Genomic DNA, 72,089 nt, shown 5'->3' with positions numbered 1-72,089 from the left:
CGCTCCTCGGAGGCCACAGTCTCTGGCCTCACATCGGCCTGCTGGGGCTTACCGTGCCCAGCCTGGTTCTACTGACTCAGCTCAACCTGCTGCAGCCAATTCATCCCAGCCAGCTCCTGCCTCTTTGCCAGGCCCCGCCAAACCAGCTCAGCCAACTGTGACCAACCCAACCCAACCGGCTTGGCCCAACCATACCCAGCCTCGTGTCCCTCAGTCTGCTGCTCCTAGGCCTGCACCCTCCAAAACTTCATCTGGCGCTCCTCTCCAGCGGGAGCCTGTTCCCCCTGCTGTGAATAAGCGCCAGTCCCCACCCAAGCTCCAAACCCACTTTCTACTCCAAGACTTCAGCAAGCAACGAGTTCCATGGAGGGAACCCAACGTGCCTGAGCCAGTCATGTCAAAGCCCATCGAACAAGAGCAGAGGCCAGAGCGAGAGGCCATGAAGAGGCGGGCTCAACAACAACGGGAGAATGCTGCCAGATACACCTCTTCGGGCAAGCTGCAATTTTTCACCGAGAGGGAAAACGAAATGGAAATTGCCGACTACTACGGATACGTCAAGTGAGAGCTGCTAGGATTCTTGGTGCCACCTTGGCTACCAGCTGTTCTTCCATACACAGGTAAGACAGGTATAGAACTGAATAAGTAAATGGAATACAATTAATAGACGAGTAACAAACCTTTCGAATTTTCAGATGCTGCTAACTGGGGCGTGAGAAAGGAAGGACTGAAAGTTGGATGGGAGAATGAAGGAAAGGGGTAAAAACTGAGCAAAGAGGAAGGAACTTGGCCCAGGGCTAGGAAGGCCAAAAGAGACGTATGGATTTAGGAAAGGAAGCAGGAGCGAGGATGAAATGGCAGAAGTAAAAAGCAGGGTCAGAGGTCTGGGTTGAAAGAACACAATTGGAGTAGAGTTGAAGGTGACAGAAGATGAGTCTAGGTTTACTAGGAGAAATAGAAAAAGTCTCTCGGGGACGCTGGCCTTAAGTCTCACAACCACCAGATAGGTATTTCAGAAAACAAGAGGTTCAGGACACATCTCTGAAAGGTCTGAGTTGCCTTATTCAGGTGTGACTGTAGTGGGGGAATAGGGAAATCTACCAGAGAAGTGGCTAGGGCTCAGAGTTATCCTAGGGGCAGCTGACGACAGGGGCAGAGCCAAGGGAACTGCTGGATCAGGAGGCCCACGAACAAAGCAGGGGCATAGCCGCCTGTCACTTCCCTGCCAGGAAGGAAGCCAGGTATATTACTGTAACCAAGGCACACTGGGGTCTTTACTGTATGGAGAACTTGGCTCCTGCCCGCAATCCTACGGCTCGGCGTCACACACAGGAAGTAGGGCCTCTGGGCAACCAGAAATGGGAATGGGACTGAAGGAGATTCAGCCCACAAATATCCGACCACCAGCTTCCACCTCTGCAGTCTGCCACCCTGTGTCTGCTCAACGCATCACAGAAACAAGTTTTCAAGGTGAGTATACAGACGGCAGAGAAAAGTTGAACAATGAGGTCAGCATTCAAAAATGGGGTCAAATCGACAGCTGGGAAGGGGTGTAGAGACAGGTAGAATTTAGATCCTGAGCCTTTAATAACCACTACCTTCTCTCAGTGCTCTCTGTTTTTAGACTCTATATGAGAACACCTAGGGCTTCCCTGGTGGCGCCTGCCAATGCAGGGGACACGGGTTCGAGCCCTGGTCTGCGAAGATCCCACATGCCGTGCAGCAACTAAGCGCATGTGCCACGACGACGGAGCCTGCATTCTAGAGCCCGTGAGCCTCAACTACCGAAGCCCACGTGCCTACAGCCCATGCTCCGCAACAAGAGAAGCCACCGCGATGAGATGCCCGCACACCGCAACCGAGAGTAGCCCCCGCTAGCCGCCAACTAGAGAAAGCCCGTGCACAGCAATGAGAGACCCAGTGCAGCCAAAAACATAAATACGTAGAATAAATAAGTTCAAACAGTAAATAAATACATAAACATAAATTACAAAAAAAAAGAACACCTAATGCAGGTGGGAAGGTGGGAGGGCCACCGTAGAGGTCATCTATGCTACATGTACAAGAACCCCGAGAGCACACCAATCGGTACCACACTTTTCACTGCTGTAGCCGATCGTTCCCCCTGTACTGCCACACTGTAGCACTCCCTTCCCTCATCTACTGCTATAGTCTCTTCGGAAGGTGTTTCAGAACTCTTGTTATGAGAGTGCCAGTTGAACTGTCCTCACTTCCTTCATTTATACCAGGATTGAAGACCTTGTGGTCCGAGATCCTGTCCAGAGAGCAAGCAGGCTAAGGCTCTGTCTTTGTTGATGTATTTCATCAGAAAGGGCTCTACCCCCTCTCCTAGTTCATGGTGTGAAGTGTTCTTGGCCTCTCGGGAAAGTGGGGAGAATGGAAAGGACCCTATATGAGAATGCTAGGCTCTGTAAAACATTTCAGGTTTTTAAAAATAAGACTCATTTTGTATTGGACTGACAACAGTCCTATGAAATACAAAGAAAGCCGAGAATCAGTGACAGGAAAGGATCACCAGTAAGAACTACAACAGTCACCGCTTACCTCGTAGCATAGGGCACTGTCCGTGATCCTTAAGAAGAGTTAGTAGAAATGCCTTGCCCATCTTGCCCCTGAACCCCTTGAAAGGTACACGACTGCTGTGTTGGTGTTTAGGGGGAGCATCTCACTTACCAGGGACTGACTTCTCCCTTGATTCCTCTGTAGTGATGGAGACTTCCCCGCTGATGAAAAATTCCCTGGGATTGCAACCTCCAAGCCAGACAGCTTTCCTATGGAATGACAGAGAACTTGTCAAGGTGAAACACCAGTCTGCGGGAGAAAGGGAGGAAGAGAATGATGGAAATCGTTTCTGGGAAACTATTCTTACATTATGTGTTGTTTGTTCCCGGTAAATAAACTGAAATCTTCTTAACAGTACAACAAAATCTAAACCACTAAAGCCAACAATACAGGAGTATAACGTTCGAAAAAAATTTCTTTGGCTGCGCAGCATGTGGGATCTTAGCTCCCCAACCAGGGATTGAACCCACGCCTGCTGCATTGGAAGCGCAGAGTCTTCACCACGGGACCACCGGGGAAGTCCCAGGACTATCACTTTTAAAGGAGAAGGTACAAACCCCTCGGTTCTATGAACTGGAGATTTTTAGTAAGAAGTCAATATATTTGTTGTTAGGCACATTTTATGTTAGGCTGTCTCCCTGCACAGGATGCAGGCGCCTTGAGAATGGAAGTCATATCCCTCTATAGTACGTCCCTCTTCTTTCTGCTTTGCAGTTTGCTGCTCCACTTGTTCAACCCCACCTAGTAATAACCTATACTTCCCTCGTTCCTGTTTTCCCATCTGGAAAACAGACAAAAGGCAACCAAACAACGCAAGGTCTCAACAAATAAGGGATATCCAAAACCAGAGATGGCCAGAACTTCTGTATCCCTTCATGAAACCTAGCCCGGTGTTCAATACTTAGGTATCACTAATACATGCGTGTTGACTGAAACAGTTGAAACTCAATTCTTCCACTTCCCAGTTTAGTTTTAGTCCTCATACAAAACCTGATAATCAACTTGCTTAATGCCAGGGATCACAGTGAAAAATAATATCTGAACTGACTTCTGTCAGATGAGTGAGAACTAAGGTTAATTCAGTGTATCTGAAGCATAGAAAGTGAGGGCAAAAGTGGCATAAGATGGGGCTAGAGAAGCAGAGAGGATTCTAGACCACGCAGAGTCTTAAAGGCCAACACTGTGTTTTCTATTCTCAAAACAATGCTTGTGAGCGATGTTTATGAGCAATGTTCCAACTTGCTTTGAAGGTTTTTTGTGTGAAGAATGGATTGGAAGGAAACAAGATATATGGACACTAGTTAGGACCTAATCACAACACACAGGCAAGTTCAGTATTAAGGTGTTGAGGGAGAGCTGACAGATTCCAAAGAAATTCAGGAGATGAACTGAAGCGGGCTTAATGGGGTATGAGATGGAGGAAAGGAAGGTCTTAGGGAATTAAAGGGTTTACTGCACACATGAGCAAAGTCTCAAAATTAATCATTTGAACGTACAGAGGTAGATCTCTCAAATGACTCCGGTTAGGAAGCAACGGTACGCCCTTTAGAATTCCTACAGACAACACAAATCAACTGTTTCGATGGAAAATTCGGCGGGACCGGTGCGTTTTTTCACTCCAACTTAGCTCCAGTTCCTATTACTCACATCTTCTGTGCCAAAACAACACACCTGGAGGAACTGAAGGGGATTCCGTTTTGGTAATTAAGGAGTGTCCCCAACACTGACAGTCCCATCTTAAAAAGCACTCCCTCTGCATTTTACCCGAGGAGCAATGGCCAGAGCCTCCCTTTGAAAACGATGGGCAGAAATGAGAACATCACACACTGTCCCTTTCAGCTACTGTGAACTGAGCCGCGAGACGACCAATACCCCCTGGCACAGCGCGGACGGGCCAGCGCGCGGGGGCAACAGGGACAGGAGACAGCACAAGAGACGAAGCCCAGGCCCAGGGGCCAAGGCCTATTACCTTTCCGGCATGTGCAAAACATAAAACAGAAGCAATATTGTAACAAATTCATTAAAGACTTAAGAAAAAAACAAAAATCAGATGCTAAAGTGCCTACTCTAACCACTATACTATATTGCTTCTATAAAACAAGCACTAAACCTCAGATACAGAAAAAAACCCTTTTCGTGTCCTCACACCTAGGTCAAAATTACAAAGCGTTAATTCAGGAGACAGAAAGGGAAGGAATAAATCTGAATGAATCTGAGTCAGAACACAGTGCTATAACCTTAGGCAAATTCCACAATACCCATGCCTCAACATGGCAAATTCCACAATACCCATGCCTCAACCTCCCTATCTATAAAGGAGTTAACCACACCAGCGCTAACCATTACTTGCCTCCTGGTAGCTTGTGAGTGTTAATTAATATTTGTAATAAATACACAGATCATCAGTTGAAAGAAACAAGGAAAACTACAGCGTTATTATTATTGCCTTGTTGCTAGAGCTAAACACCACAAATCAACATAAATAACTTATGTACACCAAGAATGTAGGGTTTGAATATGTACTTTGAAAGGCAATCATATAATTAGTTGTTTCACCTCTAATTGCTTTTCCTTTTTTTTTTTTTTTAATTTAAAAAAGCAATACAGGGACTTCCCTGGTGGTTCAGTGGTAAAGAATCCGTCCTGCAATGCAGGGGACGCGGGTTCGATTCCCGGTCGGGGAACTAAGATCCCACATGCCGCGGGGCAACTAAGCCCTCGCACCAAACTACTGAGCTCGCACACCTCAATGAGGTAGCCCACGTGCAGCAAACTACAGAGCCCACGCGCTCTGGAGCCTGCACGCCACAACTACAGAGCCCACGTGCCACAACTAGAGAGAGAAAACCCGCACGCCACAACTAGAGAGAAGCTCTCATGCTGCAACGAAGAGCCCGTGCGCCGCAACGACAATAAAGATCCCACATGCCTTAACGAAGGTCCCGCGTGCCGCAACTAAGACCCAATACAGCCAATCAACCAATCAATCAATCAAGTGGGGCGGGGGGAGCAATACAGGAATTTCCCTGGCAGTCCAGTGGTTAAGACTCCAAGCTCCCAATGCAGGGGGCACGGGCTCGATCCCTGATTGGGGAACCAAGATCCCACATGTGGCACAGCGTAGCCGAAAAAAAAACAAAAAAAGCAACACATACCCTACGGCATTTATCCCAGAGAACGCATGTTCGCACAAAAAAAGGTACACAAATGTCCACAGCATCTCTATCAGTAACAGTCAGGAAATGGGAAAAAAAACTCAGATGTTCTTCAATGGGCAAGTGATTAAACAAACTGAAGTACAGCCAAACCATGGAATACTACTCAGCAATTAAAAAGAAAGCGGCACTGGGACCTCTCTGGTGTTCCAGCGGTTAAGACTCTGCACTCTCAATGCAGGGGGCCCAGGTTCCATCCCTGGTCAGGGAACTAGATCCCGCATGCTGCAACTAAAGACCCGCACAGCCAAATAAATAAATAAATATTTTTTTTAAAAAAGAGGAGCACTGTTGATTCATGCAATTTGGATGACTCTCCAGGGAATTACACTGATTGAAAAAGGCCAATCCAAAAGGTTGCATACTGGGAATTCCCTGGCGGTCCAGTGTTTAGCACTCAGCACTTTCACTACCTGGGCTGGGTTCAATCCTTGGTCGGGGAACTAAGATCGCACAACCGGCAGCGCAGCCAAAAAAAAATTTTTTTTACTTAAAAAAAAAAAAAGGTTACACACTATATGATTTTATTCACATAACATTCTTTTTTTTTAATTAATTAGTTAATTTGTTTTATTTTTGGCTGCGTTGGGTCTTCGTTGCTGCGTGTGGGCTTTCTCTAGTTGCGGCGAGCGGGGGCTACTCTTTGTTGCAGTGTGCGGGCTTCTCGCTGCGGTGGCTTCTCTTGTTGCAGAGCACGGGCTCTAGGCACGCGGGCTTCAGTAGTTGTGGCACGTGGGCTCAGTAGTTGTGGCTCCCGGGCTCTAAAGCGCAGGCTCAGTCGTTGTGGCGCATGGGCTTAGTTGCTCCGCGGCATGTGGGATCTTCCCGGACAAGGGATCAAACCCATGTCCCCTGCAATGGCAGGCAGATTCTTAACCGCTGCGCCACCAGGGAAGTCCCACATAACATTCTTGAAATGACAGGTTGCCAGGGACAGATAGGGCCGGGGGAGTGGGAGACGGGCCATCTTCCCCAGGGGGTATTTTCCCTTGATCATCTGCACAAAAACTTTATTGCAACTTTATCCACTGCACTATCAGATCATTATGATTTGGTGGGGAGTGGGGGAGCAGCAGTGGCTATAAAATGGCATCAGGAGAGATCCTGTGGGATGGAAATGTTCTCTATCTTGACTGTGTCAATGGCAATACCCAGGTTGTGACAGTATACTATGATTCTGTAAGATGTTACCATTGGGGAAAACTGGGTAAAGGACACGCAGGAGCTATCGCACTATTATTTCTTACAACTGCATGTAAACCTACAATAATCTGTACACAAAAAGTTTAATCAGAAATGAAGGCAACACATGCCTCTTGTAACAAGTAAAACAATAGTCTGTGGTCAGTCTCTTTCTCTACCCGTCCCATTCCCTCCCTCTTGAGATAACCATGCAAACTCACTGCTCATACAAACAGGCATGCATTTAATACTTTCTGTTTACTGTATCAAAATGGGATCATACATACTACATATTACCCTGCAGCCTACCTTCTTCACCCATCATCCCTATATCATAGAGAGCTTAAAAAAAAAAAATTTTTTTTTAAGTGCCAAGCAGGATGGCAGGTATAGAAAATTTTCTGACTAGGGCAAATCTGACAAATGTTTACCGTGCTAATGTGCCATAGCTCAGCCAGGTGCATTCAGTGAGAGCACAATATGCAAGTAGCATTCTAAAGAGATCTGCAAAAAATGCAAGGTCTTCAGCAGCTCTTCGAGGATCCCATCCCCCTCTCTGCCTCCTCCATGGAACCATCCCATGGAGGTTGAACAGTTTAACTCCATTTGCCCCTCCTGCTGTTTGTGCTTTCGTTGTATACTTCTGTTCTACATCTCCACAAGACATTATTACTGTCACTTATTTACAAAATAACATATAAATATAAAGGTGTATGTACCTGGGTATATGTACATGTATATATTAGACACACACACACTTTAAGTGCTCTTTGTTCTTTCCTGCAGTTGTGTTCTTTTTTTTGGGGGGGGGGGGCAAGTTTTTATATTGGTAAAGTTCTGTACTACTAGAAATATAAGATTTGAAAAGAAAAGTGAGACTTGAGGATCATCTGTGGAGCTTATCCTCATTCTCCTGCTGACGCATTATGTGTTTATAATTTGAGAACTGCAGATAAATACAAACTGGTCTTCTCCATACTTGCTCACTAAGGAATTCCTCATTTCTAGGAAACGTCTATTTCAAGGAAAGGAAACAAACAAAAACACCTAGTGCACTAGATGATTAAAAGGTACACATTTTATAGCCTGAGTTCGAGAAAAAAATTACCCAAGAAACGGCCTTTTTCCCTAGGAGCCAGCTTCTACTAGGGGAGTCTAGGGTTCTCTAGGCAAAGAAAAAAAACTTGCCAGTTTAAACAGAATAACAGAAACGTTCAGCCAATCAAATATACAGAACTCATCACTTGCAGTGAGGAATGAAAGGCCTGTATCAACAGAAAAAATAAATGGCACCGGCAACGTCTGCAACAGAAAACAAACAGGAAATCCTTTAAAAAGCCAAAATTGCAAAGACAGACGAACAGGGTATGAAATTACACGCCGGGCAATGCACCTGTTAAAGGAAAAGAGGCGCACACCAAGTCTGAAGTCTTAAGAATTCGGTGTTTAACACTACTTCTGCATGCTGCCCAGCAGAAAACTCGGGTCCTGGCTTAATCCACAACGCACACTTCATTTAAGGAGGTGAACTGCTTGGTCTGACTCAGTTTCTTATTCTGTAAAATGAATGCAACACAGCTGTCGTGAGTCCCCAAAGAATTCTGCACAAACGCTTTGTAACTCCAAAGTGCTGTGCAAATCAGAGCAGCCCTTCTCTCCTTCACATTCGTTGGACTTAGAATTTCAGAAGTTTAGCTGAAAATATAGACGACTCGGAAGCAAGGGACTGAGAGTGGCCCACACAGGTGGAAAGAAATGCAGAAACTGGAGCACCTCATACAAACCGCAAGAGACCACGTTCACGTGCACACGTTATCAGTAACAGAAAACGCCACCGGTAGCAACTGTAAACCACTGAGAGGACCAGCAACGACATGTGTCCAAATCCAGCCGGCAGCACAGCCTCGTCGGCGGCAATGCCTTAAACACAGCTCCCCGCACTCCGCGGCCTAACAAGATCCACTTTTTCCAAAAAGTTTAGCAACTTGCCAAGTACACTGGCGTAGTTCACCTTTTTTAATTGCTAAGCAAACATGCAGGGGAGTTGAGACAATCAAGGGAATGTTCAGCCTTCCTCAAAAATAAGATCCAGGAAATTCACGTTTTGCTTGAACAGTTTCATGTCTAAAACTGATCACAAACCTCTGTTTGATGTTGTTTTCTCGCTGCTGGCCAATGAGCCCGGGAAAGAGAACCAATTCTTTCAAACAGGGAGGGCTCTCTGCACTCTTCAGCTAAACCAGCGAGGCTTTACCACCGTCACGTTTAAAATAATGAGGAGGATGCCTCCATAGAGTTTACCGGGCTGCGCTAATCACGAGGGGCCTCGGGCGCCCAGGGCGGATCCCAGCGCCGGTGGCCGCGGGACCGGACGCCCTCCCCGGGACCCCCCCAGGACCCCCTCCCCGGGACGCGGCCGCGGGACAGGACGCCCCCCAGAACCCCTGCCCGGGACGCAGCTGCGGGACAGGACGCCCCCCAGACCCCTGCCCGGGACGCAGCTGCGGGACAGGACGCCCCCCAGAACCCCTGCCCGGGACGCGGCCGCGGGACACGAAGCTCCCCCCTCCCCAGGAACCCCTCCCCAGAGCGCGGGCCTCGCCGCCGTCTCGCAGCACCCGCCGCGCTCACCGCGGGCCGGGAGCCCCCTCAGGCCGACTGGCCCCCGCCCGCCGCCCGGCCTCCCTCCGGCCCGCGCCGCCCGCCGCGCTCACCGCGTTTTTCTTCTGCACCATCTTGTCCATCTTCTTGGCAATGCGGACCACCTCGTCCTCCATGGCCCTGGCAGGCCTGCCCCGCGCCGGGCCGCGGGGGACGGGAAACGAGCGGAGCTGGCCGGGCGGCAGGTAAGCCCAGGCGTCGGCGAGGGCCCTCACCAGGCGTCACCGAGGCGCTTCTTCACTCACGACGACTGCGACGGCGGGGGCGGCGGCGGCGGCGGCGCTCCTCCCACGCAGGCAGCGCCAATCGAGCTCCCAGCTCGCGGCGGCGACGGCGGCGGCGCTCCTCCCACGCAGGCAGCGCCAATCGAGCTCCCAGCTCGCGGCGGCGACGGCGGCGGCGCTCCTCCCACGCAGGCAGCGCCAATCGAGCTCCCAGCTCGCGGCCGCGGCGGCGCTCCTCCCCCGCAGGCAGCGCCAATCGAGCTCCCAGCTCGCGGCGGCGACGGCGGCGGCGCTCCTCCCACGCAGGCAGCGCCAATCGAGCTCCCAGCTCGCGGCGGCGGCGGCGGCGGCGGCGGCGCTCCTCCCCCGCAAGCAGCGCCAATCCAGCTCGCGGCGGCGGCGGCGGCGGCGGCGGCGCTCCTCCCCCGCAGGCAGCGACAATCGAGCTCCTGGCTCGCGGCGGCGACGGCGGCGCTCCTCCCCCGCAGGGAGCGCCAGTCGAGCTCCCAGCTCGCGGCGGCGGCGGCGGCGCTCCTCCCCCGCAGGCAGCGCCAACCGAGCTCCCAGCTCGCGGCGGCGACGGCGGCGGCGCTCCTCCCACGCAGGCAGCGCCAATCGAGCTCCCAGCTCGCGGCGGCGGCGCTCCTCCCCCGCAGGCAGCGCCAATCGAGCTCCCAGCTCGTGGCGGCGGCGGCGGCGGCGGCGGCGGCGGCGGCGGCGGCGCTCCTCCCCCGCAGGGCAGCGCCAATCGAGCTCCCAGTTCGCGGCGGCGGCGGCGGCGGCGCTCCTCCCCCGCAGGCAGTGCCAAGCGAGCTCCCAGCTCGCGGCGGCGGCGCTCCTCCCCCGCAGGCAGCGACAATCGAGCTCCCGGCTCGCGGCGGCGACGGCGGCGCTCCTCCCCCGCAGGCAGCGCCAATCGAGCTCCCAGCTCGCGGCGGCGACGGCGGCGGCGCTCCTCCCCCGCAGGCAGCGCCAATCGAGCTCCCAGCTCGCGGCGGCGACGGCGGCGGCGCTCCTCCCCCGCAGGGAGCGCCAGTCGAGCTCCCAGCTCGCGGCGGCGGCGCTCCTCCCCCGCAGGCAGCGCCAATGGAGCTCCCAGCTCGCGGCGGCGGCGGCGGCGGCGCTCCTCCCCCGCAGGCAGCGCCAAACGAGCTCCCAGCTCGCGGCGGCGGCCGCGGCGGCGCTCCTCCCCCGCAGGCAGCGCCAATCCAGCTCGCGGCGGCGGCGGCGGCGGCGGCGCTCCTCCCCCGCAGGCAGTGCCAAGCGAGCTCCCAGCTCGCGGCGGCGGCGCTCCTCCCCCGCAGGCAGCGACAATCGAGCTCCCGGCTCGCGGCGGCGACGGCGGCGCTCCTCCCCCGCAGGGAGCGCCAGTCGAGCTCCCAGCTCGCGGCGGCGGCGGCGGCGGCGCTCCTCCCCCGCAGGGAGCGCCAATCGAGCTCCCAGCTCGCGGCGGCGGCGGCGCTCCTCCCCCGCAGGCAGCGCCAATCGCGCTCCCAGCTCTGTTCTTTTGTTTTTTTTTTTTTGAATTCTGAGATTTTTCATTTGAAGTAAATCTTAAAGCTATTAAATTCACAAATATGCTAATTTAAATACCCAATTCTATTATCTAAAACACACATTGCAAACATACAAATATCTATTCTCTCCACATGTCAGAGCCCATTCATTTCATGGTTTGGAAATGGGGAGAATAGATCCCCTTAAACTGCAAGTCAGCAGGTGTTTCTTTACAGTTAACTTTAGCAAAATTCATACAAAATATTAATGAACAATGATCTTCTTTACTTGTTAACTCACAAGGAAACACCTTCAAAACTGCATTTTGTTAAAGTTTCTGTACTAAAATGTAGAAAAACTGAACTACACAAATATTGAAAAGTTTAAAATTCCTTAATTTTTTATTCCTGGTACCACTACCACAATTTACAGGGCAATATACCTGATGTAATGAAAAGAAAAAGACAAAGCTACAACAGATAAAAGACCTCAGGAATGTACATCTAATTGACCCTCCGTTGCATGAATCAATAGCTGCACTTTTTGCAAACTGTGGCTAGGACAGTCCTGAACAAGAAGGGTTTCCTGTTTAAGCTGCAGTAACTTTTCTGACTATGGATCATCGTTCCTTCTGCGGCAGGTTTTTACAGTTCCTCTAATGCATTTGGGACGACTGTCTCAAAGTAACCTGCAGCTTTCCTGACAACTCCTCGCTCTCTCTCCTGCTAAGAACTGTAGCCCTTTTCTTCTGAGTTTTGAGAACCTTCTGCTACCATATCCACCACTTCCACCACCAGATCCATAACCACCACCATAGGGACTTCCCGAGCTTCTTCCACCAAAACTGCCCCCCTTCATGGGTCCATAATTTGATTGCTGTTGTCCACTATAATTTCCAAAATCATTATAGCTCCCACCACCACCACCATAGTTACCTCCAAAATTTCCTCCTTCATTGTAAGCATCATATCCTCCACCACCGCCACCATATCCACCATCTTGGTTTCCATATCCTGGTCCACCACCACCATAGCCTCCTCTACTACTGTAACCAGGACCACCACCATCGTTACCACCGTCGCCTCCAAATCCGTTTTATCCACCATCACCTCCTCCATAACTACCTCTGCTGCCACCACCTCCACCACCATAGCCTCCTCTTCCACCAAAGTTTCCACCACGGCCAAAGTTACCTCCACCACCTCCAAAGTTTCCTCCACGACCCATAAAGTTGCCAGATCCACCTCCACGACCTCTCTGTGATCCAGCAGATTGCATTTCTTGTTTAGAAAGGGCCTTTTTCACTTACAATTATGCCCATTAATAGTGTGGTATTTCTGAACAACAATTTTATCAACTGTATCATGATCATCAAAAGTTACAAAAGCAAATCCTCTCTTTTTTCCACTCTGCCTGTCTTCCATAACTCCTATGGTTTCAATCTTGCCATACTTTTCAAAGTAGTCTCTCGAATTACATTCTTCTGTATCTTCTTTAATACCACCAACAAAAATTTTCTTCACTGTTAGACGGGCACCAGGCTTTACAGAATCCTCTCTAGAAACAGCTCTCTTTGGTTCCACTACACGCCCATCAACCTTGTGTGGTCGAGCACACATTGCTGCATCCACCTCTTCAACCCAAGAGTAAGTCACAAAACCAAAGCCCCTGGAACGGTTTGTCTGGGGGTCTCTCATCACCACACAATCTGTAAGTGTGCCCCATTTCTCAAAATGTTCTCTTAAGCTATCGTCTGTAGTTTCAAAGCTCAGACCACCAATAAACAGTTTTCTCAACTGTTCTGGTTCCTTTGGATCATGGCCCTCCTCCCCCCGGCGGCGGCGGCGGCCGGAGTCGGGCTGGGGGCGACCGGGCGGCGGTTTTACCTCCGTTTTGAGACCGGACTCGCCTCTTCCAACTCGAGTTCAATATGGGACCGAGAGCCCAGCTCTGTTCTATGTTGGGCCATTTTACTTCAGCCCAAAAAAATTTCTTCTAGTATTCCCTAAGGTCTGCTGGGGATCAGTTTTCTTATTTTTCATTTATCTGTATTTGATTTTTTAAAATTGATTCCAATTTTCTGTTGAGATTCTCCATATTTTAATCTATTAATCCCCATCTTTTACTCTCAATATAGTCATTTTAAAGTTCTGTGCTAACTCCAGAATCTGAATTCCCTCTAAATCAATTTTTCTTGGTTTTTTTTTTTTTTTTTTTTTTTTGTCTTAAGTTTTAGTCACTTTTTCCTGCTTCAGGAATTTCATAATTTTTGATTGTGTGCTGGACGTGGTGAATAAAAAATTCATAGAGACTGAAGATGCTATTACTTTGCACCAGAGAAGATTTACCCTTTTCTCTGTTAATCAGAGTGGCTGATCATTTCAGTCATTTCAGGAATTTTACTAGGTCAGAACTGGGTTGGAGCTTTAGTTGTCTCATCCTACCTATGATTTTTCCTAATTTGTGGCCTCCCTGGATTTTTGCTGTGAGCCTGACAGGTCTTTGATTCTTCAATAAATACAGTCAGTTATTGACTTCAGTCTTTCAGATGTTTGAATTCAGCTCTTTAGGCTCTCAGTTCTCACAGCTTCAGAGTATGGCAAATGTAAGGAGAGACCAGCTATGTATTTGTTGCCGTTACACTTTCTCAGTGAAAATTTGTCTCATAAACACTGAAACATTGCAGATGACTTCACTTTTTCTGACTCAGCCCCCTTCTTGGGGATGGCACTTCTGGGTTTTTACTGTGAGTCTGGTAGGTCTCTAATTCCTCACTTTGGAAAGTTCTCTCCCTCAGGCATTAGGTATTTAGCTTCCTGCTTTATATAGGTTCAAAAACTGGCAAATGTCTTGAAGAGGAGACCTAATGATTGTCACAGGCCCCTTTATCTAGCGGGATTTGGTTTGTTAGTGCCATGACTGTGCAGGAAATTTCACTCTGCTTTCTTGGCTCAGTCCCCCATCATCCTATACCACCCTGACACTAAGGAAATGTCCTGTGGGGGAAATCGGCTTGACATTCTGCTAGATTTCACTCCATCATGCCAGCAAATGAGTTCATCAAAAGATATGGTGATTTCTCTTTTCCAGTGGAGTATGTCTCCCTACACCAAACCCCTGCTCCAAATCTCTAAATGTCCCTCTCTAGCATATTAGTTGATATTGTTTCTTGATTGCTTCCTTAGCTCGATGATCTTTTATTCAAGTTTGTTTGCTCGTTGCAGCAGGAGTGATGGCCTGTGCCTACCTAGTGCAGGCATATTATTATGGAGATATGGCTTTGGTCCCAGACACCACAATAAGGAGAATATCATAAGAAAGCAAGTCACACGAGTTGTTTGGTTTCCCAGTGCATGTAAAAGTTATGTTTATGCTATACTGTAGTCTATTAAGTGTGCAATAGCATTATGTCTAAAAAAAGTACATATCTTAATTTGAAAGTAGACTTTAAGAATGCTACCCATCATCTGAGCCTTCAGCAAGCTGTAATCTTTTTGCAATAGTAACATCAAAGATCACTGATCACAGATCATGTAACAAGTATAATAGTGAAAAAGTTTGAAATATTGTGAGACTTACCAAAACATGACATAGAGACACGAAGTGAGCAAATGCTGTTGGAAAAATGGCACCACCAGTAGAGCTGCTTGACACAGGGTTGCCACAAACCTTCAATTTGTAAAAAAAAAAAAAAAAGCATTATCTGCAAGGTACAATAAAGTGAAGTGCAATAAAGTGAGGTATGCCTATACATCCTGCCTCAAAGCAGAAATCCTATTTAGATCACCTTTAATTTCTCTCTATGATATATCAATAGTTTTCTATTCTAATAGGGTTCTTACATTTTTTATTACACTTATTATTAGGTATATGATGTTTTGATGATAATGTAGATGGCATATTTTTTAGTTTTTAATTTTATAACTTTTCAGACACAGAAAAATGTTAGTGGAATTTTTTAATGTTTGGTCTCTTATCTGGCAACTCTTCTAAAAACTAACTGATATTCTAATAAGTTATCTGTAGATGGTTTTGGATTTTCTGTATCCTTAATTATATCAACTATGGAAAGTGACAGTATGATTTCTTCCTTTCTTAGCCTTATATTTCTGATTTCTTTTTCCTGCCTTACTGCTAATGCCATTTAATACTTTTACTAATAGGTTGAATAGAAAAGGTAAGAGTTGGCATTCTTATTTTGTTCCTAATCTTACAGTGGACGTTCTCCACATTTCACTATAAATAGGATGGTGGCTCTAAAGTTTTTTGTAGTTTCCCTTTGCTATGAGTTTTTAATCATACATAATTATTGAATTTTATCAAATGCTTTATCTGACTATACTGATATGATCATATACATTTTCTCCTTTATTTTATGGATGTGGTGCATGACATTTATTGATATTTGAATGTTAACTCACCTTGCATTTCTGGAGTAAAACAACTTGGTAGGAATTCACACACACACACACACACACACACACACACACACACACACATTCACTCACTCACACACTCTACATTTGATTGTCTAACATTTTGTGTATGATTTTTGCTTCTGTATACATAAGGGAGATGGGCCTATTTTCTTTTCTCATAATTGTCCTTTTAATTAGTGAATAGTATATAGAGGGTAGAGATTTAAAAGACCTTTTAAAAGGTCTTCTTCTTCTGTGATATAATACAATACAGTATTACTCCATTTTTTAAAAATGACCTTTTTCATTTTCAAATAATTTCAAATCTGCAGAAAAGATACAAACAGAGTTCCCTTTACCTCTCTCCCAGTTTTTCCTATTGCTAACATCTTATACTACCATAGTATATTTTTCAAAATTAAAAAGCCAACATTTATACATTACTATTAACTAAACTTAAGACTTTTTTTGGATTTCACCAGTTTTCCTGTTAATGACCTTTTTCTGTTCTAGGACCCAATCCAGTATATCACATTCCACTTAGTTAGTTGTCATGTCTCCTTAGTCTTCTCTGGTCTATGACAGTTCCTCATTCCTTCCTTGTTTTTCATGATTTTGACAGTCTTGAGGAATATTTGTCTGATATTTTGTAGAATTGTTCTCAGTCTGGGTTTGGCTGATGTTTTTCTCATGATTCGACTGGAGTTATAGGTTTTGACAAAGAATACCGCAGAAGCGAAGTAACCGTCTCATCACATCATAACAGAGAGTATGTAGTGTCTCCGTGACATCACTGGTGATGTGAAACATCATCACTTGCATAACATGGTGTTTGCTTGGTTTCTCCACTGTAAAGTTACTTTTTCTCCCATTTTATACTGTCTCTGGAATTCAATCATTAAGGCCAGCCCAGGACTGGACTTAAGGGGAAGATTAAGCTTCACCTCCACCTCCTTGGGGAGGAGATGGATGCCGGGGGGGGGCGGGGGGGAGGTTACCTACATATGGAATTCTTCTGTTGGCAAGATTTGTCTTCTCCCTCCCTCCTATTATTTATTTATTTATACACTCATTTATTTACTCCATTATGTTTTAATATGGATTCTTTATAATCTATATACATAATTACAACCTTAAAAACCTCTGGTTCCCCCACTGACATATAAACTTTTTGAGGAAAGGCTCTGTTTCTTTTTTATTTTTGTACACTCTATGCGTTTAGCATAGTCCCCTAATTTATAGTGGACTTCCAGTAATTATTTTTTAATGGATATCTTTCCACTTCAACTGAAAAGTACCCTTTCCTTATATAATAGCATTCTAAATCCAAAATAAAAGTAGATTTTAAAATAAGTAAAAGTAAACTCATGCATGATCACCCTGTAATAAGTATGTAAAAAAGCACAGGGTACTGCAGAAATAACTTAACCATTTGAGTTGGATGTGTCTCCAAAAAATATTGAAGCCACATTTGGAAAGAAATTACAGTATTTGATAAGCCAAGGATATGACCTGCTGTGTGCTTTCTCTTTTTTGTTCAGATCACCAAAGGAGATTAAGACCCCGTTTTCTCCCTTCTCTGGAAAATTATCATCTGATGCAGTCACTCAGATAACAACAGAGAGTCCAGGAAAAACCATGTTTTCATCTGAGATTTTTGTTAATGCTGAAGATCGTGGACATGATATTCCAGACCTCAGTACACAGAAGTTGGGCAAAGTTCCTGTCAAGTTTGCTTCATCATCTTCAGTCCAACAGATTACTGTTCTTCATGGCACAGATGGTAAGAGAATTTTAGGTCACATTACCAACTTTTGTGTGTCATTAACTAAGAAATTTCTTGATTGGGTCTTTCTAGTTAGAAAACCTAATTTTAATTTTAAGCATTAGGTTGTACATGATTAAAACATCTTTTATTTACATAGCTATGAAGAGAATATAATTTATTATGTTTTTACTTCAATTTCTAGTGAAGTTAACAACCTATGTGAAACTCATGCTACTTGTGGCTGACGTATTTTCAACTCATAATACTTGTCATAAGAATGCAAGTAGTTCATGAAAACATAAAAACTATAGAGGTTCAATTTTAGGGAGGTAGATAACTATTTGGCATTGTTTCTTTTACTATTGTTTTGCATGATACAGTGAACAGATAGCAAACACAATACCAGTCTATTTCTTGCTCAAGAAACGTTGAGCAGGGACCCAGGTTGACTGTGACTCTGCTTTCTTTAAAACATGGAACCTTGGATTCATCATCATAGTCAACTGGAAGGGACGAAAAGCATGGAGGAGCACATGTTGGGAGGCTTTTATGGGCTAGGCCTAGGTGTGGCCCACATCACTTTCCACTGACTAGGAATAGTTTAGCTGTGCTTTCCAGGATGAAGAAGAAATGAGTTTTGGTGAACAGCTAGCAATTTCTACCATAAGGTCTACATTTAGAGTGTTCCTATGCTATCATGACAGTGATATTTTTATAGTGCTTATACTATATAACATTCAAAATTATAGCAAGTTATTTTCTTTTTCAGACCAGTAACTGGAAAGTTAAGTTCCCATTCTACCTCCAAATGAGGGTGGGAACTTTCAATTACTAATTTTAAAGTATTCAACAGTTTGTACAAATCTATTCAAAATATATTTTAAGTTTTCCTACTTGTGCAAAAAGTTTACCTGTCTGTAGGTATAAATGGAATATGCCTAAATGTATAAAGAAAATTGCTTAGTTCCACATGTAAATTGCACTGAATTTAATTTGAATAAATACATTTATATGTTGAAATGGTTATATTTCTTTTCTTTTTTTTTTTTTTACTTTTATTTATTTTATTTTTGGCTGTGTTGGGTCTTCATCGCTGCGTGCAGCCTTTCTCTAGTTGCGGCGAGCGGGGGCTACTCTTCGTTGCGGTGCACGGGCTTCTCATTGCGGTGGCTTCTCTTGTGGTGGAGCACGGGCTCTAGGCGCGTGGGCTTCGGTGCATGGGCTCAGTAGTTGTGGCTCGCGGGCTCTAGAGCGCAGGCTCAGTAGTTGTGGCACATGGGCTTAGTTGCTCCGCGGCATGGGGGATCTTCCCGGACCAGGGCTGGCACCCGTGTCCCCTGCATTGGCAGGCGGATTCTTAACCACTGCGCTATCAGGGAAACCCGAGATGGTTATATATCTTATACATTTTTATTGTGATATAAAATTATGCCCCCCAAATGTATAGTCTAATCAATATCACACAGAACACCTTTAATGTGTCAGTTACCTATTGCCACCGTGATACTGTATAAGAACCTCGAAAATCTCAGTGCTTCGTAACAACAGACATTTGCTTTCCTCACTCATGGGCTTATGAGTCAGTTGGAGTTTGGCATCAGGATGCAAAAACGGTTTGGGTCTGTTCCACATGCCTTGTACTGAAACCCAGGCTACTCTGGGTATGCTGTTTTCATGTTGGTGGCAGAGCACAGGAGAGGAAATCCAACTGTGAAAGTGTATTTTATACCTCTTCTGACATCAAATGGATCGGTCTACATAGAGCCCACAGTTCACGGTCTTACCTTTACATACAGGTACTTGGTAGAAAGGACTCCTTTAAAAGAGAAATATTATTTGGTTTAATAATAAAAGATTTTTAACTCTGTGGATTCAGAAGTAAAATTTTAAAAAATATTTTAAAAGTATACAGAATAGGGCTTCCCTGGTGGCGCAGTGGTTAAGAATCCACCTGCCAATGCAATGCGGGGGACACGGGTTCGAGCCCTGGTCTGCGAAGATCCCACATGCCGTGGAGCAACTAAGCCCATGTGCCACAACTACTGAGCCTGCATTCTAGAGCCCGTGAGCCGCAACTACCGAAGCCCACGCGCCTAGAGCGCATGCTCCGCAACAATAGACGCCACCGCGATGAGACGCCCGCACACCGCAACCAAGAGTAGCCCCCGCTAGCCGCCAACTAGAGAAAGCCCGTGCACAGCAATGAAGACCCAGTGCAGCCAAAAAAATAAACACATAGAATAAATAAGTTCAAACAATAAATAAATAAATAAACATAAATTTAAAAAAAAAAGAACACCTAATGCAGGTGGGAAGGTGAGAGGGCCACTGTAAAGGTCATCTATGCTACATGTACAAGAACCCCGAGAGCACACCAATAGGTACCACATTTTTCACTGCTGTAGCCGATCATTCCCCCTGTACTACCACACTGTAGCACTCCCTTCCCTCATCTACTGCTATAGTCTCTTTGGAAGGTGTTTCACAACTCTTGTTATGAGAGTGCCAGTTGAACTGTCCTCACTTCCTTCATTTATACCAGGATTGAAGACCTTGTAGTCCGAGATCCTGTCCAGAGAGCAAGCAGGCTAAGACTCTGTCTTTGTTGATGTATTTCATCAGAAAGGGCTCTACCCCCTCTCCTAGTTCATGGTGTGAAGCGTTCATAGCCTCTTGGGAAAGTGGGGAGAATGGAAAGGACTCTATATGAGAATGCTAGGCTTTGTAAAACATTTCAGTTTTTTAAAAATAAGACTCATTTTCTATTGGACTGACAACAGTCCTATGAAATACAAAGAAAGCCGAGAATCAGTGACAGGAAATGATCACCAGTAAGAATTACAACAGTCACCGCTTACCTCGTAGCTTACGGCACTGTCCATGGTCCTTAAGAAGAGTTAGTAGAAATGCCTAGCCCATCTTGCCCTTGAACCCCTTAAAAGGTACACGACTGCTGTGTTGGTGTTTAGGGGGAGCATCTCACTTACCAGGGACTGACTTCTCCCTTGATCCCTCTGTAGTGATGGAGACTTCCCCGCTGATGAAAAATTCCCTGGGATTGCAACCTCCAAGCCAGACAGCTTTCCTATGGAAAGACAGAGAGCTTGTAAAGATGAAACACCAGTCTGCGGGAGAAAGGGAAGAAGAGAATGATGGAAATCGTTTCTGGGAAACTATTTTTACATTATGTTTTGTTTGTTCCTGGTAAATAAACTGAAATCTTCTTAACATTAAAACAAAATCTAAACCACTAAATTCAATAATACAGGAGTATAACTTTTGAAAAAAATTTCTTTGGCTGCGCAGCATGTGGGATCTTAGCTCCCCAACCAGGAATTGAACCCACGCCTGCTGCATTGGAAGCGCAGAGTCTTCACCACTGGACCACCAGGGAAGTCCCAGGAATATCACTTTTAAAGGAGAAGTTATAAACCCCTTGGTTATATGAACTGCAGATTTTTAGTAAGAAGTCAATATATTTTTTGTTAGGCACATTTTATGTTAGGCTGTCTCCCTGCACAGGATGCAGGCGCCTTGAGAATGGAAATCATATCCCTCTATAGTACGTCCCTCTTCTTTCTGCCTTGCAGTTTGCTGCTCCACTTGTTCAACCCCACCTAGTAATAACCTATACTTCCCTCGTTCCTGTTTTCCCATCTTGAAAACAGACAAAAGGCAACCAAACAACGCAAAGGTCTCAACAAATAAGGGATATCCAAAACCAGAGATGGCCAGAACTTCTGTATCCCTCATGAAACCTAGCCCGGTGTTCAATATGTAGGTATCATTAATACATGCGTGTTGACTGAAACAGTTTAAACTCAATTCTTCCACTTCCCAGTTTAGTTTTAGTCCTCATACAAAACGTGATAATCAACTTGCTTAATGCTAGGGATCACAGTGAAAAATAATATCTGAACTGACTTCTGTCAGATGAGTGAGAACTAAGGTTAATTCAGTGTATCTGAAGCATAGAAAGTGAGGGCACAAGTGGCACAAGATGGGGCTAGAGAAGCAGAGAGGATTCTAGACCACGCAGAGTCTTAAAGGCCAACAAACACTGTGTTTTCTATTCTCAAAACAATGTTTGTGAGCGATGTTTATGAGCAATGTTCCAACTTGCCTTGAAGGTTTTTTGTGTGAAGAATGGATTGGAAGGAAACAAGATATATGGACACTAGTTAGGACCTAATCGCAACACACAGGCAAGTTCAGTATTAGGGTGTTGAGGGAGAGCTGACAGATTCCAAAGAAATTCAGGAGATGAACTGAAGCGGGCTTAATGGGGTAGGAGATGGAGGAAAGGAAGGTCTTAGGGAATTAAAGGGTTTACTGCACACATGAGCAAAGTCTCAAAATTAATCATTTGAACGTACAGAGGTAGATCTCTCAAATGACTCCGGTTAGGAAGCAACGGTACGCCCTTTAGAATTCCTACAGACAACACAAATCAACTGTTTCGATGGAAAATTCGGCGGGACCGGTGCGTTTTTTCACTCCAACTTAGCTCCAGTTCCTATTACTCACATCTTCTGTGCCAAAACAACACAGCTGGAGGAACTGAAGGGGATTCCGTTTTGGTAATTAAGGAGTGTCCCCAACACTGACAGTCCCATCTTAAAAAGCACTCCCTCTGCATTTTACCCGAGGAGCAATGGCCAGAGCCTCCCTTTGAAAACGATGGGCAGAAATGAGACCATCACACACTGTCCCTTTCAGCTACTGTGAACTGAGCCGCGAGACGACCAATACCCCCTGGCACAGCGCGGACGGGCCAGCGCGCGGGGGCAACAGGGACAGGAGACAGCACAAGAGACGAAGCCCAGGCCCAGGGGCCAAGGCCTATTACCTTTCCGGCATGTGCAAAACATAAAACAGAAGCAATATTGTAACAAATTCATTAAAGACTTAAGAAAAAAACAAAAATCAGATGCTAAAGTGCCTACTCTAACCACTATACTATATTGCTTCTATAAAACAAGCACTAAACCTCAGATACAGAAAAAAACCCTTTTCGTGTCCTCACACCTAGGTCAAAATTACAAAGCGTTAATTCAGGAGACAGAAAGGGAAGGAATAAATCTGAATGAATCTGAGTCAGAACACAGTGCTATATAACCTTAGGCAAATTCCACAATACCCATGCCTCAACATGGCAAATTCCACAATACCCATGCCTCAACCTCCCTATCTATAAAGGAGTTAACCACACCAGCGCTAACCATTACTTGCCTCCTGGTAGCTTGTGAGTGTTAATTAATATTTGTAATAAATACACAGATCATCAGTTGAAAGAAACAAGGAAAACTACAGCGTTATTATTATTGCCTTGTTGCTAGAGCTAAACACCACAAATCAACATAAATAACTTATGTACACCAAGAATGTAGGGTTTGAATATGTACTTTGAAAGGCCATCATATAATTAGTTGTTTCACCTCTAATTGCTTTTCCTTTTTTTTTTTTTTTAATTTAAAAAAGCAATACAGGGACTTCCCTGGTGGTTCAGTGGTAAAGAATCCGTCCTGCAATGCAGGGGACGCGGGTTCGATTCCCGGTCGGGGAACTAAGATCCCACATGCCGCGGGGCAACTAAGCCCTCGCACCAAACTACTGAGCTCGCACACCTCAATGAGGTAGCCCACGTGCAGCAAACTACAGAGCCCACGCGCTCTGGAGCCTGCACGCCACAACTACAGAGCCCACGTGCCACAACTAGAGAGAGAAAACCCGCACGCCACAACTAGAGAGAAGCTCTCATGCTGCAACGAAGAGCCCGTGCGCCGCAACGACAATAAAGATCCCACATGCCTTAACGAAGGTCCCGCGTGCCGCAACTAAGACCCAATACAGCCAATCAACCAATCAATCAATCAAGTGGGGCGGGGGGAGCAATACAGGAATTTCCCTGGCAGTCCAGTGGTTAAGACTCCAAGCTCCCAATGCAGGGGGCACGGGCTCGATCCCTGATTGGGGAACCAAGATCCCACATGTGGCACAGCGTAGCCGGAAAAAAAACAAAAAAAGCAACACATACCCTACGGCATTTATCCCAGAGAACGCATGTTCGCACAAAAAAAGGTACACAAATGTCCACAGCATCTCTATCAGTAATAGTCAGGAAATGGGAAAAAAACTCAGATGTTCTTCAATGGGCAAGTGATTAAACAAACTGAAGTACAGCCAAACCATGGAATACTACTCAGCAATTAAAAAGAAAGCGGCACTGGGACCTCTCTGGTGTTCCAGCGGTTAAGACTCTGCACTCTCAATGCAGGGGGCCCAGGTTCCATCCCTGGTCAGGGAACTAGATCCCGCATGCTGCAACTAAAGACCCGCACAGCCAAATAAATAAATAAATAAATTTTTTTTTAAAAAAGAGGAGCACTGTTGATTCATGCAATTTGGATGACTCTCCAGGGAATTACACTGATTGAAAAAGGCCAATCCAAAAGGTTGCATACTGGGAATTCCCTGGCGGTCCAGTGTTTAGCACTCAGCACTTTCACTACCTGGGCTGGGTTCAATCCTTGGTCGGGGAACTAAGATCGCACAACCGGCAGCGCAGCCAAAAAAAAATTTTTTTTACTTAAAAAAAAAAAAAGGTTACACACTATATGATTTTATTCACATAACATTCTTTTTTTTTAATTAATTAGTTAATTTATTTTATTTTTGGCTGCGTTGGGTCTTCGTTGCTGCGTGTGGGCTTTCTCTAGTTGCGGCGAGCGGGGGCTACTCTTTGTTGCAGTGTGCGGGCTTCTCGCTGCGGTGGCTTCTCTTGTTGCAGAGCACGGGCTCTAGGCACGCGGGCTTCAGTAGTTGTGGCACGTGGGCTCAGTAGTTGTGGCTCCCGGGCTCTAAAGCGCAGGCTCAGTCGTTGTGGCGCATGGGCTTAGCTGCTCCGCGGCATGTGGGATCTTCCCGGACAAGGGATCAAACCCATGTCCCCTGCAATGGCAGGCAGATTCTTAACCGCTGCGCCACCAGGGAAGTCCCACATAACATTCTTGAAATGACAGGTTGCCAGGGACAGATAGGGCCGGGGGAGTGGGAGATGGGCCATCTTCCCCAGGGGGTATTTTCCCTTGATCATCTGCACAAAAACTTTATTGCAACTTTATCCACTGCACTATCAGATCACTATGATTTGGTGGGGAGTGGGGGAGCAGCAGTGGCTATAAAATGGCATCAGGAGAGATCCTGTGGGATGGAAATGTTCTCTATCTTGACTGTGTCAATGGCAATACCCAGGTTGTGACAGTATACTATGATTCTGTAAGATGTTACCATTGGGGAAAACTGGGTAAAGGACACACAGGAGCTATCGCACTATTATTTCTTACAACTGCATGTAAACCTACAATAATCTGGACACAAAAAGTTTAATCAGAAATGAAGGCAACACATGCCTCTTGTAACAAGTAAAACAATAGTCTGTGGTCAGTCTCTTTCTCTACCCGTCCCATTCCCTCCCTCTTGAGATAACCATGCAAACTCACTGCTCATACAAACAGGCATGCATTTAATACTTTCTGTTTACTGTATCAAAATGGGATCATACATACTACATATTACCCTGCAGCCTACCTTCTTCACCCATCATCCCTATATCATAGAGAGCTTAAAAAAAGAAAATTTTTTTTTAAGTGCCAAGCAGGATGGCAGGTATAGAAAATTTTCTGACTAGGGCAAATCTGACAAATGTTTACCGTGCTAATGTGCCATAGCTCAGCCAGGTGCATTCAGTGAGAGCACAATATGCAAGTAGCATTCTAAAGAGATCTGCAAAAAATGCAAGGTCTTCAGCAGCTCTTCGAGGATCCCATCCCCCTCTCTGCCTCCTCCATGGAACCATCCCATGGAGGTTGAACAGTTTAACTCCATTTGCCCCTCCTGCTGTTTGTGCTTTCGTTGTATACTTCTGTTCTACATCTCCACAAGACATTATTATTGTCACTTATTTACAAAATAACATATAAATATAAAGGTGTATGTACCTGGGTATATGTACATGTATATATTAGACACACACACACTTTAAGTGCTCTTTGTTCTTTCCTGCAGTTGTGTTCTTTTTTTTGGGGGGGGGGGGGCAAGTTTTTATATTGGTAAAGTTCTGTACTACTAGAAATATAAGATTTGAAAAGAAAAGTGAGACTTGAGGATCATCTGTGGAGCTTATCCTCATTCTCCTGCTGACGCATTATATGTTTATAATTTGAGAACTGCAGATAAATACAAACTGGTCTTCTCCATACTTGCTCACTAAGGAATTCCTCATTTCTAGGAAACGTCTATTTCAAGGAAAGGAAACAAACAAAAACACCTAGTGCACTAGATGATTAAAAGGTACACATTTTATAGCCTGAGTTCGAGAAAAAAATTACCCAAGAAACGGCCTTTTTCCCTAGGAGCCAGCTTCTACTAGGGGAGTCTAGGGTTCTCTAGGCAAAGAAAAAAAACTTGCCAGTTTAAACAGAATAACAGAAACGTTCAGCCAATCAAATATACAGAACTCATCACTTGCAGTGAGGAATGAAAGGCCTGTATCAACAGAAAAAATAAATGGCACCGGCAACGTCTGCAACAGAAAACAAACAGGAAATCCTTTAAAAAGCCAAAATTGCAAAGACAGATGAACAGGGTATGAAATTACACGCCGGGCAATGCACCTGTTAAAGGAAAAGAGGCGCACACCAAGTCTGAAGTCTTAAGAATTCGGTGTTTAACACTACTTCTGCATGCTGCCCAGCAGAAAACTCGGGTCCTGGCTTAATCCACAACGCACACTTCATTTAAGGAGGTGAACTGCTTGGTCTGACTCAGTTTCTTATTCTGTAAAATGAATGCAACACAGCTGTCGTGAGTCCCCAAAGAATTCTGCACAAACGCTTTGTAACTCCAAAGTGCTGTGCAAATCAGAGCAGCCCTTCTCTCCTTCACATTCGTTGGACTTAGAATTTCAGAAGTTTAGCTGAAAATACAGACGACTCGGAAGCAAGGGACTGAGAGTGGCCCACACAGGTGGAAAGAAATGCAGAAACTGGAGCACCTCATACAAACCGCAAGAGACCACGTTCACGTGCACACGTTATCAGTGACAGAAAACGCCACCGGTAGCAACTGTAAACCACTGAGAGGACCAGCAACGACATGTGTCCAAATCCAGCCGGCAGCACAGCCTCGTCGGCGGCAATGCCTTAAACACAGCTCCCCGCACTCCGCGGCCTAACAAGATCCACTTTTTCCAAAAAGTTTAGCAACTTGCCAAGTACACTGGCGTAGTTCACCTTTTTTAATTGCTAAGCAAACATGCAGGGGAGTTGAGACAATCAAGGGAATGTTCAGCCTTCCTCAAAAATAAGATCCAGGAAATTCACGTTTTGCTTGAACAGTTTCATGTCTAAAACTGATCACAAACCTCTGTTTGATGTTGTTTTCTCGCTGCTGGCCAATGAGCCCGGGAAAGAGAACCAATTCTTTCAAACAGGGAGGGCTCTCTGCACTCTTCAGCTAAACCAGCGAGGCTTTACCACCGTCACGTTTAAAATAATGAGGAGGATGCCTCCATAGAGTTTACCGGGCTGCGCTAATCACGAGGGGCCTCGGGCGCCCAGGGCGGATCCCAGCGCCGGTGGCCGCGGGACCGGACCCCCTCCCCGGGACGCGGCCGCGGGACAGGACGCCCCCCAGAACCCCTGCCCGGGACGCAGCTGCGGGACAGGACGCCCCCCAGACCCCTGCCCGGGACGCAGCTGCGGGACAGGACGCCCCCCAGAACCCCTGCCCGGGACGCGGCCGCGGGACACGAAGCTCCCCCCTCCCCAGGAACCCCTCCCCAGAGCGCGGGCCTCGCCGCCGTCTCGCAGCACCCGCCGCGCTCACCGCGGGCCGGGAGCCCCCTCAGGCCGACTGGCCCCCGCCCGCCGCCCGGCCTCCCTCCGGCCCGCGCCGCCCGCCGCGCTCACCGCGTTTTTCTTCTGCACCATCTTGTCCATCTTCTTGGCAATGCGGACCACCTCGTCCTCCATGGCCCTGGCAGGCCTGCCCCGCGCCGGGCCGCGGGGGACGGGAAACGAGCGGAGCTGGCCGGGCGGCAGGTAAGCCCAGGCGTCGGCGAGGGCCCTCACCAGGCGTCACCGAGGCGCTTCTTCACTCACGACGACTGCGACGGCGGGGGCGGCGGCGGCGGCGGCGCTCCTCCCACGCAGGCAGCGCCAATCGAGCTCCCAGCTCGCGGCGGCGACGGCGGCGGCGCTCCTCCCACGCAGGCAGCGCCAATCGAGCTCCCAGCTCGCGGCGGCGACGGCGGCGGCGCTCCTCCCACGCAGGCAGCGCCAATCGAGCTCCCAGCTCGCGGCGGCGACGGCGGCGGCGCTCCTCCCCCGCAGGCAGCGCCAATCGAGCTCCCAGCTCGCGGCCGCGGCGGCGCTCCTCCCCCGCAGGCAGCGCCAATCGAGCTCCCAGCTCGCGGCGGCGGCGGCGGCGGCGCTCCTCCCCCGCAAGCAGCGCCAATCCAGCTCGCGGCGGCGGCGGCGGCGGCGGCGCTCCTCCCCCGCAGGCAGTGCCAAGCGAGCTCCCAGCTCGCGGCGGCGGCGCTCCTCCCCCGCAGGCAGCGACAATCGAGCTCCCGGCTCGCGGCGGCGACGGCGGCGCTCCTCCCCCGCAGGGAGCGCCAGTCGAGCTCCCAGCTCGCGGCGGCGGCGGCGGCGCTCCTCCCCCGCAGGCAGCGCCAACCGAGCTCCCAGCTCGCGGCGGCGACGGCGGCGGCGCTCCTCCCACGCAGGCAGCGCCAATCGAGCTCCCAGCTCGCGGCGGCGGCGCTCCTCCCCCGCAGGCAGCGCCAATCGAGCTCCCAGCTCGTGGCGGCGGCGGCGGCGGCGGCGGCGGCGGCGGCGCTCCTCCCCCGCAGGGCAGCGCCAATCGAGCTCCCAGTTCGCGGCGGCGGCGGCGGCGCTCCTCCCCCGCAGGCAGCGCCAAACGAGCTCCCAGCTCGCGGCGGCGGCGGCGGCGGCGCTCCTCCCCCGCAGGCAGCGCCAATCCAGCTCGCGGCGGCGGCGGCGGCGGCGGCGCTCCTCCCCCGCAGGCAGTGCCAAGCGAGCTCCCAGCTCGCGGCGGCGGCGCTCCTCCCCCGCAGGCAGCGCCAAGCGAGCTCCCAGCTCGCGGCGGCGACGGCGGCGGCGCTCCTCCCCCACAGGCAGCGCCAATCGAGCTCCCAGCTCGCGGCGGCGGCGGCGGCGGCGCTCCTCCCCCGCAGGGAGCGCCAGTCGAGCTCCCAGCTCGCGGCGGCGGCGGCGGCGGCGGCGGCGGCGGCGGCGGCGCTCCTCCCCCGCAGGCAGCGCCAATGGAGCTCCCAGCTCGCGGCGGCGGCGGCGGCGGCGCTCCTCCCCCGCAGGCAGCGCCAAACGAGCTCCCAGCTCGCGGCGGCGGCCGCGGCGGCGCTCCTCCCCCGCAGGCAGCGCCAATCCAGCTCGCGGCGGCGGCGGCGGCGGCGGCGCTCCTCCCCCGCAGGCAGTGCCAAGCGAGCTCCCAGCTCGCGGCGGCGGCGCTCCTCCCCCGCAGGCAGCGACAATCGAGCTCCCGGCTCGCGGCGGCGACGGCGGCGCTCCTCCCCCGCAGGGAGCGCCAGTCGAGCTCCCAGCTCGCGGCGGCGGCGGCGGCGGCGCTCCTCCCCCGCAGGGAGCGCCAATCGAGCTCCCAGCTCGCGGCGGCGGCGGCGCTCCTCCCCCGCAGGCAGCGCCAATCGCGCTCCCAGCTCTGTTCTTTTGTTTTTTTTTTTTTGAATTCTGAGATTTTTCATTTGAAGTAAATCTTAAAGCTATTAAATTCACAAATATGCTAATTTAAATACCCAATTCTATTATCTAAAACACACATTGCAAACATACAAATATCTATTCTCTCCACATGTCAGAGCCCATTCATTTCATGGTTTGGAAATGGGGAGAATAGATCCCCTTAAACTGCAAGTCAGCAGGTGTTTCTTTACAGTTAACTTTAGCAAAATTCATACAAAATATTAATGAACAATGATCTTCTTTACTTGTTAACTCACAAGGAAACACCTTCAAAACTGCATTTTGTTAAAGTTTCTGTACTAAAATGTAGAAAAACTGAACTACACAAATATTGAAAAGTTTAAAATTCCTTAATTTTTTATTCCTGGTACCACTACCACAATTTACAGGGCAATATACCTGATGTAATGAAAAGAAAAAGACAAAGCTACAACAGATAAAAGACCTCAGGAATGTACATCTAATTGACCCTCCGTTGCATGAATCAATAGCTGCACTTTTTGCAAACTGTGGCTAGGACAGTCCTGAACAAGAAGGGTTTCCTGTTTAAGCTGCAGTAACTTTTCTGACTATGGATCATCGTTCCTTCTGCGGCAGGTTTTTACAGTTCCTCTAATGCATTTGGGACGACTGTCTCAAAGTAACCTGCAGCTTTCCTGACAACTCCTCGCTCTCTCTCCTGCTAAGAACTGTAGCCCTTTTCTTCTGAGTTTTGAGAACCTTCTGCTACCATATCCACCACTTCCACCACCAGATCCATAACCACCACCATAGGGACTTCCCGAGCTTCTTCCACCAAAACTGCCCCCCTTCATGGGTCCATAATTTGATTGCTGTTGTCCACTATAATTTCCAAAATCATTATAGCTCCCACCACCACCACCATAGTTACCTCCAAAATTTCCTCCTTCATTGTAAGCATCATATCCTCCACCACCGCCACCATATCCACCATCTTGGTTTCCATATCCTGGTCCACCACCACCATAGCCTCCTCTACTACTGTAACCAGGACCACCACCATCGTTACCACCGTCGCCTCCAAATCCGTTTTATCCACCATCACCTCCTCCATAACTACCTCTGCTGCCACCACCTCCACCACCATAGCCTCCTCTTCCACCAAAGTTTCCACCACGGCCAAAGTTACCTCCACCACCTCCAAAGTTTCCTCCACGACCCATAAAGTTGCCAGATCCACCTCCACGACCTCTCTGTGATCCAGCAGATTGCATTTCTTGTTTAGAAAGGGCCTTTTTCACTTACAATTATGCCCATTAATAGTGTGGTATTTCTGAACAACAATTTTATCAACTGTATCATGATCATCAAAAGTTACAAAAGCAAATCCTCTCTTTTTTCCACTCTGCCTGTCTTCCATAACTCCTATGGTTTCAATCTTGCCATACTTTTCAAAGTAGTCTCTCGAATTACATTCTTCTGTATCTTCTTTAATACCACCAACAAAAATTTTCTTCACTGTTAGACGGGCACCAGGCTTTACAGAATCCTCTCTAGAAACAGCTCTCTTTGGTTCCACTACACGCCCATCAACCTTGTGTGGTCGAGCACACATTGCTGCATCCACCTCTTCAACCCAAGAGTAAGTCACAAAACCAAAGCCCCTGGAACGGTTTGTCTGGGGGTCTCTCATCACCACACAATCTGTAAGTGTGCCCCATTTCTCAAAATGTTCTCTTAAGCTATCGTCTGTAGTTTCAAAGCTCAGACCACCAATAAACAGTTTTCTCAACTGTTCTGGTTCCTTTGGATCATGGCCCTCCTCCCCCCGGCGGCGGCGGCGGCCGGAGTCGGGCTGGGGGCGACCGGGCGGCGGTTTTACCTCCGTTTTGAGACCGGACTCGCCTCTTCCAACTCGAGTTCAATATGGGACCGAGAGCCCAGCTCTGTTCTATGTTGGGCCATTTTACTTCAGCCCAAAAAAATTTCTTCTAGTATTCCCTAAGGTCTGCTGGGGATCAGTTTTCTTATTTTTCATTTATCTGTATTTGATTTTTTAAAATTGATTCCAATTTTCTGTTGAGATTCTCCATATTTTAATCTATTAATCCCCATCTTTTACTCTCAATATAGTCATTTTAAAGTTCTGTGCTAACTCCAGAATCTGAATTCCCTCTAAATCAATTTTTCTTGGTTTTTTTTTTTTTTTTTTTTTTTTGTCTTAAGTTTTAGTCACTTTTTCCTGCTTCAGGAATTTCATAATTTTTGATTGTGTGCTGGACGTGGTGAATAAAAAATTCATAGAGACTGAAGATGCTATTACTTTGCACCAGAGAAGATTTACCCTTTTCTCTGTTAATCAGAGTGGCTGATCATTTCAGTCATTTCAGGAATTTTACTAGGTCAGAACTGGGTTGGAGCTTTAGTTGTCTCATCCTACCTATGATTTTTCCTAATTTGTGGCCTCCCTGGATTTTTGCTGTGAGCCTGACAGGTCTTTGATTCTTCAATAAATACAGTCAGTTATTGACTTCAGTCTTTCAGATGTTTGAATTCAGCTCTTTAGGCTCTCAGTTCTCACAGCTTCAGAGTATGGCAAATGTAAGGAGAGACCAGCTATGTATTTGTTGCCGTTACACTTTCTCAGTGAAAATTTGTCTCATAAACACTGAAACATTGCAGATGACTTCACTTTTTCTGACTCAGCCCCCTTCTTGGGGATGGCACTTCTGGGTTTTTACTGTGAGTCTGGTAGGTCTCTAATTCCTCACTTTGGAAAGTTCTCTCCCTCAGGCATTAGGTATTTAGCTTCCTGCTTTATATAGGTTCAAAAACTGGCAAATGTCTTGAAGAGGAGACCTAATGATTGTCACAGGCCCCTTTATCTAGCGGGATTTGGTTTGTTAGTGCCATGACTGTGCAGGAAATTTCACTCTGCTTTCTTGGCTCAGTCCCCCATCATCCTATACCACCCTGACACTAAGGAAATGTCCTGTGGGGGAAATCGGCTTGACATTCTGCTAGATTTCACTCCATCATGCCAGCAAATGAGTTCATCAAAAGATATGGTGATTTCTCTTTTCCAGTGGAGTATGTCTCCCTACACCAAACCCCTGCTCCAAATCTCTAAATGTCCCTCTCTAGCATATTAGTTGATATTGTTTCTTGATTGCTTCCTTAGCTCGATGATCTTTTATTCAAGTTTGTTTGCTCGTTGCAGCAGGAGTGATGGCCTGTGCCTACCTAGTGCAGGCATATTATTATGGAGATATGGCTTTGGTCCCAGACACCACAATAAGGAGAATATCATAAGAAAGCAAGTCACACGAGTTGTTTGGTTTCCCAGTGCATGTAAAAGTTATGTTTATGCTATACTGTAGTCTATTAAGTGTGCAATAGCATTATGTCTAAAAAAAGTACATATCTTAATTTGAAAGTAGACTTTAAGAATGCTACCCATCATCTGAGCCTTCAGCAAGCTGTAATCTTTTTGCAATAGTAACATCAAAGATCACTGATCACAGATCATGTAACAAGTATAATAGTGAAAAAGTTTGAAATATTGTGAGACTTACCAAAACATGACATAGAGACACGAAGTGAGCAAATGCTGTTGGAAAAATGGCACCACCAGTAGAGCTGCTTGACACAGGGTTGCCACAAACCTTCAATTTGTAAAAAAAAAAAAAAAAGCATTATCTGCAAGGTACAATAAAGTGAAGTGCAATAAAGTGAGGTATGCCTATACATCCTGCCTCAAAGCAGAAATCCTATTTAGATCACCTTTAATTTCTCTCTATGATATATCAATAGTTTTCTATTCTAATAGGGTTCTTACATTTTTTATTACACTTATTATTAGGTATATGATGTTTTGATGATAATGTAGATGGCATATTTTTTAGTTTTTAATTTTATAACTTTTCAGACACAGAAAAATGTTAGTGGAATTTTTTAATGTTTGGTCTCTTATCTGGCAACTCTTCTAAAAACTAACTGATATTCTAATAAGTTATCTGTAGATGGTTTTGGATTTTCTGTATCCTTAATTATATCAACTATGGAAAGTGACAGTATGATTTCTTCCTTTCTTAGCCTTATATTTCTGATTTCTTTTTCCTGCCTTACTGCTAATGCCATTTAATACTTTTACTAATAGGTTGAATAGAAAAGGTAAGAGTTGGCATTCTTATTTTGTTCCTAATCTTACAGTGGACGTTCTCCACATTTCACTATAAATAGGATGGTGGCTCTAAAGTTTTTTGTAGTTTCCCTTTGCTATGAGTTTTTAATCATACATAATTATTGAATTTTATCAAATGCTTTATCTGACTATACTGATATGATCATATACATTTTCTCCTTTATTTTATGGATGTGGTGCATGACATTTATTGATATTTGAATGTTAACTCACCTTGCATTTCTGGAGTAAAACAACTTGGTAGGAATTCACACACACACACACACACACACACACACACACACACACACATTCACTCACTCACACACTCTACATTTGATTGTCTAACATTTTGTGTATGATTTTTGCTTCTGTATACATAAGGGAGATGGGCCTATTTTCTTTTCTCATAATTGTCCTTTTAATTAGTGAATAGTATATAGAGGGTAGAGATTTAAAAGACCTTTTAAAAGGTCTTCTTCTTCTGTGATATAATACAATACAGTATTACTCCATTTTTTAAAAATGACCTTTTTCATTTTCAAATAATTTCAAATCTGCAGAAAAGATACAAACAGAGTTCCCTTTACCTCTCTCCCAGTTTTTCCTATTGCTAACATCTTATACTACCATAGTATATTTTTCAAAATTAAAAAGCCAACATTTATACATTACTATTAACTAAACTTAAGACTTTTTTTGGATTTCACCAGTTTTCCTGTTAATGACCTTTTTCTGTTCTAGGACCCAATCCAGTATATCACATTCCACTTAGTTAGTTGTCATGTCTCCTTAGTCTTCTCTGGTCTATGACAGTTCCTCATTCCTTCCTTGTTTTTCATGATTTTGACAGTCTTGAGGAATATTTGTCTGATATTTTGTAGAATTGTTCTCAGTCTGGGTTTGGCTGATGTTTTTCTCATGATTCGACTGGAGTTATAGGTTTTGACAAAGAATACCGCAGAAGCGAAGTAACCGTCTCATCACATCATAACAGAGAGTATGTAGTGTCTCCGTGACATCACTGGTGATGTGAAACATCATCACTTGCATAACATGGTGTTTGCTTGGTTTCTCCACTGTAAAGTTACTTTTTCTCCCATTTTATACTGTCTCTGGAATTCAATCATTAAGGCCAGCCCAGGACTGGACTTAAGGGGAAGATTAAGCTTCACCTCCACCTCCTTGGGGAGGAGATGGATGCCGGGGGGGGGCGGGGGGGAGGTTACCTACATATGGAATTCTTCTGTTGGCAAGATTTGTCTTCTCCCTCCCTCCTATTATTTATTTATTTATACACTCATTTATTTACTCCATTATGTTTTAATATGGATTCTTTATAATCTATATACATAATTACAACCTTAAAAACCTCTGGTTCCCCCACTGACATATAAACTTTTTGAGGAAAGGCTCTGTTTCTTTTTTATTTTTGTACACTCTATGCGTTTAGCATAGTCCCCTAATTTATAGTGGACTTCCAGTAATTATTTTTTAATGGATATCTTTCCACTTCAACTGAAAAGTACCCTTTCCTTATATAATAGCATTCTAAATCCAAAATAAAAGTAGATTTTAAAATAAGTAAAAGTAAACTCATGCATGATCACCCTGTAATAAGTATGTAAAAAAGCACAGGGTACTGCAGAAATAACTTAACCATTTGAGTTGGATGTGTCTCCAAAAAATATTGAAGCCACATTTGGAAAGAAATTACAGTATTTGATAAGCCAAGGATATGACCTGCTGTGTGCTTTCTCTTTTTTGTTCAGATCACCAAAGGAGATTAAGACCCCGTTTTCTCCCTTCTCTGGAAAATTATCATCTGATGCAGTCACTCAGATAACAACAGAGAGTCCAGGAAAAACCATGTTTTCATCTGAGATTTTTGTTAATGCTGAAGATCGTGGACATGATATTCCAGACCTCAGTACACAGAAGTTGGGCAAAGTTCCTGTCAAGTTTGCTTCATCATCTTCAGTCCAACAGATTACTGTTCTTCATGGCACAGATGGTAAGAGAATTTTAGGTCACATTACCAACTTTTGTGTGTCATTAACTAAGAAATTTCTTGATTGGGTCTTTCTAGTTAGAAAACCTAATTTTAATTTTAAGCATTAGGTTGTACATGATTAAAACATCTTTTATTTACATAGCTATGAAGAGAATATAATTTATTATGTTTTTACTTCAATTTCTAGTGAAGTTAACAACCTATGTGAAACTCATGCTACTTGTGGCTGACGTATTTTCAACTCATAATACTTGTCATAAGAATGCAAGTAGTTCATGAAAACATAAAAACTATAGAGGTTCAATTTTAGGGAGGTAGATAACTATTTGGCATTGTTTCTTTTACTATTGTTTTGCATGATACAGTGAACAGATAGCAAACACAATACCAGTCTATTTCTTGCTCAAGAAACGTTGAGCAGGGACCCAGGTTGACTGTGACTCTGCTTTCTTTAAAACATGGAACCTTGGATTCATCATCATAGTCAACTGGAAGGGACGAAAAGCATGGAGGAGCACATGTTGGGAGGCTTTTATGGGCTAGGCCTAGGTGTGGCCCACATCACTTTCCACTGACTAGGAATAGTTTAGCTGTGCTTTCCAGGATGAAGAAGAAATGAGTTTTGGTGAACAGCTAGCAATTTCTACCATAAGGTCTACATTTAGAGTGTTCCTATGCTATCATGACAGTGATATTTTTATAGTGCTTATACTATATAACATTCAAAATTATAGCAAGTTATTTTCTTTTTCAGACCAGTAACTGGAAAGTTAAGTTCCCATTCTACCTCCAAATGAGGGTGGGAACTTTCAATTACTAATTTTAAAGTATTCAACAGTTTGTACAAATCTATTCAAAATATATTTTAAGTTTTCCTACTTGTGCAAAAAGTTTACCTGTCTGTAGGTATAAATGGAATATGCCTAAATGTATAAAGAAAATTGCTTAGTTCCACATGTAAATTGCACTGAATTTAATTTGAATAAATACATTTATATGTTGAAATGGTTATATTTCTTTTCTTTTTTTTTTTTTTACTTTTATTTATTTTATTTTTGGCTGTGTTGGGTCTTCATCGCTGCGTGCAGCCTTTCTCTAGTTGCGGCGAGCGGGGGCTACTCTTCGTTGCGGTGCACGGGCTTCTCATTGCGGTGGCTTCTCTTGTGGTGGAGCACGGGCTCTAGGCGCGTGGGCTTCGGTGCATGGGCTCAGTAGTTGTGGCTCGCGGGCTCTAGAGCGCAGGCTCAGTAGTTGTGGCACATGGGCTTAGTTGCTCCGCGGCATGGGGGATCTTCCCGGACCAGGGCTGGCACCCGTGTCCCCTGCATTGGCAGGCGGATTCTTAACCACTGCGCTATCAGGGAAACCCGAGATGGTTATATATCTTATACATTTTTATTGTGATATAAAATTATGCCCCCCAAATGTATAGTCTAATCAATATCACACAGAACACCTTTAATGTGTCAGTTACCTATTGCCACCGTGATACTGTATAAGAACCTCGAAAATCTCAGTGCTTCGTAACAACAGACATTTGCTTTCCTCACTCATGGGCTTATGAGTCAGTTGGAGTTTGGCATCAGGATGCAAAAACGGTTTGGGTCTGTTCCACATGCCTTGTACTGAAACCCAGGCTACTCTGGGTATGCTGTTTTCATGTTGGTGGCAGAGCACAGGAGAGGAAATCCAACTGTGAAAGTGTATTTTATACCTCTTCTGACATCAAATGGATCGGTCTACATAGAGCCCACAGTTCACGGTCTTACCTTTACATACAGGTACTTGGTAGAAAGGACTCCTTTAAAAGAGAAATATTATTTGGTTTAATAATAAAAGATTTTTAACTCTGTGGATTCAGAAGTAAAATTTTAAAAAATATTTTAAAAGTATACAGAATAGGGCTTCCCTGGTGGCGCAGTGGTTAAGAATCCACCTGCCAATGCAATGCGGGGGACACGGGTTCGAGCCCTGGTCTGCGAAGATCCCACATGCCGTGGAGCAACTAAGCCCATGTGCCACAACTACTGAGCCTGCATTCTAGAGCCCGTGAGCCGCAACTACCGAAGCCCACGCGCCTAGAGCGCATGCTCCGCAACAATAGACGCCACCGCGATGAGACGCCCGCACACCGCAACCAAGAGTAGCCCCCGCTAGCCGCCAACTAGAGAAAGCCCGTGCACAGCAATGAAGACCCAGTGCAGCCAAAAAAATAAACACATAGAATAAATAAGTTCAAACAATAAATAAATAAATAAACATAAATTTAAAAAAAAAAGAACACCTAATGCAGGTGGGAAGGTGAGAGGGCCACTGTAAAGGTCATCTATGCTACATGTACAAGAACCCCGAGAGCACACCAATAGGTACCACATTTTTCACTGCTGTAGCCGATCATTCCCCCTGTACTACCACACTGTAGCACTCCCTTCCCTCATCTACTGCTATAGTCTCTTTGGAAGGTGTTTCACAACTCTTGTTATGAGAGTGCCAGTTGAACTGTCCTCACTTCCTTCATTTATACCAGGATTGAAGACCTTGTAGTCCGAGATCCTGTCCAGAGAGCAAGCAGGCTAAGACTCTGTCTTTGTTGATGTATTTCATCAGAAAGGGCTCTACCCCCTCTCCTAGTTCATGGTGTGAAGCGTTCATAGCCTCTTGGGAAAGTGGGGAGAATGGAAAGGACTCTATATGAGAATGCTAGGCTTTGTAAAACATTTCAGTTTTTTAAAAATAAGACTCATTTTCTATTGGACTGACAACAGTCCTATGAAATACAAAGAAAGCCGAGAATCAGTGACAGGAAATGATCACCAGTAAGAATTACAACAGTCACCGCTTACCTCGTAGCTTACGGCACTGTCCATGGTCCTTAAGAAGAGTTAGTAGAAATGCCTAGCCCATCTTGCCCTTGAACCCCTTAAAAGGTACACGACTGCTGTGTTGGTGTTTAGGGGGAGCATCTCACTTACCAGGGACTGACTTCTCCCTTGATCCCTCTGTAGTGATGGAGACTTCCCCGCTGATGAAAAATTCCCTGGGATTGCAACCTCCAAGCCAGACAGCTTTCCTATGGAAAGACAGAGAGCTTGTAAAGATGAAACACCAGTCTGCGGGAGAAAGGGAAGAAGAGAATGATGGAAATCGTTTCTGGGAAACTATTTTTACATTATGTTTTGTTTGTTCCTGGTAAATAAACTGAAATCTTCTTAACATTAAAACAAAATCTAAACCACTAAATTCAATAATACAGGAGTATAACTTTTGAAAAAAATTTCTTTGGCTGCGCAGCATGTGGGATCTTAGCTCCCCAACCAGGAATTGAACCCACGCCTGCTGCATTGGAAGCGCAGAGTCTTCACCACTGGACCACCAGGGAAGTCCCAGGAATATCACTTTTAAAGGAGAAGTTATAAACCCCTTGGTTATATGAACTGCAGATTTTTAGTAAGAAGTCAATATATTTTTTGTTAGGCACATTTTATGTTAGGCTGTCTCCCTGCACAGGATGCAGGCGCCTTGAGAATGGAAATCATATCCCTCTATAGTACGTCCCTCTTCTTTCTGCCTTGCAGTTTGCTGCTCCACTTGTTCAACCCCACCTAGTAATAACCTATACTTCCCTCGTTCCTGTTTTCCCATCTTGAAAACAGACAAAAGGCAACCAAACAACGCAAAGGTCTCAACAAATAAGGGATATCCAAAACCAGAGATGGCCAGAACTTCTGTATCCCTCATGAAACCTAGCCCGGTGTTCAATATGTAGGTATCATTAATACATGCGTGTTGACTGAAACAGTTTAAACTCAATTCTTCCACTTCCCAGTTTAGTTTTAGTCCTCATACAAAACGTGATAATCAACTTGCTTAATGCTAGGGATCACAGTGAAAAATAATATCTGAACTGACTTCTGTCAGATGAGTGAGAACTAAGGTTAATTCAGTGTATCTGAAGCATAGAAAGTGAGGGCACAAGTGGCACAAGATGGGGCTAGAGAAGCAGAGAGGATTCTAGACCACGCAGAGTCTTAAAGGCCAACAAACACTGTGTTTTCTATTCTCAAAACAATGTTTGTGAGCGATGTTTATGAGCAATGTTCCAACTTGCCTTGAAGGTTTTTTGTGTGAAGAATGGATTGGAAGGAAACAAGATATATGGACACTAGTTAGGACCTAATCGCAACACACAGGCAAGTTCAGTATTAGGGTGTTGAGGGAGAGCTGACAGATTCCAAAGAAATTCAGGAGATGAACTGAAGCGGGCTTAATGGGGTAGGAGATGGAGGAAAGGAAGGTCTTAGGGAATTAAAGGGTTTACTGCACACATGAGCAAAGTCTCAAAATTAATCATTTGAACGTACAGAGGTAGATCTCTCAAATGACTCCGGTTAGGAAGCAACGGTACGCCCTTTAGAATTCCTACAGACAACACAAATCAACTGTTTCGATGGAAAATTCGGCGGGACCGGTGCGTTTTTTCACTCCAACTTAGCTCCAGTTCCTATTACTCACATCTTCTGTGCCAAAACAACACAGCTGGAGGAACTGAAGGGGATTCCGTTTTGGTAATTAAGGAGTGTCCCCAACACTGACAGTCCCATCTTAAAAAGCACTCCCTCTGCATTTTACCCGAGGAGCAATGGCCAGAGCCTCCCTTTGAAAACGATGGGCAGAAATGAGACCATCACACACTGTCCCTTTCAGCTACTGTGAACTGAGCCGCGAGACGACCAATACCCCCTGGCACAGCGCGGACGGGCCAGCGCGCGGGGGCAACAGGGACAGGAGACAGCACAAGAGACGAAGCCCAGGCCCAGGGGCCAAGGCCTATTACCTTTCCGGCATGTGCAAAACATAAAACAGAAGCAATATTGTAACAAATTCATTAAAGACTTAAGAAAAAAACAAAAATCAGATGCTAAAGTGCCTACTCTAACCACTATACTATATTGCTTCTATAAAACAAGCACTAAACCTCAGATACAGAAAAAAACCCTTTTCGTGTCCTCACACCTAGGTCAAAATTACAAAGCGTTAATTCAGGAGACAGAAAGGGAAGGAATAAATCTGAATGAATCTGAGTCAGAACACAGTGCTATATAACCTTAGGCAAATTCCACAATACCCATGCCTCAACATGGCAAATTCCACAATACCCATGCCTCAACCTCCCTATCTATAAAGGAGTTAACCACACCAGCGCTAACCATTACTTGCCTCCTGGTAGCTTGTGAGTGTTAATTAATATTTGTAATAAATACACAGATCATCAGTTGAAAGAAACAAGGAAAACTACAGCGTTATTATTATTGCCTTGTTGCTAGAGCTAAACACCACAAATCAACATAAATAACTTATGTACACCAAGAATGTAGGGTTTGAATATGTACTTTGAAAGGCCATCATATAATTAGTTGTTTCACCTCTAATTGCTTTTCCTTTTTTTTTTTTTTTAATTTAAAAAAGCAATACAGGGACTTCCCTGGTGGTTCAGTGGTAAAGAATCCGTCCTGCAATGCAGGGGACGCGGGTTCGATTCCCGGTCGGGGAACTAAGATCCCACATGCCGCGGGGCAACTAAGCCCTCGCACCAAACTACTGAGCTCGCACACCTCAATGAGGTAGCCCACGTGCAGCAAACTACAGAGCCCACGCGCTCTGGAGCCTGCACGCCACAACTACAGAGCCCACGTGCCACAACTAGAGAGAGAAAACCCGCACGCCACAACTAGAGAGAAGCTCTCATGCTGCAACGAAGAGCCCGTGCGCCGCAACGACAATAAAGATCCCACATGCCTTAACGAAGGTCCCGCGTGCCGCAACTAAGACCCAATACAGCCAATCAACCAATCAATCAATCAAGTGGGGCGGGGGGAGCAATACAGGAATTTCCCTGGCAGTCCAGTGGTTAAGACTCCAAGCTCCCAATGCAGGGGGCACGGGCTCGATCCCTGATTGGGGAACCAAGATCCCACATGTGGCACAGCGTAGCCGGAAAAAAAACAAAAAAAGCAACACATACCCTACGGCATTTATCCCAGAGAACGCATGTTCGCACAAAAAAAGGTACACAAATGTCCACAGCATCTCTATCAGTAATAGTCAGGAAATGGGAAAAAAACTCAGATGTTCTTCAATGGGCAAGTGATTAAACAAACTGAAGTACAGCCAAACCATGGAATACTACTCAGCAATTAAAAAGAAAGCGGCACTGGGACCTCTCTGGTGTTCCAGCGGTTAAGACTCTGCACTCTCAATGCAGGGGGCCCAGGTTCCATCCCTGGTCAGGGAACTAGATCCCGCATGCTGCAACTAAAGACCCGCACAGCCAAATAAATAAATAAATAAATTTTTTTTTAAAAAAGAGGAGCACTGTTGATTCATGCAATTTGGATGACTCTCCAGGGAATTACACTGATTGAAAAAGGCCAATCCAAAAGGTTGCATACTGGGAATTCCCTGGCGGTCCAGTGTTTAGCACTCAGCACTTTCACTACCTGGGCTGGGTTCAATCCTTGGTCGGGGAACTAAGATCGCACAACCGGCAGCGCAGCCAAAAAAAAATTTTTTTTACTTAAAAAAAAAAAAAGGTTACACACTATATGATTTTATTCACATAACATTCTTTTTTTTTAATTAATTAGTTAATTTATTTTATTTTTGGCTGCGTTGGGTCTTCGTTGCTGCGTGTGGGCTTTCTCTAGTTGCGGCGAGCGGGGGCTACTCTTTGTTGCAGTGTGCGGGCTTCTCGCTGCGGTGGCTTCTCTTGTTGCAGAGCACGGGCTCTAGGCACGCGGGCTTCAGTAGTTGTGGCACGTGGGCTCAGTAGTTGTGGCTCCCGGGCTCTAAAGCGCAGGCTCAGTCGTTGTGGCGCATGGGCTTAGCTGCTCCGCGGCATGTGGGATCTTCCCGGACAAGGGATCAAACCCATGTCCCCTGCAATGGCAGGCAGATTCTTAACCGCTGCGCCACCAGGGAAGTCCCACATAACATTCTTGAAATGACAGGTTGCCAGGGACAGATAGGGCCGGGGGAGTGGGAGATGGGCCATCTTCCCCAGGGGGTATTTTCCCTTGATCATCTGCACAAAAACTTTATTGCAACTTTATCCACTGCACTATCAGATCACTATGATTTGGTGGGGAGTGGGGGAGCAGCAGTGGCTATAAAATGGCATCAGGAGAGATCCTGTGGGATGGAAATGTTCTCTATCTTGACTGTGTCAATGGCAATACCCAGGTTGTGACAGTATACTATGATTCTGTAAGATGTTACCATTGGGGAAAACTGGGTAAAGGACACACAGGAGCTATCGCACTATTATTTCTTACAACTGCATGTAAACCTACAATAATCTGGACACAAAAAGTTTAATCAGAAATGAAGGCAACACATGCCTCTTGTAACAAGTAAAACAATAGTCTGTGGTCAGTCTCTTTCTCTACCCGTCCCATTCCCTCCCTCTTGAGATAACCATGCAAACTCACTGCTCATACAAACAGGCATGCATTTAATACTTTCTGTTTACTGTATCAAAATGGGATCATACATACTACATATTACCCTGCAGCCTACCTTCTTCACCCATCATCCCTATATCATAGAGAGCTTAAAAAAAGAAAATTTTTTTTTAAGTGCCAAGCAGGATGGCAGGTATAGAAAATTTTCTGACTAGGGCAAATCTGACAAATGTTTACCGTGCTAATGTGCCATAGCTCAGCCAGGTGCATTCAGTGAGAGCACAATATGCAAGTAGCATTCTAAAGAGATCTGCAAAAAATGCAAGGTCTTCAGCAGCTCTTCGAGGATCCCATCCCCCTCTCTGCCTCCTCCATGGAACCATCCCATGGAGGTTGAACAGTTTAACTCCATTTGCCCCTCCTGCTGTTTGTGCTTTCGTTGTATACTTCTGTTCTACATCTCCACAAGACATTATTATTGTCACTTATTTACAAAATAACATATAAATATAAAGGTGTATGTACCTGGGTATATGTACATGTATATATTAGACACACACACACTTTAAGTGCTCTTTGTTCTTTCCTGCAGTTGTGTTCTTTTTTTTGGGGGGGGGGGGGCAAGTTTTTATATTGGTAAAGTTCTGTACTACTAGAAATATAAGATTTGAAAAGAAAAGTGAGACTTGAGGATCATCTGTGGAGCTTATCCTCATTCTCCTGCTGACGCATTATATGTTTATAATTTGAGAACTGCAGATAAATACAAACTGGTCTTCTCCATACTTGCTCACTAAGGAATTCCTCATTTCTAGGAAACGTCTATTTCAAGGAAAGGAAACAAACAAAAACACCTAGTGCACTAGATGATTAAAAGGTACACATTTTATAGCCTGAGTTCGAGAAAAAAATTACCCAAGAAACGGCCTTTTTCCCTAGGAGCCAGCTTCTACTAGGGGAGTCTAGGGTTCTCTAGGCAAAGAAAAAAAACTTGCCAGTTTAAACAGAATAACAGAAACGTTCAGCCAATCAAATATACAGAACTCATCACTTGCAGTGAGGAATGAAAGGCCTGTATCAACAGAAAAAATAAATGGCACCGGCAACGTCTGCAACAGAAAACAAACAGGAAATCCTTTAAAAAGCCAAAATTGCAAAGACAGATGAACAGGGTATGAAATTACACGCCGGGCAATGCACCTGTTAAAGGAAAAGAGGCGCACACCAAGTCTGAAGTCTTAAGAATTCGGTGTTTAACACTACTTCTGCATGCTGCCCAGCAGAAAACTCGGGTCCTGGCTTAATCCACAACGCACACTTCATTTAAGGAGGTGAACTGCTTGGTCTGACTCAGTTTCTTATTCTGTAAAATGAATGCAACACAGCTGTCGTGAGTCCCCAAAGAATTCTGCACAAACGCTTTGTAACTCCAAAGTGCTGTGCAAATCAGAGCAGCCCTTCTCTCCTTCACATTCGTTGGACTTAGAATTTCAGAAGTTTAGCTGAAAATACAGACGACTCGGAAGCAAGGGACTGAGAGTGGCCCACACAGGTGGAAAGAAATGCAGAAACTGGAGCACCTCATACAAACCGCAAGAGACCACGTTCACGTGCACACGTTATCAGTGACAGAAAACGCCACCGGTAGCAACTGTAAACCACTGAGAGGACCAGCAACGACATGTGTCCAAATCCAGCCGGCAGCACAGCCTCGTCGGCGGCAATGCCTTAAACACAGCTCCCCGCACTCCGCGGCCTAACAAGATCCACTTTTTCCAAAAAGTTTAGCAACTTGCCAAGTACACTGGCGTAGTTCACCTTTTTTAATTGCTAAGCAAACATGCAGGGGAGTTGAGACAATCAAGGGAATGTTCAGCCTTCCTCAAAAATAAGATCCAGGAAATTCACGTTTTGCTTGAACAGTTTCATGTCTAAAACTGATCACAAACCTCTGTTTGATGTTGTTTTCTCGCTGCTGGCCAATGAGCCCGGGAAAGAGAACCAATTCTTTCAAACAGGGAGGGCTCTCTGCACTCTTCAGCTAAACCAGCGAGGCTTTACCACCGTCACGTTTAAAATAATGAGGAGGATGCCTCCATAGAGTTTACCGGGCTGCGCTAATCACGAGGGGCCTCGGGCGCCCAGGGCGGATCCCAGCGCCGGTGGCCGCGGGACCGGACCCCCTCCCCGGGACGCGGCCGCGGGACAGGACGCCCCCCAGAACCCCTGCCCGGGACGCAGCTGCGGGACAGGACGCCCCCCAGACCCCTGCCCGGGACGCAGCTGCGGGACAGGACGCCCCCCAGAACCCCTGCCCGGGACGCGGCCGCGGGACACGAAGCTCCCCCCTCCCCAGGAACCCCTCCCCAGAGCGCGGGCCTCGCCGCCGTCTCGCAGCACCCGCCGCGCTCACCGCGGGCCGGGAGCCCCCTCAGGCCGACTGGCCCCCGCCCGCCGCCCGGCCTCCCTCCGGCCCGCGCCGCCCGCCGCGCTCACCGCGTTTTTCTTCTGCACCATCTTGTCCATCTTCTTGGCAATGCGGACCACCTCGTCCTCCATGGCCCTGGCAGGCCTGCCCCGCGCCGGGCCGCGGGGGACGGGAAACGAGCGGAGCTGGCCGGGCGGCAGGTAAGCCCAGGCGTCGGCGAGGGCCCTCACCAGGCGTCACCGAGGCGCTTCTTCACTCACGACGACTGCGACGGCGGGGGCGGCGGCGGCGGCGGCGCTCCTCCCACGCAGGCAGCGCCAATCGAGCTCCCAGCTCGCGGCGGCGACGGCGGCGGCGCTCCTCCCACGCAGGCAGCGCCAATCGAGCTCCCAGCTCGCGGCGGCGACGGCGGCGGCGCTCCTCCCACGCAGGCAGCGCCAATCGAGCTCCCAGCTCGCGGCGGCGACGGCGGCGGCGCTCCTCCCCCGCAGGCAGCGCCAATCGAGCTCCCAGCTCGCGGCCGCGGCGGCGCTCCTCCCCCGCAGGCAGCGCCAATCGAGCTCCCAGCTCGCGGCGGCGGCGGCGGCGGCGCTCCTCCCCCGCAAGCAGCGCCAATCCAGCTCGCGGCGGCGGCGGCGGCGGCGGCGCTCCTCCCCCGCAGGCAGTGCCAAGCGAGCTCCCAGCTCGCGGCGGCGGCGCTCCTCCCCCGCAGGCAGCGACAATCGAGCTCCCGGCTCGCGGCGGCGACGGCGGCCCTCCCCCGCAGGGAGCGCCAGTCGAGCTCCCAGCTCGCGGCGGCGGCGGCGGCGCTCCTCCCCCGCAGGCAGCGCCAACCGAGCTCCCAGCTCGCGGCGGCGACGGCGGCGGCGCTCCTCCCACGCAGGCAGCGCCAATCGAGCTCCCAGCTCGCGGCGGCGGCGCTCCTCCCCCGCAGGCAGCGCCAATCGAGCTCCCAGCTCGTGGCGGCGGCGGCGGCGGCGGCGGCGGCGGCGGCGGCGGCGCTCCTCCCCCGCAGGGCAGCGCCAATCGAGCTCCCAGTTCGCGGCGGCGGCGGCGGCGCTCCTCCCCCGCAGGCAGCGCCAAACGAGCTCCCAGCTCGCGGCGGCGGCGGCGGCGGCGCTCCTCCCCCGCAGGCAGCGCCAATCCAGCTCGCGGCGGCGGCGGCGGCGGCGGCGGCGCTCCTCCCCCGCAGGCAGTGCCAAGCGAGCTCCCAGCTCGCGGCGGCGGCGCTCCTCCCCCGCAGGCAGCGCCAAGCGAGCTCCCAGCTCGCGGCGGCGACGGCGGCGGCGCTCCTCCCCCACAGGCAGCGCCAATCGAGCTCCCAGCTCGCGGCGGCGGCGGCGCTCCTCCCCCGCAGGGAGCGCCAGTCGAGCTCCCAGCTCGCGGCGGCGGCGGCGGCGGCGGCGGCGGCGGCGGCGGCGCTCCTCCCCCGCAGGCAGCGCCAATGGAGCTCCCAGCTCGCGGCGGCGGCGGCGGCGGCGCTCCTCCCCCGCAGGCAGCGCCAAACGAGCTCCCAGCTCGCGGCGGCGGCCGCGGCGGCGCTCCTCCCCCGCAGGCAGCGCCAATCCAGCTCGCGGCGGCGGCGGCGGCGGCGGCGCTCCTCCCCCGCAGGCAGTGCCAAGCGAGCTCCCAGCTCGCGGCGGCGGCGCTCCTCCCCCGCAGGCAGCGACAATCGAGCTCCCGGCTCGCGGCGGCGACGGCGGCGCTCCTCCCCCGCAGGGAGCGCCAGTCGAGCTCCCAGCTCGCGGCGGCGGCGGCGGCGGCGGCGCTCCTCCCCCGCAGGGAGCGCCAATCGAGCTCCCAGCTCGCGGCGGCGGCGGCGCTCCTCCCCCGCAGGCAGCGCCAATCGCGCTCCCAGCTCTGTTCTTTTGTTTTTTTTTTTTTGAATTCTGAGATTTTTCATTTGAAGTAAATCTTAAAGCTATTAAATTCACAAATATGCTAATTTAAATACCCAATTCTATTATCTAAAACACACATTGCAAACATACAAATATCTATTCTCTCCACATGTCAGAGCCCATTCATTTCATGGTTTGGAAATGGGGAGAATAGATCCCCTTAAACTGCAAGTCAGCAGGTGTTTCTTTACAGTTAACTTTAGCAAAATTCATACAAAATATTAATGAACAATGATCTTCTTTACTTGTTAACTCACAAGGAAACACCTTCAAAACTGCATTTTGTTAAAGTTTCTGTACTAAAATGTAGAAAAACTGAACTACACAAATATTGAAAAGTTTAAAATTCCTTAATTTTTTATTCCTGGTACCACTACCACAATTTACAGGGCAATATACCTGATGTAATGAAAAGAAAAAGACAAAGCTACAACAGATAAAAGACCTCAGGAATGTACATCTAATTGACCCTCCGTTGCATGAATCAATAGCTGCACTTTTTGCAAACTGTGGCTAGGACAGTCCTGAACAAGAAGGGTTTCCTGTTTAAGCTGCAGTAACTTTTCTGACTATGGATCATCGTTCCTTCTGCGGCAGGTTTTTACAGTTCCTCTAATGCATTTGGGACGACTGTCTCAAAGTAACCTGCAGCTTTCCTGACAACTCCTCGCTCTCTCTCCTGCTAAGAACTGTAGCCCTTTTCTTCTGAGTTTTGAGAACCTTCTGCTACCATATCCACCACTTCCACCACCAGATCCATAACCACCACCATAGGGACTTCCCGAGCTTCTTCCACCATAACTGCCCCCCTTCATGGGTCCATAATTTGATTGCTGTTGTCCACTATAATTTCCAAAATCATTATAGCTCCCACCACCACCACCATAGTTACCTCCAAAATTTCCTCCTTCATTGTAAGCATCATATCCTCCACCACCGCCACCATATCCACCATCTTGGTTTCCATATCCTGGTCCACCACCACCATAGCCTCCTCTACTACTGTAACCAGGACCACCACCATCGTTACCACCGTCGCCTCCAAATCCGTTTTATCCACCATCACCTCCTCCATAACTACCTCTGCTGCCACCACCTCCACCACCATAGCCTCCTCTTCCACCAAAGTTTCCACCACGGCCAAAGTTACCTCCACCACCTCCAAAGTTTCCTCCACGACCCATAAAGTTGCCAGATCCACCTCCACGACCTCTCTGTGATCCAGCAGATTGCATTTCTTGTTTAGAAAGGGCCTTTTTCACTTACAATTATGCCCATTAATAGTGTGGTATTTCTGAACAACAATTTTATCAACTGTATCATGATCATCAAAAGTTACAAAAGCAAATCCTCTCTTTTTTCCACTCTGCCTGTCTTCCATAACTCCTATGGTTTCAATCTTGCCATACTTTTCAAAGTAGTCTCTCGAATTACATTCTTCTGTATCTTCTTTAATACCACCAACAAAAATTTTCTTCACTGTTAGACGGGCACCAGGCTTTACAGAATCCTCTCTAGAAACAGCTCTCTTTGGTTCCACTACACGCCCATCAACCTTGTGTGGTCGAGCACACATTGCTGCATCCACCTCTTCAACCCAAGAGTAAGTCACAAAACCAAAGCCCCTGGAACGGTTTGTCTGGGGGTCTCTCATCACCACACAATCTGTAAGTGTGCCCCATTTCTCAAAATGTTCTCTTAAGCTATCGTCTGTAGTTTCAAAGCTCAGACCACCAATAAACAGTTTTCTCAACTGTTCTGGTTCCTTTGGATCATGGCCCTCCTCCCCCCGGCGGCGGCGGCGGCCGGAGTCGGGCTGGGGGCGACCGGGCGGCGGTTTTACCTCCGTTTTGAGACCGGACTCGCCTCTTCCAACTCGAGTTCAATATGGGACCGAGAGCCCAGCTCTGTTCTATGTTGGGCCATTTTACTTCAGCCCAAAAAAATTTCTTCTAGTATTCCCTAAGGTCTGCTGGGGATCAGTTTTCTTATTTTTCATTTATCTGTATTTGATTTTTTAAAATTGATTCCAATTTTCTGTTGAGATTCTCCATATTTTAATCTATTAATCCCCATCTTTTACTCTCAATATAGTCATTTTAAAGTTCTGTGCTAACTCCAGAATCTGAATTCCCTCTAAATCAATTTTTCTTGGTTTTTTTTTTTTGTTTTTTTTTTTGTCTTAAGTTTTAGTCACTTTTTCCTGCTTCAGGAATTTCATAATTTTTGATTGTGTGCTGGACGTGGTGAATAAAAAATTCATAGAGACTGAAGATGCTATTACTTTGCACCAGAGAAGATTTACCCTTTTCTCTGTTAATCAGAGTGGCTGATCATTTCAGTCATTTCAGGAATTTTACTAGGTCAGAACTGGGTTGGAGCTTTAGTTGTCTCATCCTACCTATGATTTTTCCTAATTTGTGGCCTCCCTGGATTTTTGCTGTGAGCCTGACAGGTCTTTGATTCTTCAATAAATACAGTCAGTTATTGACTTCAGTCTTTCAGATGTTTGAATTCAGCTCTTTAGGCTCTCAGTTCTCACAGCTTCAGAGTATGGCAAATGTAAGGAGAGACCAGCTATGTATTTGTTGCCGTTACACTTTCTCAGTGAAAATTTGTCTCATAAACACTGAAACATTGCAGATGACTTCACTTTTTCTGACTCAGCCCCCTTCTTGGGGATGGCACTTCTGGGTTTTTACTGTGAGTCTGGTAGGTCTCTAATTCCTCACTTTGGAAAGTTCTCTCCCTCAGGCATTAGGTATTTAGCTTCCTGCTTTATATAGGTTCAAAAACTGGCAAATGTCTTGAAGAGGAGACCTAATGATTGTCACAGGCCCCTTTATCTAGCGGGATTTGGTTTGTTAGTGCCATGACTGTGCAGGAAATTTCACTCTGCTTTCTTGGCTCAGTCCCCCATCATCCTATACCACCCTGACACTAAGGAAATGTCCTGTGGGGGAAATCGGCTTGACATTCTGCTAGATTTCACTCCATCATGCCAGCAAATGAGTTCATCAAAAGATATGGTGATTTCTCTTTTCCAGTGGAGTATGTCTCCCTACACCAAACCCCTGCTCCAAATCTCTAAATGTCCCTCTCTAGCATATTAGTTGATATTGTTTCTTGATTGCTTCCTTAGCTCGATGATCTTTTATTCAAGTTTGTTTGCTCGTTGCAGCAGGAGTGATGGCCTGTGCCTACCTAGTGCAGGCATATTATTATGGAGATATGGCTTTGGTCCCAGACACCACAATAAGGAGAATATCATAAGAAAGCAAGTCACACGAGTTGTTTGGTTTCCCAGTGCATGTAAAAGTTATGTTTATGCTATACTGTAGTCTATTAAGTGTGCAATAGCATTATGTCTAAAAAAAGTACATATCTTAATTTGAAAGTAGACTTTAAGAATGCTACCCATCATCTGAGCCTTCAGCAAGCTGTAATCTTTTTGCAATAGTAACATCAAAGATCACTGATCACAGATCATGTAACAAGTATAATAGTGAAAAAGTTTGAAATATTGTGAGACTTACCAAAACATGACATAGAGACACGAAGTGAGCAAATGCTGTTGGAAAAATGGCACCACCAGTAGAGCTGCTTGACACAGGGTTGCCACAAACCTTCAATTTGTAAAAAAAAAAAAAAAAAAAAAAAGCATTATCTGCAAGGTACAATAAAGTGAAGTGCAATAAAGTGAGGTATGCCTATACATCCTGCCTCAAAGCAGAAATCCTATTTAGATCACCTTTAATTTCTCTCTATGATATATCAATAGTTTTCTATTCTAATAGGGTTCTTACATTTTTTATTACACTTATTATTAGGTATATGATGTTTTGATGATAATGTAGATGGCATATTTTTTAGTTTTTAATTTTATAACTTTTCAGACACAGAAAAATGTTAGTGGAATTTTTTAATGTTTGGTCTCTTATCTGGCAACTCTTCTAAAAACTAACTGATATTCTAATAAGTTATCTGTAGATGGTTTTGGATTTTCTGTATCCTTAATTATATCAACTATGGAAAGTGACAGTATGATTTCTTCCTTTCTTAGCCTTATATTTCTGATTTCTTTTTCCTGCCTTACTGCTAATGCCATTTAATACTTTTACTAATAGGTTGAATAGAAAAGGTAAGAGTTGGCATTCTTATTTTGTTCCTAATCTTACAGTGGACGTTCTCCACATTTCACTATAAATAGGATGGTGGCTCTAAAGTTTTTTGTAGTTTCCCTTTGCTATGAGTTTTTAATCATACATAATTATTGAATTTTATCAAATGCTTTATCTGACTATACTGATATGATCATATACATTTTCTCCTTTATTTTATGGATGTGGTGCATGACATTTATTGATATTTGAATGTTAACTCACCTTGCATTTCTGGAGTAAAACAACTTGGTAGGAATTCACACACACACACACACACACACACACACACACACACACACACATTCACTCACTCACACACTCTACATTTGATTGTCTAACATTTTGTGTATGATTTTTGCTTCTGTATACATAAGGGAGATGGGCCTATTTTCTTTTCTCATAATTGTCCTTTTAATTAGTGAATAGTATATAGAGGGTAGAGATTTAAAAGACCTTTTAAAAGGTCTTCTTCTTCTGTGATATAATACAATACAGTATTACTCCATTTTTTAAAAATGACCTTTTTCATTTTCAAATAATTTCAAATCTGCAGAAAAGATACAAACAGAGTTCCCTTTACCTCTCTCCCAGTTTTTCCTATTGCTAACATCTTATACTACCATAGTATATTTTTCAAAATTAAAAAGCCAACATTTATACATTACTATTAACTAAACTTAAGACTTTTTTTGGATTTCACCAGTTTTCCTGTTAATGACCTTTTTCTGTTCTAGGACCCAATCCAGTATATCACATTCCACTTAGTTAGTTGTCATGTCTCCTTAGTCTTCTCTGGTCTATGACAGTTCCTCATTCCTTCCTTGTTTTTCATGATTTTGACAGTCTTGAGGAATATTTGTCTGATATTTTGTAGAATTGTTCTCAGTCTGGGTTTGGCTGATGTTTTTCTCATGATTCGACTGGAGTTATAGGTTTTGACAAAGAATACCGCAGAAGCGAAGTAACCGTCTCATCACATCATAACAGAGAGTATGTAGTGTCTCCGTGACATCACTGGTGATGTGAAACATCATCACTTGCATAACATGGTGTTTGCTTGGTTTCTCCACTGTAAAGTTACTTTTTCTCCCATTTTATACTGTCTCTGGAATTCAATCATTAAGGCCAGCCCAGGACTGGACTTAAGGGGAAGATTAAGCTTCACCTCCACCTCCTTGGGGAGGAGATGGATGCCGGGGGGGGGCGGGGGGGAGGTTACCTACATATGGAATTCTTCTGTTGGCAAGATTTGTCTTCTCCCTCCCTCCTATTATTTATTTATTTATACACTCATTTATTTACTCCATTATGTTTTAATATGGATTCTTTATAATCTATATACATAATTACAACCTTAAAAACCTCTGGTTCCCCCACTGACATATAAACTTTTTGAGGAAAGGCTCTGTTTCTTTTTTATTTTTGTACACTCTATGCGTTTAGCATAGTCCCCTAATTTATAGTGGACTTCCAGTAATTATTTTTTAATGGATATCTTTCCACTTCAACTGAAAAGTACCCTTTCCTTATATAATAGCATTCTAAATCCAAAATAAAAGTAGATTTTAAAATAAGTAAAAGTAAACTCATGCATGATCACCCTGTAATAAGTATGTAAAAAAGCACAGGGTACTGCAGAAATAACTTAACCATTTGAGTTGGATGTGTCTCCAAAAAATATTGAAGCCACATTTGGAAAGAAATTACAGTATTTGATAAGCCAAGGATATGACCTGCTGTGTGCTTTCTCTTTTTTGTTCAGATCACCAAAGGAGATTAAGACCCCGTTTTCTCCCTTCTCTGGAAAATTATCATCTGATGCAGTCACTCAGATAACAACAGAGAGTCCAGGAAAAACCATGTTTTCATCTGAGATTTTTGTTAATGCTGAAGATCGTGGACATGATATTCCAGACCTCAGTACACAGAAGTTGGGCAAAGTTCCTGTCAAGTTTGCTTCATCATCTTCAGTCCAACAGATTACTGTTCTTCATGGCACAGATGGTAAGAGAATTTTAGGTCACATTACCAACTTTTGTGTGTCATTAACTAAGAAATTTCTTGATTGGGTCTTTCTAGTTAGAAAACCTAATTTTAATTTTAAGCATTAGGTTGTACATGATTAAAACATCTTTTATTTACATAGCTATGAAGAGAATATAATTTATTATGTTTTTACTTCAATTTCTAGTGAAGTTAACAACCTATGTGAAACTCATGCTACTTGTGGCTGACGTATTTTCAACTCATAATACTTGTCATAAGAATGCAAGTAGTTCATGAAAACATAAAAACTATAGAGGTTCAATTTTAGGGAGGTAGATAACTATTTGGCATTGTTTCTTTTACTATTGTTTTGCATGATACAGTGAACAGATAGCAAACACAATACCAGTCTATTTCTTGCTCAAGAAACGTTGAGCAGGGACCCAGGTTGACTGTGACTCTGCTTTCTTTAAAACATGGAACCTTGGATTCATCATCATAGTCAACTGGAAGGGACGAAAAGCATGGAGGAGCACATGTTGGGAGGCTTTTATGGGCTAGGCCTAGGTGTGGCCCACATCACTTTCCACTGACTAGGAATAGTTTAGCTGTGCTTTCCAGGATGAAGAAGAAATGAGTTTTGGTGAACAGCTAGCAATTTCTACCATAAGGTCTACATTTAGAGTGTTCCTATGCTATCATGACAGTGATATTTTTATAGTGCTTATACTATATAACATTCAAAATTATAGCAAGTTATTTTCTTTTTCAGACCAGTAACTGGAAAGTTAAGTTCCCATTCTACCTCCAAATGAGGGTGGGAACTTTCAATTACTAATTTTAAAGTATTCAACAGTTTGTACAAATCTATTCAAAATATATTTTAAGTTTTCCTACTTGTGCAAAAAGTTTATCTGTCTGTAGGTATAAATGGAATATGCCTAAATGTATAAAGAAAATTGCTTAGTTCCACATGTAAATTGCACTGAATTTAATTTGAATAAATACATTTATATGTTGAAATGGTTATATTTCTTTTCTTTTTTTTTTTTTTACTTTTATTTATTTTATTTTTGGCTGTGTTGGGTCTTCATCGCTGCGTGCAGCCTTTCTCTAGTTGCGGCGAGCGGGGGCTACTCTTCGTTGCGGTGCACGGGCTTCTCATTGCGGTGGCTTCTCTTGTGGTGGAGCACGGGCTCTAGGCGCGTGGGCTTCGGTGCATGGGCTCAGTAGTTGTGGCTCGCGGGCTCTAGAGCGCAGGCTCAGTAGTTGTGGCACATGGGCTTAGTTGCTCCGCGGCATGGGGGATCTTCCCGGACCAGGGCTGGCACCCGTGTCCCCTGCATTGGCAGGCGGATTCTTAACCACTGCGCTATCAGGGAAACCCGAGATGGTTATATATCTTATACATTTTTATTGTGATATAAAATTATGCCCCCCAAATGTATAGTCTAATCAATATCACACAGAACACCTTTAATGTGTCAGTTACCTATTGCCACCGTGATACTGTATAAGAACCTCGAAAATCTCAGTGCTTCGTAACAACAGACATTTGCTTTCCTCACTCATGGGCTTATGAGTCAGTTGGAGTTTGGCATCAGGATGCAAAAACGGTTTGGGTCTGTTCCACATGCCTTGTACTGAAACCCAGGCTACTCTGGGTATGCTGTTTTCATGTTGGTGGCAGAGCACAGGAGAGGAAATCCAACTGTGAAAGTGTATTTTATACCTCTTCTGACATCAAATGGATCGGTCTACATAGAGCCCACAGTTCACGGTCTTACCTTTACATACAGGTACTTGGTAGAAAGGACTCCTTTAAAAGAGAAATATTATTTGGTTTAATAATAAAAGATTTTTAACTCTGTGGATTCAGAAGTAAAATTTTAAAAAATATTTTAAAAGTATACAGAATAGGGCTTCCCTGGTGGCGCAGTGGTTAAGAATCCACCTGCCAATGCAATGCGGGGGACACGGGTTCGAGCCCTGGTCTGCGAAGATCCCACATGCCGTGGAGCAACTAAGCCCATGTGCCACAACTACTGAGCCTGCATTCTAGAGCCCGTGAGCCGCAACTACCGAAGCCCACGCGCCTAGAGCGCATGCTCCGCAACAATAGACGCCACCGCGATGAGACGCCCGCACACCGCAACCAAGAGTAGCCCCCGCTAGCCGCCAACTAGAGAAAGCCCGTGCACAGCAATGAAGACCCAGTGCAGCCAAAAAAATAAACACATAGAATAAATAAGTTCAAACAATAAATAAATAAATAAACATAAATTTAAAAAAAAAAGAACACCTAATGCAGGTGGGAAGGTGAGAGGGCCACTGTAAAGGTCATCTATGCTACATGTACAAGAACCCCGAGAGCACACCAATAGGTACCACATTTTTCACTGCTGTAGCCGATCATTCCCCCTGTACTACCACACTGTAGCACTCCCTTCCCTCATCTACTGCTATAGTCTCTTTGGAAGGTGTTTCACAACTCTTGTTATGAGAGTGCCAGTTGAACTGTCCTCACTTCCTTCATTTATACCAGGATTGAAGACCTTGTAGTCCGAGATCCTGTCCAGAGAGCAAGCAGGCTAAGACTCTGTCTTTGTTGATGTATTTCATCAGAAAGGGCTCTACCCCCTCTCCTAGTTCATGGTGTGAAGCGTTCATAGCCTCTTGGGAAAGTGGGGAGAATTGAAAGGACTCTATATGAGAATGCTAGGCTTTGTAAAACATTTCAGTTTTTTAAAAATAAGACTCATTTTCTATTGGACTGACAACAGTCCTATGAAATACAAAGAAAGCCGAGAATCAGTGACAGGAAATGATCACCAGTAAGAATTACAACAGTCACCGCTTACCTCGTAGCTTACGGCACTGTCCATGGTCCTTAAGAAGAGTTAGTAGAAATGCCTAGCCCATCTTGCCCTTGAACCCCTTAAAAGGTACACGACTGCTGTGTTGGTGTTTAGGGGGAGCATCTCACTTACCAGGGACTGACTTCTCCCTTGATCCCTCTGTAGTGATGGAGACTTCCCCGCTGATGAAAAATTCCCTGGGATTGCAACCTCCAAGCCAGACAGCTTTCCTATGGAAAGACAGAGAGCTTGTAAAGATGAAACACCAGTCTGCGGGAGAAAGGGAAGAAGAGAATGATGGAAATCGTTTCTGGGAAACTATTTTTACATTATGTTTTGTTTGTTCCTGGTAAATAAACTGAAATCTTCTTAACATTAAAACAAAATCTAAACCACTAAATTCAATAATACAGGAGTATAACTTTTGAAAAAAATTTCTTTGGCTGCGCAGCATGTGGGATCTTAGCTCCCCAACCAGGAATTGAACCCACGCCTGCTGCATTGGAAGCGCAGAGTCTTCACCACTGGACCACCAGGGAAGTCCCAGGAATATCACTTTTAAAGGAGAAGTTATAAACCCCTTGGTTATATGAACTGCAGATTTTTAGTAAGAAGTCAATATATTTTTTGTTAGGCACATTTTATGTTAGGCTGTCTCCCTGCACAGGATGCAGGCGCCTTGAGAATGGAAATCATATCCCTCTATAGTACGTCCCTCTTCTTTCTGCCTTGCAGTTTGCTGCTCCACTTGTTCAACCCCACCTAGTAATAACCTATACTTCCCTCGTTCCTGTTTTCCCATCTTGAAAACAGACAAAAGGCAACCAAACAACGCAAAGGTCTCAACAAATAAGGGATATCCAAAACCAGAGATGGCCAGAACTTCTGTATCCCTCATGAAACCTAGCCCGGTGTTCAATATGTAGGTATCATTAATACATGCGTGTTGACTGAAACAGTTTAAACTCAATTCTTCCACTTCCCAGTTTAGTTTTAGTCCTCATACAAAACGTGATAATCAACTTGCTTAATGCTAGGGATCACAGTGAAAAATAATATCTGAACTGACTTCTGTCAGATGAGTGAGAACTAAGGTTAATTCAGTGTATCTGAAGCATAGAAAGTGAGGGCACAAGTGGCACAAGATGGGGCTAGAGAAGCAGAGAGGATTCTAGACCACGCAGAGTCTTAAAGGCCAACAAACACTGTGTTTTCTATTCTCAAAACAATGTTTGTGAGCGATGTTTATGAGCAATGTTCCAACTTGCCTTGAAGGTTTTTTGTGTGAAGAATGGATTGGAAGGAAACAAGATATATGGACACTAGTTAGGACCTAATCGCAACACACAGGCAAGTTCAGTATTAGGGTGTTGAGGGAGAGCTGACAGATTCCAAAGAAATTCAGGAGATGAACTGAAGCGGGCTTAATGGGGTAGGAGATGGAGGAAAGGAAGGTCTTAGGGAATTAAAGGGTTTACTGCACACATGAGCAAAGTCTCAAAATTAATCATTTGAACGTACAGAGGTAGATCTCTCAAATGACTCCGGTTAGGAAGCAACGGTACGCCCTTTAGAATTCCTACAGACAACACAAATCAACTGTTTCGATGGAAAATTCGGCGGGACCGGTGCGTTTTTTCACTCCAACTTAGCTCCAGTTCCTATTACTCACATCTTCTGTGCCAAAACAACACAGCTGGAGGAACTGAAGGGGATTCCGTTTTGGTAATTAAGGAGTGTCCCCAACACTGACAGTCCCATCTTAAAAAGCACTCCCTCTGCATTTTACCCGAGGAGCAATGGCCAGAGCCTCCCTTTGAAAACGATGGGCAGAAATGAGACCATCACACACAGTCCCTTTCAGCTACTGTGAACTGAGCCGCGAGACGACCAATACCCCCTGGCACAGCGCGGACGGGCCAGCGCGCGGGGGCAACAGGGACAGGAGACAGCACAAGAGACGAAGCCCAGGCCCAGGGGCCAAGGCCTATTACCTTTCCGGCATGTGCAAAACATAAAACAGAAGCAATATTGTAACAAATTCATTAAAGACTTAAGAAAAAAACAAAACTCAGATGCTAAAGTGCCTACTCTAACCACTATACTATATTGCTTCTATAAAACAAGCACTAAACCTCAGATACAGAAAAAAACCCTTTTCGTGTCCTCACACCTAGGTCAAAATTACAAAGCGTTAATTCAGGAGACAGAAAGGGAAGGAATAAATCTGAATGAATCTGAGTCAGAACACAGTGCTATATAACCTTAGGCAAATTCCACAATACCCATGCCTCAACATGGCAAATTCCACAATACCCATGCCTCAACCTCCCTATCTATAAAGGAGTTAACCACACCAGCGCTAACCATTACTTGCCTCCTGGTAGCTTGTGAGTGTTAATTAATATTTGTAATAAATACACAGATCATCAGTTGAAAGAAACAAGGAAAACTACAGCGTTATTATTATTGCCTTGTTGCTAGAGCTAAACACCACAAATCAACATAAATAACTTATGTACACCAAGAATGTAGGGTTTGAATATGTACTTTGAAAGGCCATCATATAATTAGTTGTTTCACCTCTAATTGCTTTTCCTTTTTTTTTTTTTTGAATTTAAAAAAGCAATACAGGGACTTCCCTGGTGGTTCAGTGGTAAAGAATCCGTCCTGCAATGCAGGGGACGCGGGTTCGATTCCCGGTCGGGGAACTAAGATCCCACATGCCGCGGGGCAACTAAGCCCTCGCACCAAACTACTGAGCTCGCACACCTCAATGAGGTAGCCCACGTGCAGCAAACTACAGAGCCCACGCGCTCTGGAGCCTGCACGCCACAACTACAGAGCCCACGTGCCACAACTAGAGAGAGAAAACCCGCACGCCACAACTAGAGAGAAGCTCTCATGCTGCAACGAAGAGCCCGTGCGCCGCAACGACAATAAAGATCCCACATGCCTTAACGAAGGTCCCGCGTGCCGCAACTAAGACCCAATACAGCCAATCAACCAATCAATCAATCAAGTGGGGCGGGGGGAGCAATACAGGAATTTCCCTGGCAGTCCAGTGGTTAAGACTCCAAGCTCCCAATGCAGGGGGCACGGGCTCGATCCCTGATTGGGGAACCAAGATCCCACATGTGGCACAGCGTAGCCGGAAAAAAAACAAAAAAAGCAACACATACCCTACGGCATTTATCCCAGAGAACGCATGTTCGCACAAAAAAAGGTACACAAATGTCCACAGCATCTCTATCAGTAATAGTCAGGAAATGGGAAAAAAACTCAGATGTTCTTCAATGGGCAAGTGATTAAACAAACTGAAGTACAGCCAAACCATGGAATACTACTCAGCAATTAAAAAGAAAGCGGCACTGGGACCTCTCTGGTGTTCCAGCGGTTAAGACTCTGCACTCTCAATGCAGGGGGCCCAGGTTCCATCCCTGGTCAGGGAACTAGATCCCGCATGCTGCAACTAAAGACCCGCACAGCCAAATAAATAAATAAATAAATATTTTTTTTAAAAAAGAGGAGCACTGTTGATTCATGCAATTTGGATGACTCTCCAGGGAATTACACTGATTGAAAAAGGCCAATCCAAAAGGTTGCATACTGGGAATTCCCTGGCGGTCCAGTGTTTAGCACTCAGCACTTTCACTACCTGGGCTGGGTTCAATCCTTGGTCGGGGAACTAAGATCGCACAACCGGCAGCGCAGCCAAAAAAAAATTTTTTTTACTTAAAAAAAAAAAAAGGTTACACACTATATGATTTTATTCACATAACATTCTTTTTTTTTAATTAATTAGTTAATTTATTTTATTTTTGGCTGCGTTGGGTCTTCGTTGCTGCGTGTGGGCTTTCTCTAGTTGCGGCGAGCGGGGGCTACTCTTTGTTGCAGTGTGCGGGCTTCTCGCTGCGGTGGCTTCTCTTGTTGCAGAGCACGGGCTCTAGGCACGCGGGCTTCAGTAGTTGTGGCACGTGGGCTCAGTAGTTGTGGCTCCCGGGCTCTAAAGCGCAGGCTCAGTCGTTGTGGCGCATGGGCTTAGCTGCTCCGCGGCATGTGGGATCTTCCCGGACAAGGGATCAAACCCATGTCCCCTGCAATGGCAGGCAGATTCTTAACCGCTGCGCCACCAGGGAAGTCCCACATAACATTCTTGAAATGACAGGTTGCCAGGGACAGATAGGGCCGGGGGAGTGGGAGATGGGCCATCTTCCCCAGGGGGTATTTTCCCTTGATCATCTGCACAAAAACTTTAATTGCAACTTTATCCACTGCACTATCAGATCACTATGATTTGGTGGGGAGTGGGGGAGCAGCAGTGGCTATAAAATGGCATCAGGAGAGATCCTGTGGGATGGAAATGTTCTCTATCTTGACTGTGTCAATGGCAATACCCAGGTTGTGACAGTATACTATGATTCTGTAAGATGTTACCATTGGGGAAAACTGGGTAAAGGACACACAGGAGCTATCGCACTATTATTTCTTACAACTGCATGTAAACCTACAATAATCTGTACACAAAAAGTTTAATCAGAAATGAAGGCAACACATGCCTCTTGTAACAAGTAAAACAATAGTCTGTGGTCAGTCTCTTTCTCTACCCGTCCCATTCCCTCCCTCTTGAGATAACCATGCAAACTCACTGCTCATACAAACAGGCATGCATTTAATACTTTCTGTTTACTGTATCAAAATGGGATCATACATACTACATATTACCCTGCAGCCTACCTTCTTCACCCATCATCCCTATATCATAGAGAGCTTAAAAAAAAAAAATTTTTTTTTAAGTGCCAAGCAGGATGGCAGGTATAGAAAATTTTCTGACTAGGGCAAATCTGACAAATGTTTACCGTGCTAATGTGCCATAGCTCAGCCAGGTGCATTCAGTGAGAGCACAATATGCAAGTAGCATTCTAAAGAGATCTGCAAAAAATGCAAGGTCTTCAGCAGCTCTTCGAGGATCCCATCCCCCTCTCTGCCTCCTCCATGGAACCATCCCATGGAGGTTGAACAGTTTAACTCCATTTGCCCCTCCTGCTGTTTGTGCTTTCGTTGTATACTTCTGTTCTACATCTCCACAAGACATTATTATTGTCACTTATTTACAAAATAACATATAAATATAAAGGTGTATGTACCTGGGTATATGTACATGTATATATTAGACACACACACACTTTAAGTGCTCTTTGTTCTTTCCTGCAGTTGTGTTCTTTTTTTTGGGGGGCGGGGGGGGCAAGTTTTTATATTGGTAAAGTTCTGTACTACTAGAAATATAAGATTTGAAAAGAAAAGTGAGACTTGAGGATCATCTGTGGAGCTTATCCTCATTCTCCTGCTGACGCATTATATGTTTATAATTTGAGAACTGCAGATAAATACAAACTGGTCTTCTCCATACTTGCTCACTAAGGAATTCCTCATTTCTAGGAAACGTCTATTTCAAGGAAAGGAAACAAACAAAAACACCTAGTGCACTAGATGATTAAAAGGTACACATTTTATAGCCTGAGTTCGAGAAAAAAATTACCGAAGAAACGGCCTTTTTCCCTAGGAGCCAGCTTCTACTAGGGGAGTCTAGGGTTCTCTAGGCAAAGAAAAAAAACTTGCCAGTTTAAACAGAATAACAGAAACGTTCAGCCAATCAAATATACAGAACTCATCACTTGCAGTGAGGAATGAAAGGCCTGTATCAACAGAAACAATAAATGGCACCGGCAACGTCTGCAACAGAAAACAAACAGGAAATCCTTTAAAAAGCCAAAATTGCAAAGACAGATGAACAGGGTATGAAATTACACGCCGGGCAATGCACCTGTTAAAGGAAAAGAGGCGCACACCAAGTCTGAAGTCTTAAGAATTCGGTGTTTAACACTACTTCTGCATGCTGCCCAGCAGAAAACTCGGGTCCTGGCTTAATCCACAACGCACACTTCATTTAAGGAGGTGAACTGCTTGGTCTGACTCAGTTTCTTATTCTGTAAAATGAATGCAACACAGCTGTCGTGAGTCCCCAAAGAATTCTGCACAAACGCTTTGTAACTCCAAAGTGCTGTGCAAATCAGAGCAGCCCTTCTCTCCTTCACATTCGTTGGACTTAGAATTTCAGAAGTTTAGCTGAAAATACAGACGACTCGGAAGCAAGGGACTGAGAGTGGCCCACACAGGTGGAAAGAAATGCAGAAACTGGAGCACCTCATACAAACCGCAAGAGACCACGTTCACGTGCACACGTTATCAGTGACAGAAAACGCCACCGGTAGCAACTGTAAACCACTGAGAGGACCAGCAACGACATGTGTCCAAATCCAGCCGGCAGCACAGCCTCGTCGGCGGCAATGCCTTAAACACAGCTCCCCGCACTCCGCGGCCTAACAAGATCCACTTTTTCCAAAAAGTTTAGCAACTTGCCAAGTACACTGGCGTAGTTCACCTTTTTTAATTGCTAAGCAAACATGCAGGGGAGTTGAGACAATCAAGGGAATGTTCAGCCTTCCTCAAAAATAAGATCCAGGAAATTCACGTTTTGCTTGAACAGTTTCATGTCTAAAACTGATCACAAACCTCTGTTTGATGTTGTTTTCTCGCTGCTGGCCAATGAGCCCGGGAAAGAGAACCAATTCTTTCAAACAGGGAGGGCTCTCTGCACTCTTCAGCTAAACCAGCGAGGCTTTACCACCGTCACGTTTAAAATAATGAGGAGGATGCCTCCATAGAGTTTACCGGGCTGCGCTAATCACGAGGGGCCTCGGGCGCCCAGGGCGGATCCCAGCGCCGGTGGCCGCGGGACCGGACGCCCTCCCCGGGACCCCCCCAGGACCCCCTCCCCGGGACGCGGCCGCGGGACAGGACGCCCCCCAGAACCCCTGCCCGGGACGCAGCTGCGGGACAGGACGCCCCCCAGACCCCTGCCCGGGACGCAGCTGCGGGACAGGACGCCCCCCAGAACCCCTGCCCGGGACGCGGCCGCGGGACACGAAGCTCCCCCCTCCCCAGGAACCCCTCCCCAGAGCGCGGGCCTCGCCGCCGTCTCGCAGCACCCGCCGCGCTCACCGCGGGCCGGGAGCCCCCTCAGGCCGACTGGCCCCCGCCCGCCGCCCGGCCTCCCTCCGGCCCGCGCCGCCCGCCGCGCTCACCGCGTTTTTCTTCTGCACCATCTTGTCCATCTTCTTGGCAATGCGGACCACCTCGTCCTCCATGGCCCTGGCAGGCCTGCCCCGCGCCGGGCCGCGGGGGACGGGAAACGAGCGGAGCTGGCCGGGCGGCAGGTAAGCCCAGGCGTCGGCGAGGGCCCTCACCAGGCGTCACCGAGGCGCTTCTTCACTCACGACGACTGCGACGGCGGGGGCGGCGGCGGCGGCGGCGCTCCTCCCACGCAGGCAGCGCCAATCGAGCTCCCAGCTCGCGGCGGCGACGGCGGCGGCGCTCCTCCCACGCAGGCAGCGCCAATCGAGCTCCCAGCTCGCGGCGGCGACGGCGGCGGCGCTCCTCCCACGCAGGCAGCGCCAATCGAGCTCCCAGCTCGCGGCGGCGACGGCGGCGGCGCTCCTCCCCCGCAGGCAGCGCCAATCGAGCTCCCAGCTCGCGGCCGCGGCGGCGGCGGCGCTCCTCCCCCGCAAGCAGCGCCAATCCAGCTCGCGGCGGCGGCGGCGGCGGCGGCGCTCCTCCCCCGCAGGCAGTGCCAAGCGAGCTCCCAGCTCGCGGCGGCGGCGCTCCTCCCCCGCAGGCAGCGACAATCGAGCTCCCGGCTCGCGGCGGCGACGGCGGCGCTCCTCCCCCGCAGGGAGCGCCAGTCGAGCTCCCAGCTCGCGGCGGCGGCGGCGGCGCTCCTCCCCCGCAGGCAGCGCCAACCGAGCTCCCAGCTCGCGGCGGCGACGGCGGCGGCGCTCCTCCCACGCAGGCAGCGCCAATCGAGCTCCCAGCTCGCGGCGGCGGCGCTCCTCCCCCGCAGGCAGCGCCAATCGAGCTCCCAGCTCGTGGCGGCGGCGGCGGCGGCGGCGGCGGCGGCGCTCCTCCCCCGCAGGGCAGCGCCAATCGAGCTCCCAGTTCGCGGCGGCGGCGGCGGCGCTCCTCCCCCGCAGGCAGCGCCAAACGAGCTCCCAGCTCGCGGCGGCGGCGGCGGCGGCGCTCCTCCCCCGCAGGCAGCGCCAATCCAGCTCGCGGCGGCGGCGGCGGCGGCGGCGGCGCTCCTCCCCCGCAGGCAGTGCCAAGCGAGCTCCCAGCTCGCGGCGGCGGCGCTCCTCCCCCGCAGGCAGCGCCAAGCGAGCTCCCAGCTCGCGGCGGCGACGGCGGCGGCGCTCCTCCCCCACAGGCAGCGCCAATCGAGCTCCCAGCTCGCGGCGGCGGCGGCGGCGGCGCTCCTCCCCCGCAGGGAGCGCCAGTCGAGCTCCCAGCTCGCGGCGGCGGCGGCGGCGGCGGCGGCGGCGGCGGCGGCGGCGCTCCTCCCCCGCAGGCAGCGCCAATGGAGCTCCCAGCTCGCGGCGGCGGCGGCGGCGGCGCTCCTCCCCCGCAGGCAGCGCCAAACGAGCTCCCAGCTCGCGGCGGCGGCCGCGGCGGCGCTCCTCCCCCGCAGGCAGCGCCAATCCAGCTCGCGGCGGCGGCGGCGGCGGCGGCGCTCCTCCCCCGCAGGCAGTGCCAAGCGAGCTCCCAGCTCGCGGCGGCGGCGCTCCTCCCCCGCAGGCAGCGACAATCGAGCTCCCGGCTCGCGGCGGCGACGGCGGCGCTCCTCCCCCGCAGGGAGCGCCAGTCGAGCTCCCAGCTCGCGGCGGCGGCGGCGGCGGCGCTCCTCCCCCGCAGGGAGCGCCAATCGAGCTCCCAGCTCGCGGCGGCGGCGGCGCTCCTCCCCCGCAGGCAGCGCCAATCGCGCTCCCAGCTCTGTTCTTTTGTTTTTTTTTTTTTGAATTCTGAGATTTTTCATTTGAAGTAAATCTTAAAGCTATTAAATTCACAAATATGCTAATTTAAATACCCAATTCTATTATCTAAAACACACATTGCAAACATACAAATATCTATTCTCTCCACATGTCAGAGCCCATTCATTTCATGGTTTGGAAATGGGGAGAATAGATCCCCTTAAACTGCAAGTCAGCAGGTGTTTCTTTACAGTTAACTTTAGCAAAATTCATACAAAATATTAATGAACAATGATCTTCTTTACTTGTTAACTCACAAGGAAACACCTTCAAAACTGCATTTTGTTAAAGTTTCTGTACTAAAATGTAGAAAAACTGAACTACACAAATATTGAAAAGTTTAAAATTCCTTAATTTTTTATTCCTGGTACCACTACCACAATTTACAGGGCAATATACCTGATGTAATGAAAAGAAAAAGACAAAGCTACAACAGATAAAAGACCTCAGGAATGTACATCTAATTGACCCTCCGTTGCATGAATCAATAGCTGCACTTTTTGCAAACTGTGGCTAGGACAGTCCTGAACAAGAAGGGTTTCCTGTTTAAGCTGCAGTAACTTTTCTGACTATGGATCATCGTTCCTTCTGCGGCAGGTTTTTACAGTTCCTCTAATGCATTTGGGACGACTGTCTCAAAGTAACCTGCAGCTTTCCTGACAACTCCTCGCTCTCTCTCCTGCTAAGAACTGTAGCCCTTTTCTTCTGAGTTTTGAGAACCTTCTGCTACCATATCCACCACTTCCACCACCAGATCCATAACCACCACCATAGGGACTTCCCGAGCTTCTTCCACCAAAACTGCCCCCCTTCATGGGTCCATAATTTGATTGCTGTTGTCCACTATAATTTCCAAAATCATTATAGCTCCCACCACCACCACCATAGTTACCTCCAAAATTTCCTCCTTCATTGTAAGCATCATATCCTCCACCACCGCCACCATATCCACCATCTTGGTTTCCATATCCTGGTCCACCACCACCATAGCCTCCTCTACTACTGTAACCAGGACCACCACCATCGTTACCACCGTCGCCTCCAAATCCGTTTTATCCACCATCACCTCCTCCATAACTACCTCTGCTGCCACCACCTCCACCACCATAGCCTCCTCTTCCACCAAAGTTTCCACCACGGCCAAAGTTACCTCCACCACCTCCAAAGTTTCCTCCACGACCCATAAAGTTGCCAGATCCACCTCCACGACCTCTCTGTGATCCAGCAGATTGCATTTCTTGTTTAGAAAGGGCCTTTTTCACTTACAATTATGCCCATTAATAGTGTGGTATTTCTGAACAACAATTTTATCAACTGTATCATGATCATCAAAAGTTACAAAAGCAAATCCTCTCTTTTTTCCACTCTGCCTGTCTTCCATAACTCCTATGGTTTCAATCTTGCCATACTTTTCAAAGTAGTCTCTCGAATTACATTCTTCTGTATCTTCTTTAATACCACCAACAAAAATTTTCTTCACTGTTAGACGGGCACCAGGCTTTACAGAATCCTCTCTAGAAACAGCTCTCTTTGGTTCCACTACACGCCCATCAACCTTGTGTGGTCGAGCACACATTGCTGCATCCACCTCTTCAACCCAAGAGTAAGTCACAAAACCAAAGCCCCTGGAACGGTTTGTCTGGGGGTCTCTCATCACCACACAATCTGTAAGTGTGCCCCATTTCTCAAAATGTTCTCTTAAGCTATCGTCTGTAGTTTCAAAGCTCAGACCACCAATAAACAGTTTTCTCAACTGTTCTGGTTCCTTTGGATCATGGCCCTCCTCCCCCCGGCGGCGGCGGCGGCCGGAGTCGGGCTGGGGGCGACCGGGCGGCGGTTTTACCTCCGTTTTGAGACCGGACTCGCCTCTTCCAACTCGAGTTCAATATGGGACCGAGAGCCCAGCTCTGTTCTATGTTGGGCCATTTTACTTCAGCCCAAAAAAATTTCTTCTAGTATTCCCTAAGGTCTGCTGGGGATCAGTTTTCTTATTTTTCATTTATCTGTATTTGATTTTTTAAAATTGATTCCAATTTTCTGTTGAGATTCTCCATATTTTAATCTATTAATCCCCATCTTTTACTCTCAATATAGTCATTTTAAAGTTCTGTGCTAACTCCAGAATCTGAATTCCCTCTAAATCAATTTTTCTTGGTTTTTTTTTTTTGTTTTTTTTTTTGTCTTAAGTTTTAGTCACTTTTTCCTGCTTCAGGAATTTCATAATTTTTGATTGTGTGCTGGACGTGGTGAATAAAAAATTCATAGAGACTGAAGATGCTATTACTTTGCACCAGAGAAGATTTACCCTTTTCTCTGTTAATCAGAGTGGCTGATCATTTCAGTCATTTCAGGAATTTTACTAGGTCAGAACTGGGTTGGAGCTTTAGTTGTCTCATCCTACCTATGATTTTTCCTAATTTGTGGCCTCCCTGGATTTTTGCTGTGAGCCTGACAGGTCTTTGATTCTTCAATAAATACAGTCAGTTATTGACTTCAGTCTTTCAGATGTTTGAATTCAGCTCTTTAGGCTCTCAGTTCTCACAGCTTCAGAGTATGGCAAATGTAAGGAGAGACCAGCTATGTATTTGTTGCCGTTACACTTTCTCAGTGAAAATTTGTCTCATAAACACTGAAACATTGCAGATGACTTCACTTTTTCTGACTCAGCCCCCTTCTTGGGGATGGCACTTCTGGGTTTTTACTGTGAGTCTGGTAGGTCTCTAATTCCTCACTTTGGAAAGTTCTCTCCCTCAGGCATTAGGTATTTAGCTTCCTGCTTTATATAGGTTCAAAAACTGGCAAATGTCTTGAAGAGGAGACCTAATGATTGTCACAGGCCCCTTTATCTAGCGGGATTTGGTTTGTTAGTGCCATGACTGTGCAGGAAATTTCACTCTGCTTTCTTGGCTCAGTCCCCCATCATCCTATACCACCCTGACACTAAGGAAATGTCCTGTGGGGGAAATCGGCTTGACATTCTGCTAGATTTCACTCCATCATGCCAGCAAATGAGTTCATCAAAAGATATGGTGATTTCTCTTTTCCAGTGGAGTATGTCTCCCTACACCAAACCCCTGCTCCAAATCTCTAAATGTCCCTCTCTAGCATATTAGTTGATATTGTTTCTTGATTGCTTCCTTAGCTCGATGATCTTTTATTCAAGTTTGTTTGCTCGTTGCAGCAGGAGTGATGGCCTGTGCCTACCTAGTGCAGGCATATTATTATGGAGATATGGCTTTGGTCCCAGACACCACAATAAGGAGAATATCATAAGAAAGCAAGTCACACGAGTTGTTTGGTTTCCCAGTGCATGTACAAGTTATGTTTATGCTATACTGTAGTCTATTAAGTGTGCAATAGCATTATGTCTAAAAAAAGTACATATCTTAATTTGAAAGTAGACTTTAAGAATGCTACCCATCATCTGAGCCTTCAGCAAGCTGTAATCTTTTTGCAATAGTAACATCAAAGATCACTGATCACAGATCATGTAACAAGTATAATAGTGAAAAAGTTTGAAATATTGTGAGACTTACCAAAACATGACATAGAGACACGAAGTGAGCAAATGCTGTTGGAAAAATGGCACCACCAGTAGAGCTGCTTGACACAGGGTTGCCACAAACCTTCAATTTGTAAAAAAAAAAAAAAAAAAAAAAAAAAAAAAAAAAGCATTATCTGCAAGGTACAATAAAGTGAAGTGCAATAAAGTGAGGTATGCCTATACATCCTGCCTCAAAGCAGAAATCCTATTTAGATCACCTTTAATTTCTCTCTATGATATATCAATAGTTTTCTATTCTAATAGGGTTCTTACATTTTTTATTACACTTATTATTAGGTATATGATGTTTTGATGATAATGTAGATGGCATATTTTTTAGTTTTTAATTTTATAACTTTTCAGACACAGAAAAATGTTAGTGGAATTTTTTAATGTTTGGTCTCTTATCTGGCAACTCTTCTAAAAACTAACTGATATTCTAATAAGTTATCTGTAGATGGTTTTGGATTTTCTGTATCCTTAATTATATCAACTATGGAAAGTGACAGTATGATTTCTTCCTTTCTTAGCCTTATATTTCTGATTTCTTTTTCCTGCCTTACTGCTAATGCCATTTAATACTTTTACTAATAGGTTGAATAGAAAAGGTAAGAGTTGGCATTCTTATTTTGTTCCTAATCTTACAGTGGACGTTCTCCACATTTCACTATAAATAGGATGGTGGCTCTAAAGTTTTTTGTAGTTTCCCTTTGCTATGAGTTTTTAATCATACATAATTATTGAATTTTATCAAATGCTTTATCTGACTATACTGATATGATCATATACATTTTCTCCTTTATTTTATGGATGTGGTGCATGACATTTATTGATATTTGAATGTTAACTCACCTTGCATTTCTGGAGTAAAACAACTTGGTAGGAATTCACACACACACACACACACACACACACACACACACACACACATTCACTCACTCACACACTCTACATTTGATTGTCTAACATTTTGTGTATGATTTTTGCTTCTGTATACATAAGGGAGATGGGCCTATTTTCTTTTCTCATAATTGTCCTTTTAATTAGTGAATAGTATATAGAGGGTAGAGATTTAAAAGACCTTTTAAAAGGTCTTCTTCTTCTGTGATATAATACAATACAGTATTACTCCATTTTTTAAAAATGACCTTTTTCATTTTCAAATAATTTCAAATCTGCAGAAAAGATACAAACAGAGTTCCCTTTACCTCTCTCCCAGTTTTTCCTATTGCTAACATCTTATACTACCATAGTATATTTTTCAAAATTAAAAAGCCAACATTTATACATTACTATTAACTAAACTTAAGACTTTTTTTGGATTTCACCAGTTTTCCTGTTAATGACCTTTTTCTGTTCTAGGACCCAATCCAGTATATCACATTCCACTTAGTTAGTTGTCATGTCTCCTTAGTCTTCTCTGGTCTATGACAGTTCCTCATTCCTTCCTTGTTTTTCATGATTTTGACAGTCTTGAGGAATATTTGTCTGATATTTTGTAGAATTGTTCTCAGTCTGGGTTTGGCTGATGTTTTTCTCATGATTCGACTGGAGTTATAGGTTTTGACAAAGAATACCGCAGAAGCGAAGTAACCGTCTCATCACATCATAACAGAGAGTATGTAGTGTCTCCGTGACATCACTGGTGATGTGAAACATCATCACTTGCATAACATGGTGTTTGCTTGGTTTCTCCACTGTAAAGTTACTTTTTCTCCCATTTTATACTGTCTCTGGAATTCAATCATTAAGGCCAGCCCAGGACTGGACTTAAGGGGAAGATTAAGCTTCACCTCCACCTCCTTGGGGAGGAGATGGATGCCGGGGGGGGGCGGGGGGGAGGTTACCTACATATGGAATTCTTCTGTTGGCAAGATTTGTCTTCTCCCTCCCTCCTATTATTTATTTATTTATACACTCATTTATTTACTCCATTATGTTTTAATATGGATTCTTTATAATCTATATACATAATTACAACCTTAAAAACCTCTGGTTCCCCCACTGACATATAAACTTTTTGAGGAAAGGCTCTGTTTCTTTTTTATTTTTGTACACTCTATGCGTTTAGCATAGTCCCCTAATTTATAGTGGACTTCCAGTAATTATTTTTTAATGGATATCTTTCCACTTCAACTGAAAAGTACCCTTTCCTTATATAATAGCATTCTAAATCCAAAATAAAAGTAGATTTTAAAATAAGTAAAAGTAAACTCATGCATGATCACCCTGTAATAAGTATGTAAAAAAGCACAGGGTACTGCAGAAATAACTTAACCATTTGAGTTGGATGTGTCTCCAAAAAATATTGAAGCCACATTTGGAAAGAAATTACAGTATTTGATAAGCCAAGGATATGACCTGCTGTGTGCTTTCTCTTTTTTGTTCAGATCACCAAAGGAGATTAAGACCCCGTTTTCTCCCTTCTCTGGAAAATTATCATCTGATGCAGTCACTCAGATAACAACAGAGAGTCCAGGAAAAACCATGTTTTCATCTGAGATTTTTGTTAATGCTGAAGATCGTGGACATGATATTCCAGACCTCAGTACACAGAAGTTGGGCAAAGTTCCTGTCAAGTTTGCTTCATCATCTTCAGTCCAACAGATTACTGTTCTTCATGGCACAGATGGTAAGAGAATTTTAGGTCACATTACCAACTTTTGTGTGTCATTAACTAAGAAATTTCTTGATTGGGTCTTTCTAGTTAGAAAACCTAATTTTAATTTTAAGCATTAGGTTGTACATGATTAAAACATCTTTTATTTACATAGCTATGAAGAGAATATAATTTATTATGTTTTTACTTCAATTTCTAGTGAAGTTAACAACCTATGTGAAACTCATGCTACTTGTGGCTGACGTATTTTCAACTCATAATACTTGTCATAAGAATGCAAGTAGTTCATGAAAACATAAAAACTATAGAGGTTCAATTTTAGGGAGGTAGATAACTATTTGGCATTGTTTCTTTTACTATTGTTTTGCATGATACAGTGAACAGATAGCAAACACAATACCAGTCTATTTCTTGCTCAAGAAACGTTGAGCAGGGACCCAGGTTGACTGTGACTCTGCTTTCTTTAAAACATGGAACCTTGGATTCATCATCATAGTCAACTGGAAGGGACGAAAAGCATGGAGGAGCACATGTTGGGAGGCTTTTATGGGCTAGGCCTAGGTGTGGCCCACATCACTTTCCACTGACTAGGAATAGTTTAGCTGTGCTTTCCAGGATGAAGAAGAAATGAGTTTTGGTGAACAGCTAGCAATTTCTACCATAAGGTCTACATTTAGAGTGTTCCTATGCTATCATGA

General features: G+C 46.0%; 1 protein-coding gene across 1 annotated transcript; it reads right to left on the bottom strand.

Annotated features, from left to right (window-relative positions):
• Positions 1–12,297: 12,297 nt before the first annotated feature.
• LOC309621930 (uncharacterized protein) lies at positions 12,298–67,102 on the bottom strand (the record flags this gene model as incomplete). The annotated part of the gene is given in 12 exon segments (XM_082409206.1): positions 12,298–12,444; positions 12,502–12,667; positions 12,673–13,221; positions 30,270–30,388; positions 30,446–30,611; positions 30,617–31,165; positions 47,968–48,348; positions 48,352–48,558; positions 48,564–49,164; positions 65,948–66,279; positions 66,283–66,489; positions 66,495–67,102. Coding segments are annotated over 12 exon segments (4,032 nt in total), but the record flags the coding sequence as incomplete, so codon positions are not given.
• Positions 67,103–72,089: the final 4,987 nt, after the last annotated feature.

The sequence above is a fragment of the Balaenoptera borealis genome (assembly GCF_965194805.1).
Source record: "Balaenoptera borealis genome assembly, contig: HAP1_SCAFFOLD_1207, whole genome shotgun sequence".
Taxonomy (NCBI): Eukaryota; Metazoa; Chordata; class Mammalia; order Artiodactyla; family Balaenopteridae; genus Balaenoptera; species Balaenoptera borealis.
This window is presented reverse-complemented; position numbering and strand designations above follow the sequence as displayed.